Source organism: Schistocerca cancellata, chromosome 2, assembly GCF_023864275.1.
Source record: "Schistocerca cancellata isolate TAMUIC-IGC-003103 chromosome 2, iqSchCanc2.1, whole genome shotgun sequence".
Taxonomy (NCBI): domain Eukaryota; kingdom Metazoa; phylum Arthropoda; class Insecta; order Orthoptera; family Acrididae; genus Schistocerca; species Schistocerca cancellata.
Genome location: NC_064627.1, coordinates 274,537,641 through 274,609,729, shown reverse-complemented (window position 1 = coordinate 274,609,729; position 72,089 = coordinate 274,537,641).

The following is a 72,089-nucleotide window of genomic DNA, read 5'->3' as shown; positions in this document are numbered from 1 at the left end:
CATGTCTGATAAAACAGGATTCCACGTTTTACTTAGCGGGTTTCCATTATCACGATTAATGATATTATCTGCTAGTCCGATTTCAACAGATTCTTAGTACCTAGAAGCATTTGCAACTACTTGCGTCTCATTATATAGCATCCTGTGACCCTCTGTAAGGCATCCCTGATGATCCCCGGTTCGATTACTCCCTCTTCCCAGATATCCGCGATCGAACTGACACCTCTGTCCCTCCCCTCGCTCCTGGTTTCCAGTACTTGGACAACATTCCACACACGGAACTTAACGCCCCCATCACTACACAGGATCTCATTACTACACTCCGCACCAAACGCAACACCGCTCCTGGTCACGATCGTGTCACCTACCGTCACCTTCGTGAAGCTCCTGTCTCTTTTCTCTCCACCCTGGCCAGGCTCTACAATGTAGTCCTGTCCACTGGTTACTACCCCGACCTGTGGAAAACCTCCCGTATCCTCATGTTCCTCAAACCTGGCAAACCGCCGTCCGCCGTCTCCTCCTACCGTCCCATCAGCCTTACCTCGGTCTTCAGCAAGGTCCTGGAATCTATCCTCACCCGCCGCATCCACCAGCATCTCCGCCAGCACCGCCTCCTCCCCGTTACCCAGTGTGGCTTTCGGCCGTCCTTCTCTTCCGACGATCTCCTCCTTCACCTCACTCATCTCCTTTCCGAACAGCTCAATTCCCGTCGCTCCGCAATCTTCCTCTCTCTTGACCTCGAACGCGCATATGACCGCGTATGGCATTCCGGTCTCCTCTTCAAGCTCCAAACCTTCGCCCTTCCCCTTAACTACGTTCGTCTGATCGGTTCCTTTCTCTCCCGCCGTCCTTCCCATGTCACCATCCATAACACCGATTCCTACACCTTTTTCCCCTCCGCCGGTGTGCCCCAAGGCTCCGTCCTCTCCCCCCTTCTGTACTTGTTGTACACGGCGGACATGCCGCCGCCGTCACCCCCCGTCCACCTTCTCCAGTTTGCCGATGACACCGCCTTCCTTGCCCTTGCCCCCACCCTGCGACGCTCCCAACACCTTCTCCAATCCCATCTTGACCGGTTCACCGCTTGGTGCAACCAGTGGTTGCTCAAGGTCAATCCTTCCAAAACCCAGGCGATCATTGTAGGCAAAACCACTCCCTCCTTCCGCCTCCTTGATTTTTATCTCACCGTTTATGGCCGTCCCATCGCTCTCACCCCCACCCTTAAGTACCTTGGCGTCACCCTCGACCGCCGCCTCTCCTGGACTCCCCATCTCCAGACAATCCAAGCCAAGGCACGTTCCCGACTCCGTCTCCTCAAGCTCCTTTCCGGCCGAACGTGGGGTCTGGACCCCTCCACCATCCTCCACACCTATCAGTCCCTCATCCGCCCTATCCTCTGTTACGCCCATCCAGCCTGGATCTCCGCCCCCCCTTCCTTTTATAAATCCCTCCAAATCCTTGAACGCCATGCTCTCCGCCTTGCCTATCGCATCCGTCTCCCCTCCCCCACGCGGATCCTGTATGACCTTATTCCCTTCCCCCACCTCCTCCTTTTCCTCGAAAGGATACGAATCCTCTACATCTCCCGTAAACTCGATCCTCCTCACCCGCTCGTCTCCCCGATCCTCTCCCAACCCCGCCCGCTGCCGCGCCTGTACTCCCATGTCCCACCCGGTCTCCATCTCTCCACCCTCCTTACCCTCTCCCAAGGTGGCTTCCGCCAGCTCCCCCTCCCTGATGATGCCCTCCTCCCCTCCATCTACCCCTCCTACCAACTTTGATCCTCCCGCCCTCCTCCTGTGCTTGCTCCTCAGGGCACGCTCCCTCCCTTCTCTCCCTTTTCCCTCCCTCCTCCTTTTCTCGTCCCTCGTCCCCCGGGCCCCCCCTCTCCTGTCCCTATCCTCCTGTCCCCGTCTCCTCAGCCATGGCATCCTCTTTTCCTCCCCTCTCCCCTTCCTCATCCCTGTTGCCCTCTTGGCAGGTCCCCGGACTCGCACACGCTAAGTGGACATTCGCGCGCCGGAGATCACCGCCATCAGTGTATCGTGTGTGCCGTCATGTTTAGTGTTCCGTTTCGCCGTCACGCTCCATTGTTCACCTGTGACATCGTCTTCTTCAGTTTTGTGCATCGGGTCTCCAGTTCCTAGTGTGGATTGTCATCAAGTGTGAACGGCTTCTTGTGCTTTTCTGTTCTTGTGTCTCCTGTGTTTTCCCGCCGTTTTTCTATGTAATGTCTCTTCTTTGTTTATCTCCATGTACTCTCTTCGGCTGAAGAGCAGCGTATTGTGCTGCTGCCAGCCTACCTGTTTGTTCAGGTTTCAAAATTACAATAAAGTAAAAAAAAAAAAAAAAAAATCTGTAAGGCAATGCTCAGCCCCCGCAGATTTATCTGGTTGTAATAATCGCGTATGGCGATGGTGTTCAGTACACCTGTCGCTGACGGTACGAATAGTGTGGCCAATGTAATTTTTCCCGCTCTCACACGATATTTTATAAACGCCAGGCTTCCTCAAACCTAAATCATCTTTGGCAGAGCCAAGAAGTGCTCGAATCTTAGCTGGCGGACGAAAAACACATCTGATCTCATATTTCTTCAAAAGTCTACTTATCTTGGTGGAGACATTCCCAGCATACAGGAGAAAAGCCACAGACATAAAGGTGGACCGCCGTAATATTGTGTTCAGATGACAGTCTGATCCGTCTGGAAACCCGACAAGAATCTTTTATGATTGGCTGTTAGGAGCACCTCCTTATATGGTAACGTTGAATTTATTTGAAGCTCATTGGTCAAAGTGCTTCTCCCTGGAACTTCACTGTCACTGTCAGGAAGAGTGGATGGCGTTGGGCGACGAGTGCTCTCGCGAGCTTAAGGTCAATGGATTGGAAGTTTGTAAAGCGTATTAACCACTCAGAAATTTATTCGTGGACGTGTTAATCGCATTACGAGGTTACACTGAGAGTTGTATGGCGGTGTTATCTGAGTGCGGTTGTGTATGTAAAGTCAGCTAAGTTATTAAATGCCAAGAATTACTATACTGTTCGCTGCTATTGATTCAGTAAAGTATGGTCAACATTACAATTCGTGAGTGTCAAATAGTGATTTACACAGGTCGAACGTAGTGTAATAGTTCTTGTGTAATTTTAAATGTCCTGTGGCAAGAATTGCAGCACTAAATAAAAGAAATTTACGTTATCTTTGCCAAAAAGCGGACCCTTGTTTTCCTGCAGTCACAACAGTTGCATCGCCACTACTTAAATGGAACCACGACAGATTGCGATTTTCTGCAGCGAGAGGGGCAATCCGAATTAAAAGATGTTATGTTAGCTACAAAACCCCACGATGTATACCAAATGCTTTACACGTCCAAATACATACCAGGCTGTCAACCCAAGCCACGGGACACGACTTTCAGAGTGGAGGTGTTGTAAGAAATTGTGAAGATTTAGTAAAAACTGGTTAAATACCTTGTATATATTATCATACGATGGGGCACATCACGGCGTACGTTATTAACCTAGCAGTTGTAGTTTAAAAGTAGTACTATATTAATGGGCATTTCTGTTATGTTCACGAGAGGAGAAATGCGATGGTAACATGGGCCGATCGGTGAAGCGGAACATGGTGAACTTAGAAAGTTGCGATTGACATTTTCTTCTCTTTTGGGGAAAAAAGTAATGTTCCCTGATTCCGTCTAGCAGGTACAAGAGAGATGTGGTATCTCACTAGATTGAAGTACAAAATCAATAGGTCAACTGCTGGCTAGCATGAAGCGGAAGACCTGTATCGGTTCTCTCTCTGGCTTACCGGTCAGGATTTTTCATCATGCTGGGATTGCATCGGTGGCAAGAATAGCGGTACCGTAAGCCTGCACGAACAAAGGAACAGCTCTCTACACTGGGACTGTGCGAGCCAGAGGGACGGAGGAAGGGAGGGAGAGAGAGAGAGAGAGAGAGAGAGAGAGAGAGAGACTGATATAGACAGACGGAGGGTAGATGAAAGCGACGCGAACATCCGAGCTGAGAGCAGCAGTTGTGTGCAACTTGTCGTCTGGTTTGCCGGTGAACTGGCTGGCGCTGCTCGTTTATCGCGCGCCTCGCGCGGCACCAAACTTGGAGCAAGCGAGAGCTACTGTTCCGCAAAGTAACTGAACTCGGCGCCCGACTGGGTCCTTGGGGTGAACACACGGTACTTGCAGTGCCCAGTACCACCAGGCCACTATTTATGGTTTATTGACTGCTATTCTCTACCTGTTGTGTGGGTACCACCAGAGACAGTTTGCATCCCCCAAAAATTGGTAGCAGACACACACACACACACACAATCAACAGTAGCGCCCGGCCGAACTGTACAATGAGAAAGAGCTTTCACTGACCGACTGTATTTTTTGAAGTGACGAAACATAAGAAACACTTGGCTTTTGTTAGTGTTTTATTTCATCTCGAACTAATGAGACAATTCGTTCAAAAATGGTTCAAATGGCTCTGAGCACTATGGGACTTAACTGCTGAGGTCATCAGTCCCCTAGAACTTCAAACTACTTAAACCTAACTAACCTAAGGACACCACACACATCCATGCCCGAGGCAGAATTCGAACCTGCGACCGTAGCGGTCGCGCGGCTCCAGACTGTAGTGCCTAGAGCCGATTTACCACCGCGGCCGGCAGGCAATTGGTACTGTTTCTCTCTATCTCTTATTTTGTACTGTAGTATGATAAAGTTTGTCTCAGTGAATCGTGAGTTCTTTCTACAACTCTTTCTCACAGAAGATAGTCGACTATCCACATTGAGGGTAGACTCTTTGAAACTTCTTTATTTAAATGAGTGTGGCTGTACTTAAATTGCAGAACGACTGAGACCCACAAATCCTATCGGAACGCAACCTGACAGTTCAGAAAAAAGATAACGTGACTTCAAATAATTGATTCAAAAGAATGGCCCTGACTAAAAATAAATCCTAATAATAACCTATACATTTCATTAAACACTTACCTCACAAAAATCTTCACTACGCTAACTACTGCAGAACAGCGAGCGTCAATACTGCCAGCTAAATAGATTTTACCTACTACAACCACTAACTACTAATAGGCATATGGTTAGCAAAAGAAAGATTTTGTTGCAAACCAAATAATGTAACTTCTTTACCTCAGTAATGTGACATACAGTTCAAACACGAACATAAATCGTCATTGACATCTAGTTCAAAGGTATATAATCACGAATAATATTCAGTCTCCAAGTCGAACATGTACAGATCGTTAGCCTACGCTAACATTTCAGACCTCCACCCTTTCTTAATGCTAACTTTTCACATCTAACATCCATCACTGCTGGCTGTTCAGCTCCATCTGCCCAACAGTACTTCCATCACTACTGGCGATTAACTTGCTACGAGTCCAACCAGCCACAGAGTCTCTTACAAAGAAAGCGCAGTCCAGAGATCCAATGCAAAGCGCTACACGGCACTGCCAACACAGAAGCAGCCCACTTACAACTTGTTACAAATCTGCTTCCTCTGCAGCACTCCTCTCAGTAGCGACGTATTCTTCATCCACGCCCTACACCCGCCTGTCGTAATCAACCGAGTTAAAAAGTGTGCTCTATACTTAGCGTTCGTAAATACAGCCAACACCAGTTATGAGAACTTCAAACGGAGTGACGGTTTACGGTAAGTATTGCCGACAGTCATAGAAACCATTGTTTCGTTTTGTTTGTCCATAAAAAATTCGTATCTGTAAATTTTAAGCTGCCATAGTGTTAACACTTCAAAAAGTAGCAGATATGCTGTGTACCTACAGTACCCACAATACAGTATTTTTGGAGAGGGACTGATGAGGAATTTTTCTTATGTTTATGCTGTTAGTACAGCAATAAAATCCCAGAAAAAAGTAGCAAAATGAACAGTATTCTATGTACAGATTACATTAAGCGTACGCTTTGGCCTGCGTTCCTCTGTAAAATGTTGTACAAAAGTGACGTACTGTACCTTACTCACAACTGTAAAGCATCGTTAACGAATATACTACTATTCCACTTCTATGCTTTAAAACAATATCACATGTTGGAATTCAATTATCTACTTTTCTACAGTCACAGCAAAGACAGTGGTGTTTAGTTTTTCAACCAGTTTCTTTAACTTTAAAATGCAATACAGTAACTCATGCTACACTGTACTGTCCTACTTAATGTAATCAGTTACCTTTGTTTGATTTTTGCATTAATATATGCGTACATATTTGGCTTTCGACGATGCATTCGGTTTAACGCTTAATTTGAAACGATGAGTTTGTAGAAACAAGAGTTTGAAAATATGTGTTACATTGTTGTTATTAACCCCAAATATGCAACAAACAAAACTGAACATTGGACGTTATAGCCAATACGTTCCTCCCAAAATGTAATAAAAATACTCGTTTTGTACGATCCGGCGCAATAAGCGATGTCACAATAAGCGATTTTAAAAAATATAATGTTTACATAAGATTTACACGATACCATTAGATTTCGCTGTTAAAGTCAATACATCGTTAAAAGCGATGTCGCTATAAACGATATCGACGTAACGTGATTGGTGGTCTCCATACTTCTGAAATCGAAAAAGCTGGTAGGCTTCATGTTGCCAATATTTTCTGAATGGCCACTGCCACTAATAACAGTAATAATACTGTGTAGGCCCTACATCAATGTAGTAGCAGTTGCATTGTTACTTTCGTCATGTACTGACAATTTGGTTCGCTGTTGCAAAGTAAAAGATGAAGCTATCTCCGATATGGTGCAGGAACTACCTACAGCTCAGAGAAAGTGTTTACCTTGACATTTAAGCATATGTGATGTATATGCCTTGATTTTAGTTTCATACATGAATGGTATAACATAAGAAAGTGTCATTCTTGGTAACTTATGTAATCAGTATCTCTTTCTTACGAAGTAGAGGTAACAGTAGTGAATTTTTAAAAATAATTTTGTTTCGTGACTGAAACACAACTGAACTTTTGGTTTTTATCGCTTTTAAAACCGAGATTGGGAACTACTGCTGTAGAGCTGTTACCAAATTAGTAGCATATAACGCAGCATTAAAGATTCAGAGTTTAATTGCACAAAACTTTACAATTTATGATTACCGTAATGGCCTTGTTTGCATTACTTTGTAGTTTATTCATCTACGACGGCTGGAATTGGCTGTAAACGACAAACTGTTTAAAACCTTCCACAGCGGCATTGGTTAAGTCGAGGTGAATAATTACATGTAGGACAGTTGTGGTCTAATAGGCCGGGAAACAGCTTCAAAGTCGCCCAACAACAGCGCATTACGTTTACGAACGACCTTCCTCTTTCATTGCCCTCACGAAAACGTTTAAATCTCGCGCTGCACGCTTCAGTTGTAGTTTAGACATCTTTTGTAGGCTAGTTTAAAGGTGTTTCCCGTCTTGAAGGACCGACAGTTGCAACTATATTGCGACTGCAATGATAGGCAGAACAGTCATAATATTACACGAAGGATGTTGACAAATTTGTGAAGTTGTCCCACATTGGTATTGCTCGAGCAAAAGATTTTTTTAAGGATAATATTTCCGTATTTTTAACACATTTGTTTGACTTTTGAATTTCTCGCTAAAAAGCTGACTGCGCTCGAGTGACCTTGCCATGACGTCACTAATGAGTAACCTGACCGATGGTGTGGAGCTAAAGACAAATTTTACGTTTTCTACAATATCTTCCTGGTAAATAAGTTATCTGAAAATGATTTTCTGCGGCTTCAAGGGTTCAAGAATCTACACTTGGAATAGAGAAAGAAAAAACGTGTTAGGTCCCAGTTTTGGTGAAATAAGGTAATGGATAAATCGACTTTCCGTGAGATCCGAAATCACTTCAAACTGGCAAAATAAAATTGGCGATTTTGCCAACTGACGCTCCACGCTTTGACGAAGCACCACTGGGAACCTGAAGCGAGCGAGCGCTATGAACGCAATATTTTAGAGGAGAATAGTAAAATATTTAGCTGAATAAACGTACACAAAGTAACTACGTCTTCCGCAAGGGACACCCCGTTCCCCTCCCCCCCCCCCCCCAACCAACATTGCACGATTTTAAGATTATTGATCAACGTCTGTTTAAATATGCTAATTATCATTAAAATTATAAAACCAGGAAAGACATTAAATACCGAAATTTTACTTTCTTTGAGTGAATACTACAGTTCTCCTCGGTGACTCCAAACAAGGATAAGTCTGTCGTGACCGGAATCTGAAATAGCCTTAAAAGACGACGTGGTGCCGCTCCTGTGTTCGGAGTAGTTGTTGAGCACTCAACTGCCGGCCTTCCTCTCGTCACTGTCACTCAGAGGAAGCCGCAACAATGGTCGCTGTGCTGACAGTCCGCGGTGCTCCAGATTATCAGCGTGGATAGTTGTGTCGCTGTGAACAATACTAACAACTGACTCAACGTCAATAAACAATCCGGTACGGCTGAGCGAACTATACTGGGTGATTCAGCTGCCCCTACCGATGTAGTTTTTTGCACATTGCACTACATCTCTATCAGGAACGTATCCACACAGGCAACGGTCACGTAATCGATGTAAGTTCTCTCTAAGACCTTTGGAATCGTATTGCAAAAAATACGAGAGGGGACAGACCTTGAGTTACCGAATATTTTCGGTCCAAGATATACATTATTTCTGTCATACCTGAACAAGTGTCACCAATCTTTCTGTGTGGAGGAAATAGTGGTGTAGATATATTGGTTCTGGATGTTTCTTTAAGTTCATTCTATTTATAGTACATTATCTTTCGTACATGGTTCAGAAGTATTGCCTTATAAAATGAGTTTCACCATCGTAAACAACGAACTTAACAAGGGATGTCAAGATTGGAAGCGCGTAAATGACAGCTTTTCGGTGTATAACCCAATGAAAAGATTAATATAGGACTCGCCATATCAATGTAGCAAAGTACTTCCCTTGTTAATCTGAGATATTTTGACAATGCGCACTCCAGAGCAGACTCGCCGAAAACATTTCTCTGTCATGTGGGTTGCATAAAATTACATGGGCAGGAGCAGCTGAATAAGCCTGTATAAATTTAGAGAGTTTTTACATTCGCGCTTTTTGCTGTCTCCAGTTAATTTCGCTGGTGAAACATATTTTATGAGGCAATGTTTCTGAAACATTTACGAAATATTAAGTTCTGTAAACGGAATAAACATACAGGGTGGTCGGAAATTCCCGTTACAGACGTCTAGGACGTGTAGAGGGGAGTGTGTACATCGTATTTTGAATAGGAACCCATGTCCAGAAACGTTATCCAACGAGACTACAGAGCTTCAAAGTTATAGGCGCTGCATCTGTACAGTAAATGTACTTACACACGGGATGATTCCGTGATGATGCTACAGACTTTCTAGGATGATGGAGAACGATAGATGTAAGGATCCCTGTACCGGAAAGGAACGAGTCGAAAGTTATAAACGAAAACCGTTCTCATACCTCTGACAGTTGAATACATGTACCGGTTCTTGTGTTGCGAAGAGTGTAGGGCTGGTAATTTTCAGTGGTGGTAGTGTGGACGAAAAAGAGAAAAATGTCGAATAAAAGTGGGCTCTAAAATCCGTACCTGAGGAGCTATGACCATTCGTTCATCTTCGCTAATGTGAAACGCATCTCTTCTACTGAGCAAGTGTTTATATCTGTTAAGGTACGCACTTTAGAGCCCACGTTTATTGGACATTTGTTCTCGGTTTTGTTCAGACTACCACCACTGAAAATTACCAACCCTACACTCTTCGCAACACAAGAACCGCTACATGTATTCAATTGTCAGAGGTTGACTAGACAGCTAAGTAGCAAAGAAAGATTAGAGACATTTGGATAAGTATGGCAGAAGGAAGTTATAGTTTGATTCACATATAACATGTAAGTATTGACCAATGCTCACTTGTATATTTTACAGTATGATTCCGCCACCGAAAGCTCTGAGAGGGAACTTACATCGCCTGTTTGGATACCATTTCTGATATACCATAGGCGTAATGTAGCTTGCCGAACAGGACGTCGGTAGGAGCAGCTGACTCACCCTTACATCTGTCCTCTCTAGGGCTAGTAGCATGCGGATGCTGGACTCTTCTGGGGTGTTGAATATGACCCTACTGAATCCATCGATGACTTATTCGAAAGTAAATGCGAGCAGAAATACCTCAGAACGATGAGCCACATTCAAGTTGGCCACGATCTTGTCGCTGTCAGATTCCAACACATGCTGGTATATAGTTCTCCGTCTCACATGCGGCACGACTTGATCTTCTCAGAACCAAGCAACGTTCAACTGCTCCTTTGGAGTACGAATGAATCCTAAGCTGCACTTAAAAATCGGTTTATTTTCTATCGACTTCGGTGCCATAAGTCCCGTTTAAGTTAACCTGGGTAATCATGGGGATAATTGAGTAACTGCTATAATAAACCTCGATAGCCGGCAAAATCAAATCGATGTCCGCAGTGAAAAATTCTTTCTTTCGTGGTACCAGTATCCACAGTGCCAGACATCAATCAGTTTCGTTGATATGCTAACACTGAAGGATTCGTTCAGATTTTAAAGATACATACTAACTGTGAGCGTTTCCTAGTCTATATGAAGACAGATACAGGGAGAACATTCAATTACGATATCTGAATGAGAAACCCATTGCGTAATCGTCCGTCGTACAGGTTGTTTCTTAACTCCTATCACAGGTTTCTAGTGGTTGCAGACGGGCGTTTCGATGAGGGATGTATCGTTTGGGTACAAAAGATGCTTGAAGGTGTGATAACTCTCAAATCTCCCTGTTCATTGCAAGCACACACACCCAGAACAGGCCGCCGTCGTCAGTCCCTCGAGTACTTACGAAGTCACCTACCGTTTCGTGCGACTATAGCAACGGCTGCCAGAAACCTTACGTTCGAAACTAGGTTAGCTGCCTGCGGTTCTCCACAGACGTGCTGCACTCTCGACTTCGAAGAAGACGTCCATCCACACGCAGACGAGAACTTGACAACAAGTTCGTGCCATGGGCTCCGGTAGTGTGGAGCACACAGGACAGAGGTGATTTTCTTCGCTGCGTGCGGACCGTGAAGCGAGAGATTTTAAAGTGATCTGATCTCCAAATTCAGTTTACATCGAAACGATACATTTACGGGCATAGGTTTCTTATCACACTTTCATCTACTACGCGCTCTCTAGAACCTCAATAAGCCTGTACTGGTAACTGTGAAGCTCCTTGTATACAGAAGGTACATGTCCTTACTCCAACTTGCAGCGCGCTGAAATGCTGAACATTTGCATATACTGAACCGTTGTACACTTCACGCGTATCTGACTTTTGCTGCATGTCACCATCTTGCTGGTGCAATTTTAATTTCCAACTGTGAATATAGTAGGTTATATTGAAGGTGCGATACGAATCAAATAAACACGTTAACACCAGACCGGATGGGAAAGTTACATTTCATGCAGGGGCACTGGAAAAATGCACCGCTTCCGTAAAGGAAATGGAATGCGTGACACAAGTTAGAGAAATTCTAGAGCGACGCTCAAGAGTTGACATGACGGCAGACATCGAACGAATTTAGAGATATGTGGGCTACTCGGAAAGCAGTGTCCGATTGGTTGCGAAATGGAATCCACAGTGAAAATCAAAAACGTTTTAGTGACAACAGTTAGGTATAACTTTCAGATAGCTCTCTAAATAGTCACTGCTCCGACTAAGATATTTGTCACAGCACTGTAACAATTGTCCAATACCCTCGTCATAGAAGGCAGCCTCCAGTGCTTTCTGCCAGTTCTCTACGCAGATCTTCAGCTTGTCTCTGCAGATATGATGTTTTCATATTCAGCGAATCATGTGAGCAGAGATGAAAATCAGAGGGAGTCAAATCGTACACTTCTCAGCGAAAATGCTGCAGGAGCGACCTCTTTGCCTCAGTGTGCGACCAGGATTTATTACGAAGAAGAAAATGCATGACAGTTACGTTGTATAGGCCACATGAAATCAGGAGAAATCTTTCAGCAGCATTCAAACTTGGCGAGAGACACTATTTTCTATTTTTACGTGCCCACTGTGCACTCAGAACTGAAAGGAGAGAGTTGACGCGATCGACGGGCATACTAGAGACACTACCCAACACATTATGCAAGGTTTCATCGGATTTTCACTGCGATTTCCATTTCGCGATCGATCGGAAATTACTTTCCGAATATCCCTCGTGTTACATTAGGAATGCTGGCATAGTCCATGTGGAAATGTAACAAACAAGCTCGTATAAATTGCATGCGAATATTTGCCGCAATTTTTGCGAAAATCTGTTGCGTAAAATCAGAGGAGAAGTATTAGACGATGAGTGTGAGACAGACCTGCTACCAGGATCGGACACGAGACTAAGATAGAACAGTTTAGGACGCGTACAGGGAGACATAGTTCTTATTTTCTCGCTCTGTACGGGAGTGGAGCAGGACGCTAAGACGCTGATGTTGGTACGAAGTACACTCCGCCAGCCGGCCAGTGTGGCCGTGCGGTTCTAAGCGCTTCAGTTTGGAACCGCGCGACCGCTACGGTCGCAGGTTCGAATCCTGCCTCGGGCATGGATGTGTGTGATGTCCTTAGGTTAGTTAGGTTTAAGTAGTTCTAAGTTCTAGGGGACTGATGACCTCAGAAGTTAAGTCCCATAGTGCTCAAAGCCATTTTGAACACTCCGCCAAACATCTACAGCTGTTTGCGCAGTATACATGCAGATATTGCTCACCGTACACCATATACTATTTTGTGCAAGCATTATTCCCTTCCATTTAATAAATACACTGTCTATCCACAGGAAAGGTGACTCATGTAGAAAAAAATACAAAGCTTTCTTAATTTTTAGTCAACATCACTTTTTATTCAAAGTAGGCTCCTTGTGAGTTAATACACAACTAGAAGTGTCCAATTCCGGTGTAATCATACAAAATGTCAAAAGATGTCGGTACAATCGTCTTCTGCACGGATGATAGCCTTCCCGTTAACGGACAACCACGTCAACGATGGCGCAGGGCACCTTCAAAAGAGGTAGTGTTTGCCAGGTAGTTCCACATCCCCAGTCGCTGTGTATACAGTCACAGACGGTGCAGTGTGGCACAAAGAAGACGCCTACCAGACTCTGTGCGGTGGAGGGCCATAAGAAACTGATGTGACCAGAAGGCTTAATGTGAATCGTTGCCGGCCGTAGTGGCCGAGCGGTTCTAGGCGCTGCAGTCTGGAGCCGCGCGACCGTTACGGTCGCAGGTTCGAATCCTGCCTCGGGCATGGATGTGTGTGATGTCCTTAGGTTCTAAGTTCTAGGGGACTGATAACCTCAGAAGTCAAGTCCCATAGTGCTCACAGCCATTTTTTGTTTTGTTTTGAATCGTTGTGTCCTTTCTCGGATGTGGCTACGATGTATAGAGACCGAAACAGTGTCCCTAAGACCAGGGCAGGGCCGCCCACGTGTGATATTAGAAAGAGTGGACCCTTATTTCACCACCTTGGTACTGCACAGCAACTGGCGTCTGACCTCGCAGCATCCACTGGACGTGTTGTATCAAGACAAAGGGTGTACAGAAGACTTCGGCGGAGTAGCCTTTATTGTCGTAGACCTTCTGTATGTGTACCTCTGATGTATCTTCACAGAAGACTAATGGATTCGTCAACATGCCAACTGGAAATTTGTGGTAATATCTTATGGGACTAAACTGCTGAGGTCTTCGGTCCATAAGCTTACACACTATTTAATCTAACTTAAACTAACTTAGGCTACGGACGACATACACACCCATGCCCCAGGGAGGACTCGAACCTCCGACGGAGGGAGCCGCGCGGACCGTGTCAGGATGCCCAAAACCGCGCGGCTACCCCGCACGGCATGCCAACTGGATGGTCGAGCAATGCGTCTATGTTCTTTTCCCAGATGAATTCCCATTTGGTCTGGAGAGTGATTCTTGACGTGTTCGCATCTGGAGGAAACGTGGAACACTATTTCACGAAAGGGATCGATGTCGAGCATCAGGAATTATGTTGACCACTCGAATACCTCTTCAAGGTATTGTATGGGTGAATCGGAAAATTTTAATTGCTGTCAGGTATCACGACGAGAGCTTGGGACCCCATCTGCGGTTGTTGAGAGTTAGTGTGGTTCCAGACTTCGTACTGATTGACGATATTGCTGACCTCATTGGGAACGGATGGTTGACACTGTCCTGGGATGCACTAGGGAGACCTTTACAACATGTCAGTATCCACCAACCAGTCTCAAAGACTTGCGAGCAGCTCTGCAGGAAGAATGGACATTATTACCTCAACATGAGAGTGTTAACATCACTCACAGCATGCCCCGTCATTGTCAGGCCTGTACCGCTGCCAGACGTGGTCACACCCCATGCTGAGCACATAATGCAGTTGCCAGAATGTGTGTACAAATCCGTTAAGTTGGAAAAAAAGAAGAGCATTTTTGTCTACCTTTATGCAAGTGGTAGTGGATTACGTTTTGTGTTATTTACATTGTTTCTTCCTTACTATCACCTGTTTACACTCTTTCGTGACAAAATAGACGCAGCTTCGTAAAATTTCCGTTTGTCGCTTTAATTTTGGACAGCAGTGTGGTATCGAAACGCTTTCCTTTCACTGCCTTTTTCAGGTTTGGAGATAACCAGAAGTCACACGGAAGGGAATCAGGCGAAGGATTAGGTTCAACCGTCTCGAGTCATTTTTAAGCAAAGAAATCGCCTACGATCTTGCCTTTGTGCTCCGGAGCATTGTTACTCAACCAACAACGTGTTCCTTGATTCCGATATTCAGGTCGAACTCGAATAATCGTCTCCCATACACGATTTAAAAAACCCAGGCGATAGTCTTCACTTACCCTCTGACCTTTGGAGTGAATTATTAATGACAGTGTCTTGACACGGATTTTCTGCGCCTGCACTTTTTTTCGGTCTCAGATTGTTGACATTTTCATTCCGAGGTTTGGCGCTTAGTACGTGGCTCGTACTTAAATGACCATATTTCATCACCTGTTACGATGTACTGAATGACCTCTGGCTTTCTAGCTCCCGATCTCTTCACGTCGCCGCAGTGTTTCACTCCGCAATGTTTTCGATCGTCAGTGAGTGAGAGGGACACACAGCGACAACAGATCTTTTTGCCCACATTTTCAGTTAGGATTCGTTGCACAGTTGTCCCCAACTAACGTCGTAGATGCACAATGAACATTAAAAGAATTTCAGTCTCTTTCAGAACATTTGATGTTCCTTCAGCACTCTCTCTTCCATCACAAAACCTCAAATGTCACTTAAATACGTTTTTAGGACTCATTCCTTCACTACCATAAAAAGCCTTTCAGTGACACTTTTGCCCAGCTTAAAAAATGGTTAATGTTCTCACGTTGCTCCATTGTTGCTTCACCGAGCGATGTTCAAACATTTACAATGAGTGAGTTTTTCACTAATTTACAGTCTTCATGACCAGCCGAGATTTCAGTTTTGCATTGCACAGAAGACATTATCTCTCGTCGGGTAGTAGAATATATCGGTAGCATATATTGTGCATTTTCAAGTGTTTTTCACTCTTTGTCAATGTGTATCTGAAATAGTCTCGAAGACCCAATCTAATATTAGCACAAATGAAGGTAAATGATCCAATTAAAGGCGCTGTCTCAGAGTTGTCGTTCATTAAATCGAAGAAGAAGCTATACAGACGAAACAGACCAATAAAATGCCCAAAAACTATCGCAGATGAGAAGAACTGTACAGCAGCTAAACTAATGGAGGCAGGCGATGGTTCCCTCACATGCCAAATATCAGTAGCGCAGTTACATTCAATGACTTACCCTCTTCTGTGCTATAAATATGAGCACTGTAATGTGGTTTTTGTGTACTGTGTTTTATTGCTAGACTTTTCGCAGTACTGGTGCACTTATGTTATCTATTAAGTTCCTTTCTGTGATGTTAATTACGGTAATAAACTGTGTTCTTTCGATCCCTTTCAAATGCAGTGTGCTACGTATATGTTAATATAGATTACTGGGCGCCGGGTGTAATCTAGTTTCTTTTTCGTTTATACTGTCACATTGTAGATACCGATGTTTCAGTTCTACTATTCCCATTTTCCTAAGGTGCCCTGTGTGCACGCCATTTAGTGATTTATCCACCCCCTTATGACGTATATTCGTCTGTGCAAATCACAACACCATTGCAGAAATACTGAATTTTTTTTTTGCCTTGACGGCACGAAGATTAATGGTTAGTTTCAAATTTGACTCCCATGAAACAGTGAGTGATGTTAGACATATCACGAAGTTTTGTCTTTGAATCATATTCTAACGGAGCGGAAATAATACCTGCGATCCATTAGGTCCGATATTGAATCTATTTCCGTTTCTGCTATATAAGGGCGATTACCAACTTACCGTGATAGAACAGAAAGAATACATTTTACTGACAATACGGCTTTCAGCCCAGTAGAGACGCGCCAATACAAGAATGATACACGAAATTCTTACAAATATTTTTGATCAGTTTTCTATATATGGTTCGTCATTTAATTAAAATAAATACAGATGCTACTCATAAATTGCTGCATGTTCAAAATGTCTGGTTGTGTACATTGATTAGAACTTGAATCCTAATTCTCATTTTACGTTATCTAAAACGCCTACGTTCAGCAACTCCTTGTATGATTACCGATCTTGGTGACGTACTGAAACGTCCCCTTTGAAAAATTGTACAAGACTATGCTTAAACTGACACACAATATTTTTAGCGCAACGCAATCTGACTTTCAAAAATTCCTACAAAAGAATGGCCCTGACTAACATTAACCTATACCTTTCACAAATCACTTACCTCACCAAAAATCTTCGTTACTCGAACTACTGCAATACAGCGAGCACCACTACTGCCAGCTAAATAAAAGATTCAAACTACTGAAGGCACTAACTACTGATAGGCATAGTTAGCAAATGAAAGATTTTAATAGAGAACAAACAATGTATTTACCTTAATAATCATAATATATATAGCAGTTCATGCCATCCAGTCTTACAAATTTCAAATCTGCGCCATTTCTCTCCCCACATCCACCACTGCTTGCGGTTCACTTCCAACTGCCCAACGCTACGCGCTGTTCACGTCCAGCTGCCCAACACTACAATGGCAGATAACAATGCAAACTAGCCACAGACTGCACACAGCACAGCCAGTGTAGAGATGGGTCGAACTCGTTCATTCCAGTGAACTACTTCATTCATTTCACTCTTTGCCGTGAAGCGTTCAAATGAAGTAGTTCATTCGTGAAGTATGGAAGCCTGTCGAAGTTGCCCAGTTCGCCGCTCAGCCGCTGCTACGCTCGCTTGTACAATGAAGCTTCGTAATACTTCATAATTTTACCAACAGATGGCCGAACTATGCAGTAACGTGCACGCAACGTTTTACGATGTTACAGCGTCTGACTTAACTTAAATAGAGCATGGTCGAAGGGGACAAAGGAAAGATAAACAGAGAAGCCTGTCACATATAAAGAAGGCATTATATTTAATCTTGCTCGAAATTTTCTCATGTAGCGTCCAAAAAAGTCTTTATCTGCCAAATGAAATATTATTTGTTGTATTCATGAACTGAAAAATAGGGCTACCAACGAAATGCAGTCCAATTTTAAGTTCCTTGTAAAATTTAATCCAAAACAGAATGAGTATGTTTACAACTGTCACAGTCTATATACCTACGTTAAGTAATTATTCACAAGTTTTCCTGTAGATTTTATTTTTGTTGAGAATAATGACTCTCCAGATTCAAAACGTAAACTGTCACCTGTAGTCATTGGTACGATTTCATGTAAAATCCCTCTTTCAGTGTTATTAACAAACCTTTTATTTTCATGTTGGCTGTGCGTGCTCACACAGCCAGCCCCTTCGTTTATATCTTTAATATTCATTTGTCTGCAAGCGCTGCCAACGGTAGGCTACCCGTAGACGCGAAGTATAAATACACAAATAGTCACAAGTAATGTCAGCACTGCACTTAGCAGCTGACGCTGCCTTCCCCTCACCTCCCAACCCCTCGTAAACCTATCTTTCCCCACAAACCCCGCGCTATTCGTCAACAGGCAGCAGAGGGAGGACTGAAGTGAAGGGAGAATGAGTGACGTAGCGCCGATGTAGTGGGAGAGGGAGAGGAGAAGAGAGTGAGTGAACTAGAAAAAAGTGTGGAGTGTGCTATCTGTGAAGAGTTTGAAGTACCAGTTCATTGAAATTGAGTGGTTAGTTCACACTTCACTGAAGTGAAGCGTTCATTTGAACGACTCATTCACGAGCTCCCCATCACTAAGCCAGTGATTTTCATACAGAGAGCGCTACGTGGCGGCGGCGTTACTAATATAGGAACCTAAACAGCCTACTTACATAGTCCCCATGCTCCACACAAAATATTTTACAAATTGTTTTGGGCACTGGGCAACACATATTTGTTAAAATTTTTCATAATCGTAATTACAATAACAAAGAAATCAAATGCACACACTTATTGATACAATGTTGGTCAAAAGCTAAAATTTTCACACAGTCCATAAAGATAGTCCTGATCATTCATCATAATAGTAATTACAGTTTTTTTCACAAAGTCTCATTAGTAAAAGAAATTGCACACAGAAGTAGTGGATTTCCATGCAGTCTTGAAGAAGTAGTGTTGTCCTTCCAACGGAAAGACAGTGCTGACTCTTGACATGCAGACAGGTCATAGGCCACAACAGAGCAAACCCACAGCAGAGTCATTCGAAGTTTTGAAGAATATTGGTAGGTAGGTCATCACAGAGCAGACCCACTGTAGTCCTGGTAGAGAGTATGGTATTGGTGGGCCACCAGAGGTGCAATTGTTTAAACATCCTGACATACTAATGAAAGTCCCACGACAGTGGAGTCTTTTAAGAATCGACCACAATTTGAAGTACCAACAGCATTCGTAATCATAAAGCTACGAACGAAAATGGCTTGTACAAATCACAAATTAACTTTATATTTCGAAAGAAGAGAGCACATTCCTTGTGAATTAAAGTGAATGACGATGAAACCGCTCTCTAAAACTACTGACAACACTTTCTTGACAACGCTTCTTACGCTCTAGAGATGTAGTGACTGGATTAAGCTACAAAATTTAATTGTATTTCATGTTCAGTGTAGAAGAGAACTGTATACATGTTCGTCATATATCCACATTTTCAAACTGGATATGTATTTGCAAATCAAGTGCCACATTCTAAAAACATACCAGGCTTAAATTGAATTCGCTGTATCTGGTTCTCTGATATTGTTTTACTACTTTCTGTTCTATTGCAATTGAATTTGTTTTTATCACTGAGTGGCATTAATGCAGTAAATACGCCATTAATTAGTTTGGCTGCTCACGGTAAACAAAATGTGAAGTAACCATTTTCCAGATTAATAACTCTATAGTCGTGCAGCGATTTCCATAATACACTTAATGCTATTGTGTTGTCCTTTTTGTGGTAGTTGCGCTTCCATATGATGCATTGTTCGCTCTGCTTACATTTCTCGTGCGCATTCCGTCGTACCTCTCAACATTTAGACGCATATTTCAGGGTTCTCTGCGGGTCGTTATTCGTGCGACATTCATTACCAAATGCACTGGTTCCTTTCATACTGTTTAGAGCTGTTTGCAAATGTTGCTTCACACACATTTCTACATGTATAAAACAGTATAATACTAACAGACATGTAGTTTAGAAATTGTTAGTTAAAACCCAAAAGTATTAACTCGGTACTTGAATACGAATATAATGTAATTCACTTGTTAAGCATCTCAATTTCCATAATTTGAGTGAAAATTACTTATAATTAATTTAATAATAATTACTTACGAATGATGCTAAGTTTGTAGGAGCGAACGTAAGAACGTGCAACGTGAAAATTCATGAGAACGTTGCGGCGTCTACACAACTTGACTTGCCCCCGCACCGGAAATTTCGTAAGTTCATCGTTTGACCTTTACAAAAAAAATGGCTCTGAGCACTATGGGACTCAACATCTTAGGTCATAAGTCCCCTAGAACTTAGAACTACTTAAACCTAACTAACCTAAGGACATCACACACACCCATGCCCGAGGCAGGATTCGAACCTGCGACCGTAGCAGTCCCGCGGTTCCGGACTGCAGCCCCAGAACCGCTAGACCACCACGGCCGGCTAGACCTTTACAGGCAGATTATACATAACTAGGTATAAAGTTATCTGCAGAGGTCTGGATTAGCTGTGAAGTCTTCTTTTTGTGAGAGAAATACGCTTAAGTTGGTTCTGCTGTTTTACTCATACCATCTGTTTTTGAGAGCTCTTAAAAATGCAAATAATTTTGATGAGTGATGTTCGGAATATGTACCTGCAAGTACTGCACATATCCATCCATGCACTTTATTTTCAAACTAGATAATGATAATCGATAATCAAAGTGCAGTGTGACGATTTTAAACGAGTCAATTGGTTATTGCTTTCCATAGGAAGTCTACACTGATAAGCCAAAACATTATGACTACTGTATACCGTGACGCTGGATGACACGTGGTGACGCTGCGTGCACGCGACGCAGTAATACACTCCTGGAAATTGAAATAAGAACACCGTGAATTCATTGTCCCAGGAAGGGGAAACTTTATTGACACATTCCTGGGGTCAGATACATCACATGATCACACTGACAGAACCACAGGCACATAGACACAGGCAACAGAGCATGCACAATGTCGGCACTAGTACAGTGTATATCCACCTTTCGCAGCAATGCAGGCTGCTATTCTCCCATGGAGACGATCGTAGAGATGCTGGATGTAGTCCTGTGGAACGGCTTGCCATGCCATTTCCACCTGGCGCCTCAGTTGGACCAGCGTTCGTGCTGGACGTGCAGACCGCGTGAGACGACGCTTCATCCAGTCCCAAACATGCTCAATGGGGGACAGATCCGGAGATCTTGCTGGCCAGGGTAGTTGACTTACACCTTCTAGAGCACGTTGGGTGGCACGGGATACATGCGGACGTGCATTGTCCTGTTGGAACAGCAAGTTCCCTTGCCGGTCTAGGAATGGTAGAACGATGGGTTCGATGACGGTTTGGATGTACCGTGCACTATTCAGTGTCCCCTCGACGATCACCAGTGGTGTACGGCCAGTGTAGGAGATCGCTCCCCACACCATGAAGCCGGGTGTTGGCCCTGTGTGCCTCGGTCGTATGCAGTCCTGATTGTGGCGCTCACCTGCACGGCGCCAAACACGCATACGACCATCATTGGCACCAAGGCAGAAGCGACTCTCATCGCTGAAGACGACACGTCTCCATTCGTCCCTCCATTCACGCCTGTCGCGACACCACTGGAGGCGGGCTGCACGATGTTGGGGCGTGAGCGGAAGACGGCCTAACGGTGTGCGGGACCGTAGCCCAGCTTCATGGAGACGGTTGCGAATGGTCCTCGCCGATACCCCAGGAGCAACAGTGTCCCTAATTTGCTGGGAAGTGGCGGTGCGGTCCCCTACGGCACTGCGTAGGCTCCTACGGTCTTGGCGTGCATCCGTGCGTCGCTGCGGTCCGGTCCCAGGTCGACGGGCACGTGCACCTTCCGCCGACCACTGGCGACAACATCGATGTACTGTGGAGACCTCACGCCCCACGTGTTGAACAATTCGGCGGTACGTCCACCCGGCCTCCCGCATGCCCACTATACACCCTCGCTCAAAGTCCGTCAACTGCACATACGGTTCACGTCCACGCTGTCGCGGCATGCTACCAGTGTTAAAGACTGCGATGGAGCTCCGTATGCCACGGCAAACTGGCTGACACTGACGGCGGCGGTGCACAAATGCTGCGCAGCTAGCGCCATTCGACGGCCAACACCGCGGTTCCTGGTGTGTCCGCTGTGCCGTGCGTGTGATCATTGCTTGTACAGCCCTCTCGCAGTGTCCGGAGCAAGTATGGTGGGTCTGACACACCGGTGTCAATGTGTTCTTTTTTCCATTTCCAGGAGTGTAGAAGAATGTTAGCGGAGCCGACACGGACGATGATCACCTAGCAAAGATATGAGCTGTAAATGGGAAATCCACTGAGATAAGCCATTTTGACAAAAGGGCACATTTTAGTATGCAGAGCCTGTGACGGAGTATCTCGATAACGGGGAAGCTGGTCGAATGTTCACGTGCTGCTATCGTGAGCACCTACGGAAAGAGGTAGGAAGACAATGACTCTACCACCGGCCACTAAATGGTTAGACGTCCACTACTGTTCAAAGTGTTTTGGAGCACCCCGCTCATCGTACATTGTTGAACATAGAGCTCCCTACGTGTACACATGTTGATCCAACGACACCGTCAATTACGATTATAGTGGGCGCGAGACCATCCGGGTTCGACCGTCGATCAATTGCAAACTGTCGACTCCGTGGCCTAATCACGTTTTTGCTGCACTATGCATATTGTCTCCACAAACGCCGTTATCGAAGTGAACGGCGGCTTGAAACGTGCAGCGTGCCACGGACGGAAGCTGGTAGGGGAAATATTAGGCTATAGAAGACATTCTCCTGCGCTTGCATGAGACCTTTGCTAGTAATAAAAGACAGGCTGACAGCTGCGAACCATCTGCATCCCTTCATGCTAGATGTCTTCCCCGACGGCAATGTTTTCTTTCAGTTGTGTAACTGTCCATGTCTCTGAACCAGAAGCGTGCTGCAGTGGTCTGTGGAGCATCATAGTGAATTCATGTTGATGTCTCAGTGACCAACTCGCCTAATGTAAATACTACGGAACGCATCTGGGTTGCTATTAGGCGCCATCTCCGCGGGTAATAATCAGCGGCCTGTTATTTACGCGAATTGCAGGGCCTGTGCGTAGACATGGAATGCCACATACCTCCACTAACCTGCCAACAAACTGTTGGATCCCTACTACTCATAATCAATTACGTATTTCGTTCCAAACACGGACGAAGAAGCTATTAAGCAGGTTCTCATAATGATTTGGCTCTTCAGTATATGTCGATAATTGCAAGGGATTACAAACTCCGTTAATCTCGCTCATTTTGTTCCACTGGAATACCCTGGAAGCTTATCGGACGCGCAAAGGAATTTAAGTTCATCTTGGAAGCTAATAATACTCTCAACCCTTCGTGTCTTGGTGTTTCGCATACCCCAGTCGATGTACTTCACAACGTTGCTATGAGATGGTGCATAATTCTTCTTTAACATTTCAGTAGCTCACTTTTACAAGCTGAAGATGTTATTTTAGTTAACAGCTGCTTAGCTTGGTTTGTGGAAGAAGACAGACGCGTTTTGTGTTGCAGGGTTTATCAAAATCCACCACTCAGTAGTGGCGTGTTCCTCTCTTCACAAATATGGTAAGCTGAAATAGTAATAATAAATGTGTTATATGCAGTTGGCGAGTTACTTATAATTCACTCATTTATTAAGTAGTATTCAACCGTTAACATATGAGAAATATTGTGGTGGAGGAAATTTCCTTGTTGTGATGGAGGAAGTTTCCTTGGTGTAATGAATTTCCATCTGAATCTTGCATCGACGGTGATAACGAAATGTATCACAGATTGCCATGAAACTACTTCTGAAAGTGTATTGCAACAAAGCAGGCGTATGGCATGTTCTAGATCCAAAAACTGAGCATCGGTTCCGTGTATGCAGTAAGTTTCTGTGCTTTGAACTCATTATTACAATGTGTGAGAAGTGTTTCAGAAATGAGGAAGGCACTGGATAAACATAGTTTGCTTGAACATATTTTGCTCCAAATACTACATGTAAGCATACTACACATTATAACTAAAATTAGTGCAATATGACTGTACTTGTTATTTTTTTTATTTTTGAAAATGTGTGCATTATGTTCGATAATTACAAAACTTTTCAGAACATTGAGGAAGAAATGCTGTTATGAAAAAGTTAAAGAGTTTCGAAGTATATATGATGATGAAGTTCATCAATAATGTTTTCACAAATGTTTGTAACAAAATAGGATCCTTAAAAATTTCTGATTAGTTTTCTTATCTTTTTATCTAGGATATACCATTCACCTGCTTTGTTATGGTATTTCTTTTAGAGATAGTTTCATGGTCATTTCTGTTAAATTTTCGTTAATCGTTGCACCATCACCCTCTTGACCAAATAGCGCTTTGCTGGAATAGTTTTACATTTGACGACGATGTGTTCATCAGAATGATAGTGATTAACAAAATAACAAAATTAGTAAATCAATTAGACACTGTTCGCTTCATAAGTTAAACAGTGGTATCGTTTTTTCTAAGACGTAATTTCTTCAGTTATGAAAAAAGTGAACACTTTACGATGAAGATGCAACACATTGAAGCACACAGATTATAAATAATAAAAATTAATGACAAGCGTTGCAAGTGCTCAACCAACATAATTTGGCAGCGTATTACTTACGAAATTCAGTCCTTGCCTGAACATGAAATACTAAAGCCTCAAAGATTTACAAAACTATTTCTTTGTGCAAATATGATGTCAATGATATTTTGTCGAGGGAGAGCTCTATGTTTTCAAAGCTCTTTACAAACGCTAACCGCCTTGGAATACATTAACGCTTCCACTGCGTTCCACAGGATTTTTTCCGACGAATGATTTCGAACAAAACTATTCGAAGCATTTCTGTTTCCGAAAGCGAGGTCTGTGTGGATGGAGCTAGAGCTGCGTAAACGATACTCTCGAACGAGCGAGATATTTCCCGATACGCCGCATAGCAGCATACAGTATCAAGCGCGGCTCGAACAGTCACGTGATACTCGACTCGCCCGGCACGTGTGGAAGCGATACGCAAGGATCCGAATTAGCCACAGCAACAAGCTACGGGACTGCTTGAAATCTAATTTGTGAAACACGGAACAAAACAGCATTAAATCCTACCACACTATAAATAGCTGTACTATTTGAATCAATTTGCAAACTGAGTTCTCATACGTCACATGTGGATACGTAGAGTGAGTCGCGTAAAACGTAACAACTATTTTATTTCGTAAATTATTGAAGATGTCGACACAAGGACTTCGGATGATGATAATATGCAGGGTGATACGTAATTATGATGCACTGTTAATACTTTCGACACTTGTACCCACCGAGCTCTTGAAAGGAGATCTTTAAATTTTTTGTTTGTCTATATATTTTTAACATTTAAAAGCTCACGAAAAGAACACTACACTAATAATATCACTCTTGCTGATTTTGGCATTGAATTTTCGCAGAAATGTCTGACCAATTTGCTGAAGGTGAGTTGGTTAGTTGGCAGCAATGACGTCCACGTGTCTGGCGTTATGTGACCTTTTGTAAAGGGTTGGTCCTGTTATTCTGCGCATGTGCCTCTATTGTTCCCTTTTGGATGGAACAGCGGACGTGCAATCGTTGTCGAGATTGGGTGTTGACGTCAGCGGCTATTCTGAGTTCACACTAAAATCATACAGTGCCAAGAGATTTCGTGACGATTTAGCTTAAGGAGCTGTTTATTGAAGGTCCTACCGTATGCTTGTATTATAATATCTGTTGCGAGACTAGTCCCTGGTTAGTGATAAGGTTTACTCACTCCTGTAGTCTGGAATTAAACTATGGCTAATAGCGATTAGTATAAGAGGTCAGCCACACTATAATTGTCTATAATTTTATTATAAATGCCTACTGGTATAGCTTAAGCGACGTTGACTTGGCAAAGGGAGCTTTAGTTAAGTAGCTTGGGTTTCGGTTACTGATTATTAATGTATGGTCAATATTCGTACTGGCTGTGTACCTCAAGTGTGAATGTGTGTGACTATACTGTGGTCAGTATAGTTTCGTAAAGGCAGTATCTTTTCTAAAGCTTGTCGTTTATTTTAGGTCTTCAGCGAAAGTAATTTGAGCTTTATATTTTCATTGGATGTATTACATTTCATATTTGTATGTTAAACATTTTTCAAACAGTTTTCAACAGTCGATACTCTAGTCCAACGAGGTATTGAGTACAAGCAATGTGATCTTTGGTTGCTAGTAGCATTTTCGTTGTTGTAAGCATTCTGACAAGAGAAACTATTCGGTGAGTTGGGTGTTTACTATGCCACTGAGTGGATGGAAACAGGTTGCGGAGCACAGTCGCAAAGGTACAGAGGGTGAATAGTTGATTATTATTTGGTGAAGATTAACTGGACAAGTAAAGATTGTGAGGCAAATTTATTGCTGCATTGCTTGCTTGCAAGTAATTCTGCTGTTTTGGAGAATGGAAGGTTTTAGTAGGATTTTTCTTTATTGATTTGGGGAAGTTAGATTATTATTCGGGAAATACCAATCCACATGGCTTCCATTGAGGAATTAGTTGTACCACTCATACCATTTCTAGTTATGAATTCTTGGCCCAGAAATTTTTCTTATAAACGATAATATTTGTAAAGATCATTGAAGGCGATCCGGCGTGAGTATTAGATTTCGGAATACTGTTTTTTAAGGATAAATGACTTTCAATCACGTAGCAAACCCGAATTCCACCACTGTCTCCTCACGAAGAATGCCATTTTTCTGATTATGTGCGTCGCCGCAAAGGCACAGAGTGGAAACAGTTGCTTAAAATGTGAAGCATGATCTACTCAGACCAGCTGCACATCATTTCACTGCAGTGCTTTCTTTCCCTTTAATTTGCTTGCTGCTGCGCTGTATATTTTATATTCATCATATCGAGTGATACCTTGCCACAAGTAAACCACGAGAAAAAAATGGCTCTGAGCACTATGGAACTTAACAGCTGTGGTCATCAGTCCTCTAGAACTTAGAACTACTTAAACCTAACCAACCTAAGGACATCACACACATCCATGCCCGAGGCACGATTCGAACCTGCGACCGTAGCAGTCGCACGGTTCCGGACTGCGTGCCTAGAACCGCGAGACCACCGCGGCCGGCTAACCACGAGAAATTACAATACAGTCGAAATAGTAAGACAATTTACAGTTAGATGTTGCTTTTGAAAATTCATTACCAGGCCAAACTGGGTAAAATTCATATCAGATTACATTTTAAATGTAGTTAGTTTTATTATTCGAAGTGTAGTGTTATATTTGCCTGACTACTACTCAGTGTTAGGAAATTTATTCAATCAGATGTTGTTGTTGTTGTTGTTGTTGTTGTTGTTGTGGTCTTCAGTCCTGAGACTGGTCTGATGAGCTCTCCATGCTACTCTATCCTGTGCAAGCTTCTTCATCTCCCAATACATACTGCAGCCTACATCCTTCTGAATCTGTTTAGTGTATTCATCTATTGGTCTCCCTTTATGATTTTTACCCTCCACGCTGCCCTCCAATACTAAATTGGTGATCCCGTGATGCCTCAGAACATGTCCTACCAACCGATCCCTTCCTCTTGTCAAGTTGTGCCACAAACTCCTCTTCTCCCCAATCCTATTCAATACTTCCTCATTAGTTCATGGTCTACCCATCTAATCTTCAGCCTTCTTCTGTAGCACCACATTTCAAAGGCTTCTATTCTCTTCTTGTCCGAACTATTTATCGTCCATGTTTCACTTCCATACATGGCTACACTCCATACAAATACTTTCAGAAACGACTTCCTGACACTTAAATCTATACTCGATGTTAACAAATTTCTCTTCTTCAGAAACGCTTTCCTTGTCATTGCCAGTCTACATTTTATATCCTCGCTACTTCGACCATCATCAGTTACATTGCTCCCCAAATAGCAACACTCATTTACTACTTAAAGTGTCTCATTTCTTAATCTAATTCCCTCAGCATCGCCCGACTTAATTCGACTACGTTCCATTATCCTCGTTTTGCTTTTGTTGATGTTCATCTTATATCCTCTCTTCAAGACACTTGAAAGGTGGCTACACTGAGCCACAGCGCCAGAAATCGCGCCAGAGAGTATTGTTCCGCCGCCTCCACTGGCAGTGATTATTGAGACGCAGCGACAGGCAGTGCTTGCCGAGAAGTTGTGGTGGACACTGCTTGTCGTGAAGTCAGAGTGAGATGTGGTAGTGGAGAGTGTTGTTCCATGTTTTATGCAGTGGTTTCATGGGAGAGATAGCAGATGTTATTCCAATGGAGATATTGTAATGGTCAGAGTGCTTTTCGTCAATATATATGAAGGTAATAAATATTATGTTGTTTATTTATTTGTGTGTCCTGAATAATGTGTCATTACAGGTTCAGTCAACAAAGCATCTGGCTTGTGTTCTTGTATTAGAGTGTAATTTTGGTTTTCTTGCACAATTATGGTATTTGTAATTTTCTTTTATCACGTCAGTATAATTGCTATTTAAAAATTCTTGTCTTGTTGAAGAAGAACCGTGCCAGATGTGCGTTGAGTCATACTACCACATACAGAACAGCTACACTTGTGCTTTGTTGGTTTCGTAGGTTTTATAGTTGCTGGGGACTTAATTAATTAACTGTGTTAACGAAAATTTTCTTACATTCTTTGTTGTCATTCTAAGCAGTCAGATTGCGTACTAAAACTAGTCAGGGCCAGCCGTTTACGAAACAGCGTAATCGGACATACAGCGACAGAAAATTAAAAAGTATTTGCATTGCATTCATATATCTTTATTATAATTAAGCCCCCATGCACACTGTCCATTCCGTTCAACTGCTCTTCCAAGTCCTTTGCTGTCTCTGACAAAATTACAATGGCATCGGCGAACCTAAAAGTTTTTATTTCTTCTCCATGGATTTTAATACCTAATCTGAATCTTTCTTTTGTTTCAAATGGCTCTGAGCACTATGGGACTTAACATCTGTGGTTATCAGTCCCCTAGAACTTAGAACTACTTAAACCTAACTAACCTAAGGACATCACACACATCCATGCCCGAGGCAGGATTCGAACCTGCGACCATAGCAGTCGCGCGGTTCCGGACTGAGCGCCTAGAACCGCTAGACCACCGTGGCCGGCTTTCTTTTGTTTCCTTTACTGCTTGCTCAATATACAGACTGAATAACATCGGGGAGAGGCTACAACCCTGTCTCACTCCCTTCCCAACCACTGCTTCCCTTTCATGTCCCTCGATTCTTATAACTGCCATCTGGTTTCTGTACAAATTGCAAATAGCCTTTCGCTCCCTGTATTTGAACCCTGCCACCTTCAGAATTTGAAAGATATTATTCCAGTCAACATTGTCAAAGGGTTTCTCCAAGTCTACAAATGCTAGTAACGTAGGTTTACCTTTTCTTAATCTAGCTTCTAAGATAAGTAGTAGGGTTAGTATTGCCTCACGTGTTTCCATATTTCTACGGAATCCAAACTGATCTTCCCAGAGGTCGGCTTGTACCAGTTTTTCCACTCGTCTGTACAGAATTCGCGTTAGTGTTTTGCAGCCGTGACTTATTAAACTGACAGTTCGGTAATTTTCATATCTGTCAACGCCTGCTTTCTTTGGGATTGGAATTACTATATTCTTCTTGAAGTCTGAGGGTATTTCACATGTCTCGTACATTTTGCTCACCAGATGGTAGAGTTTTGTCAGGACTGGCTCTCCCAAGGCTGTCAGCAGTTCCAATGGAATGTTGTCTACTCCCGTGGCCCTGTTTCGACTTAGGTCTTTCAGTGCTGTATCAAGTTCTTCACGCAGTATCATATCTCCTATTTCATCTTCATCTACATCCTCTTCCATTTCCATAATATTGTCCGCAAGAACATCGCCTTTGTATAGTCCCTCTATATACTCCTTCCACCTTTCCACTTTCCCTTCTTTGCTTAGAACAGGGTTTTCATCTGAACCCTTGATATTCATACAAATGGTTCTCTTTCCTCCAAAGGTCTCTTTAATTTTCATGGAGGCAGTATCTATCGTACCCCTAGTGAGGTAAGCCTCTACATCCTTACATTTGCCCTCTAGCCATGCCTGCTTAACCATTTGGCACTTCCTGTCAATCTCATTTTTGAGACGTTTGTATTCCTTTTGGCCTGCTTCATTTACTGCATTTTTATATTTTCTCCTTTCATCAATTAAATTCAGTATTTCTTCTGCCACCCAAGGATTTCTACTAGCCCTCGTCTTTTTACCTACTTGATTCTCTGCTGCCTTCACCACTTCATCCCTCAAAGCTACCCATTCTTCTTCTACTTTATTTCTTTCCCCAATTCTTGTCAATTGTTCCTTTATGCTCTTCCTGAAACTCTCTACAACCTCTGGTTCTTTCAGTTTATCCAGGTCCCAACTCCTCAAATTCCCACCTTTTTGCAGTTTCTTCAGTTTTAATCTACTGTTCATAACCAATAGATTGTAGTCAGACTCCACATCTGCCCCTGGAAATGTCTTACAATTTAAAACCTGGTTTCTAAATCTCTGTCTTACCATTATATAATCTATCTGATATCTTCTACTATCTCCAGGGTTTTTCCGTGTATACAAACTTCTTTCATGATTCTTGAACCAAGTGTTGGCTATCATTAAGTTATGCTCTGCACAAAATTCTACCAGGTGGCTTCCTCTTTCATTTCTTAGCCCCAATCCACATTCACCTACTATGTTTCCTTCTCTCCCTTTTCTTCTCTCGAATTCCAATCACCCAAGACTATTAAATTTTCGTCTCCCTTCACTACCTGAATAATTTATTTTATCTCGTCATACATTTCATCAACTTCTTCGTCATCTGCAGAGCTAGTTGGCATATAAACTTGTACTGCTGTTGTAGGCGTGGGCTTCGTGTCTATCTTGGCCACAATAATGCGTTCACTAAGTTGTTTGTAGTAGCTTACCCGAACTCCTATTTTTTATTCATTATTAAACCTGCTCCTGCATTACCCCTATTTCATTTTGTATTTATAACCCTGTATTCAACTGACCAAAAGTCTTGTTCCTCCTGCCACCGAACTTCGCTAATTCCCACTATATCTAACGTTAACCTATCCATTTCGCTTTTTAAATTTTCTAATCTACCTGCCCGATTAACGGATCTGACATTCCACGCTCCGATCCGTAGAACGCCAGTTTTCTTTCTCCTGATAACGACGTCCTCCTGAGTAGTCCCCGCCCGGAGATCCGAATGGGGGACTATTTTACCTCCGGAATATTTTACCCAAGAGGACGCCATCATCATTTATCCATACAGTAAAGCTGCATGCCCTCTGGAAAAATTACGGCCGTAGTTTCCCCTTGCTTTCAGCCGTTCGCAGTACCAGCATAGCAAAGTCGTTTTGGTTATTGTTACAAGGCCAGATCAGTCAATCATCCAGACTGTTGCCCCTGCAACTACTGAAAAGGCTGCTGCCCCTCTTCAGGAACCATAAGTTTGTCTGGCCTCCCAACAGATACCCCTCCGTTGTGGTTGCACCTACGGTACGGCTATCTGTGTCGCCGAGGCACGCAAGCCTCCCCACCAACGGCAAGGTCTATGGTTCATGGGGGGGATTCAATCAGATAGCGTACGTTAATTCACAAGAGATTTTAGTTGGAACAATTTGGTTATTTATTCTTTGAAAATTCGTTTGGTAAATTTTTGTAGCACTTTTATCCTATTAGCTTGTGTGTTGGAACTGAAAGCCACGCAATGTTGCATGGCACTGCATTACACAACACAAAATTCCACAGGATCACTTGTTTAGTTTGCAGATTTGTCTTTCTAATTAATTTGAAGTTAGTTAAGATAAGGTTACACGGTTGCAGTTTTGACGACTCATTATACCAGACAGAGTTTCCATAATTACACCACTTGCACTGTTCAGCATTACAACAGAGATAGACAAAGTTAAACATAGGAGACAGGGATTTGTTCACAAAGCCAAAACAATTTTTATCAAGAAAAGTTACACTTTCTTATTTTACATTTTATGTGGCCTGTAACTGAAAAAGTGGCATGATGATCTCTCTACTGGCAAAAGATTCCGAACTAGTTCCCGATTCGGATCTGCGGGAGAGGACTGCTACAGGGGAGGCGACCATGACAAAAAGATAGAATAGCCAAGGATAGGATAACGTTCTACGTGTAGAGGCGTGGAATATAAGGAGCTTGAACGTGGCAGATAAGCTTGAACATCTATAAAGGAAAATGCAAAGACTCAATCTAAATGAATTGGGGTTCCGTGAAGTGAAATGGAAAGAAGCAAGGATATCTGGTTAGATGAGTGTTGTGTAATATCAAAAGCAGCAGAAAATGGTATAACGGGAGTAGGCTTCGTTACGAATAGGTAAGTAAGGCAGAGTGTGAGTTACTGTGATCAGTTCAGTGATGGGATTCATCTCATCGGAATCGGCAACAAACACCCATAGACAACGATACTTACTGACGTCGTAAGCTGAAGATGAAAGAGAGAGAGAGAAATAGAAAGAGAAAGAGAGAGAGAGAGAGAGAGAGAGAGAGAGAGAGAGAGCGTGAGAGAGAGAGAAAGTACATGAGGATATTGAACAGGCAGTTCAGTACGTAAAGGGAGATGAAAATTTAGAACGTCAAGGGGGACTGGGACTGGAATGCGTTTATAAGGGAAACAGTAGAAAAAAGGATTACGGAAAGACATGGGCTTCGTACTAGGTATGAGAGAGTAGAAAGACTGAGTTCTGAAATACATTTCTGGCAGTAATATGAATACTCTATTCAAGAATCACAAGAGGAGGTGGTAGACTTGGCAAAAGCTGGGAGATACGGGGAGATTTCACATTACATCATGGCCAGACAGAGATTCCGAAATCAGATATTGGATTATAAGACGTACCCAGGAGCAGGACAATTCAGAAGTCATGAGGAGTAGGCTGAAGTTTAAGAGCCTTGTCAGGAAGAATCAATACGCAAAGAAGTGAGATAAAGCAGTCCCAAGGAATGAGGAGATACGCATGAAGTTCTTAGTGGCTATAGATACTGCGATAAGGAATATCTCAGTAGGCAGTTCAGTTCAAGAGGAACGGAGATCTCTAAAAAGGGCAATCACAGAATCTGGAAGAGAAAACGTAGGTACAAGGAAGGTAACTGTGAAGAAATCATGGATAACAGAAAAATACTTCAGCTGATCGATGAAAGAAGGAGATACAATAGTGTTCAGGGAAATTGAGGATTACAGAAATACTCTTCGCTTACTAATAAGTAGGAAGTGCAGGGAAGCTAAGGCGAAATGGTTCCATGAAAAATGTGAAGAACTCGAAAAATAAGTGATTATCGGAAGGACTGGCTCAGCGTACAGATTAGCCAAAACTCATTTGGTGAAATTAAAAGGAAGGGTTGTAACATTAAGAGTGAAATGAAAATTCCACTGTCAAATGCAGAGGAAAGAGTGTATATATATGGAAAGAGTGCATTCTCCATTCCGAAGATTGCCAGACCTGACAAGTGCGAAAATTATCGCACAACCAACTTAAAGACTCACGCGGCCAAGCTGCTCACAGGACCAATTTACGGAAGAATGGAAAAGAATATTTAAGATGTATCAGATGACTATCAGTTTGTGTTTACGAAAGGTAAAGGCACCAGAGAGGTATTTATAACGTTGCGGTTAATAATAGAAGCAAAACGAAAGAAAAACTAAGTCACGTTCATAGGATTTGACGAGCTGGAATGCGTTAGAGAATGTAAAATTGTGCAAGATGTTCGAAAAGCTGAGGAAAATATGGGTAGAATATAGGGAAAGACGGGTGACATATAAGATGTACAGGATCCAAACGGGAAGAGTAACAGCGGAAGACCAAGAACCTCCGATTAAAATGGGCGTTAGGCATACTATTCAATCCACTAATCGAAGAAACAACGATGGAAAAAGAAAGGTTGAAGAGTGTAATTAAAATTCAAGGTTGAGGATATGAATGAAAGATTCGCTGATGACTTTGCTATCCCCAGTGAAAGTGAGGAAGAATTACATGATCTGCTCTTATGAGTACAGAATATGGATTGAGAGTGAATCGAAGTAAGACGAAAGTAATGAGAGTAGCAGAAATTGGGAACTGGGCGAAGCTTGAAATCAGGATTAATCGTCAAGAAGTGGATAAAGTTTATGAATACCGCTACCTAGGCAGGAAAATAACCCATAACGGACGGAGCAAGGAGGACACGAAAAGCAGACTGGCACGGGCAAAAAGGGGATTGCTGGTCCAGAGAAATCTACTAGCATCAAACATTGGTCTTATTTTCAGGAAGGAATTTCTCAGAATGTACGTTTGGAGCATATCATTGTATGATAGTCAAACATGGACTGTTAGAAAGTTGGAACAGAAGAGAGTAGAAGCATTTGAGGTGTGCTACAGACGAATGTCCAAAATTATGTGGACTGATAAAGTAAGAAATGAGGAGGATCTAGGCAGAAAGGAGAGGGAAGGAACATATGGGAAACAATGAGAAGAAGAAGTGACAGGATGATAGGATATCTGTTAAAACATCAGGAAACACCTTCCATGGTACTAGAGGGGCCTGTAGTGAGTATAAACTGTAGAGGGAGGCAGGGATTAGAGAACATCCAACAAATAATTGAGAATGTAAGTTGCAAGTGATTCTCTGGGATGAAAAGTTTGGCCTAAGAGAGGAATTCGTGGAGGGCTGCAACAGTTCTGTCAGGAAATTGATGACAAAAAAAAAGTAGATGTCGGAACATTGAACTTGTGATTAATCAGTGCTTTTGTTCAAGATGTATTTGTTCAAGCAGATGTTTTTATTTCATGATTTTAAATGTTCCCAATGGTGTTATTTGGTGTAGGACCACTTAAAGTATATAGATGCCTGTTTCAGCATGTTCGCTTCTCATTGCTACGCTTTCTTAGCTCTCGAGGTGCCGCGTTGGTCGAGATTGGTGGCTCTTCTCAACTGGCACCTGGCTCATAGCTACGTCGAAAGATCGCAATTGGCATCGGATAGTGAAACTTCCCAAAGAAGTTTGAGTCGAATTGAGAGGAATTAATAACAAAGAAAGTTGAAAAATAAATTAACGTTTCAGTCGAACTAGTTCCAATTGCAAAAATCCCAGTGCTTTCTCCCCAACCTCGTTGTCCTGGTACAACTTAATTAATCGTTATTCACCTATCTGATTGCAAATCTCGTATTCTCAACTGCAACGATATCTCGTTCCAGGGTACTCACAGATCAGCACAAGATTGCAATACTCCTTAGTTGAGCACGAATAATATCTCTAACGAGTAAAAAAAGACAGTGTAGCAGCAGGAATCTTACAGTATTTCCGCAAAATAAATCAACATTAGTCTGGATGGAAGAGTAATAAAATAATTACGCTTGAAAGAAAAAGAAACAGACAGGAACATTTTTAGGACTAAGATCCTCGATTTGGAAGACTATCAAAGCAGAAAATATAACAATAAAAACTCAGAAAAAACAGGACCAACACTGACAGCAGAAAGGGTGCAAAAAAGAAATAGCCATTATCGTGTAACTTTTTGAGAAGTGAACGAAATAAATTATTCTGTTAAATTTTGAATGAAATGTTTTGTTAATAAAAATCTCTTTTATGTTCGTTAAAAGCCACGGCTAATTTTCTCAGTGCGCTACCTCCAGAAATATCATACGTATTCCAACGCGAAGACATCCTTCTTATTCACGATTGATAAAAAAAAAATCTTTCTTTAATGTTACGCGATTAGCAAATTAAACACAATACTCAATTATTTATTTTCCTCTGTGAGGCTCGATGCTCCAATATAGCTGCCTATGTGCAATGACAGCGAATACAATGGAAATAATTATTTTTAACGAAACTGAACCTCTGGCCTAAAATGAAATGGAAAATATTATGACACTGTTTTCATTTATTGACATTAAATCTTTTCAATACTTTCAGAATTAAATGACTATTAAGAAAGTTTTTATCATATTAACACCAACGGCGTCGCTTCAACAATGCACTTATACAAAATGGTCAGGGCAACATTTAATTGTTACGTAATTAAGGGGCAGAAAAGGTACTTTACTGCTATTAACAAAATCACATACTACATTGGATACTGACATATATATTTAGCAAAATATATAATTTCACTACATATAGTAACATTAATTACACATTGTGATCTATATGTGACCTTCAGCTAGGACGTCAGAACAATGAAGACGAAAGAGAAGCAGAGCACAAAGAAACACAAGTTCTTTTCTTACATATTACGAGACAAAGATCATGCTTATTACAATCCTAGGAGCGCATAGAGCGCTTTCATTGTCGCTGAATATCGATTACTAGATTTTATACTCCTTTTATAGCGGAAAGAAAGGCAGTAATAATAACAGGAAAGGAACTAAAGGTGTAGGTACAATCGGAAATGAACCATCGAGAAACACGTGGAACCTCTTAGTCGGCTAAAAAAATGAGTTTCTTGAGTTGAAGGCTGCCAAAATCGATGGATTACAAGTAAACTGACGGGGAATTCTATGATATACAACGTAACGGAAAATGGGCAGAACCAGAAGTGACGCAGATGAAAAATGGTCGCTATACGCTCGTTCAGTGCACAGGCGGCGCAATGAAATTTGGTAATGCTGAGCTGCCCGCTGCTCTAGGAACCAGTTGTAGCCTCCTGTCAACGCTACACTATCGATGTTGAATTAGTGACCGTTAGTGGTACTAGACGGGAGGATGAGACAGGGGATCTTTTCAGGGAATACATGCCGTCCGCTACGCCCCAGGGACTCTAATTTCCAGAAGGAAATTACTCTCCCTGATAAAGTGAAGTATACAGCAGACTTGGTCCAATTTCAGTTTAACATCCTAACAGATATACAACATAGGCGAGTATGCAAATTGTAAGAGCTGCAAATCTCTATTGCAGATAGAACGGCGACCAGAGTGCATTATTGTTGTTCGTCTTAAGTGCTCTTACCAGGTCACGTTGGCTGTATAGCTTAAAAGACGTGAGCAGCATCAGATGTTGAGTGGTCACTGAAGGACCTGGAGACACCTCTTACTTGTGTGAGGACAGGAATTCACGTCGTCAAGGTGTCGGTCGACCACATGTGACCATCACGAGGGAGGACCGCCTTACTGTGCGCTGTAACCGTTTCACACCTGCGCCTGGCCTCCTAGAGCAAGTAATGTACTACTTGCAACGTTGTGTTTCATCTGGCATCAGTAGCCGGAGACTAGCAACAGCAGGCTACGGATCTGCCGCCCAGTGCGTAAGCTGCCATTAACACCACAACACATACGCATAATTGTGAAATGGTACTGCGAACGAGAAGCACGGATTGCTGATGAATGGCGTCGCACTGTGTTAGCGGAAATTGTGGTTCGGCGCTACCGGGGATGAATATTACTGGTTAATATGGAGGGAGACCTGGGGAGACGCCCAATTCTTCCAGTGTTTTGAAGAGGCACAACAGAGCTGCTCTTGCGTCATGTTGTGGGGTGCCATTAGGTATGACTTCGGATCACGGATGGTAGTGACTGACAGAACTCTCACCGCACAACGGTACTTCACGAATATACTGCGTGCGTTGTTGCATTTTTCAGCCCTCAGTAATGGGTATTATGTAATATCTGTTGGACAAGTCAACTTTAGCCTGAGGTCTACACTCCATGTACCGAATTTTGGGTCAACTGCTTCAAATTTCATATGTTGTCTGACAATTATTTACCTGAATTAGCTGTAATTTCTCCTGGCTTCTTAAATATCCTAGTGACGGATTATTCAATGCCTTACAGCTAGATTACGGTTTTGAAAAGGAAAAATCTGCCTGATCCTCTTTAGTGCTATAAACACTTGCTATTCTCAGTTGATAAAGCCAAATTTATCCATTTGTCAGCTTATGCTGTGGTTGGTTACATTTACGTGATAGTAATATTACTGCTGGATCTGCTTTTCATAGTGAACAATCTCAGAGGCCTACTGAGCTAGTCTCAGATTGCAGCTTGCAGTCAGTCGGCTAGGCTCTTCACCAGAGGTAGCCTCCATGGGTCTACAGTCACGGCTGGAACCTGTCAGGAGGGACGAAGTCAACGCACAGCCGGCAGACAGCATTATCGTAGGTGAAGTCTTCAGAGAGACGGGGAGCAGCACGTCACAGTTCGCCAGCAATGCTAACCTGTAACTAGCGAAAGCGTCATTCCGTCGGGATCGATGATGCAGACTGAGTGAACAGACATACTGACGACGGGCTATCGGGAAAGGGGGTATTTAAAACCAGATATAACGTCACTGCAACAGGTGCGGCGGCCATTTTCTCTCACTTAAACAGAGGTGTCAGCTATCCTGTCCGCACCACCGTGTCCCAAGTACAGACGGCTCTTCCTGCCTCTGAATTTCTCATCAGTAGTAGCACGCCTTGCAGTGGTGTAGGTCGGATGTTGCAAGCCATTACTGTGTATTGTCGAGATGGCAGAACGACATTTTGGATTCTGTAATATTTCACTGTTTACGCTCCTTGTTATAGCTCTGCTTCTCGTGTAAAAACGAGTCATGGGCATTGCCCTGCTTCTGAAATATTGGCACTTTTCACTTGCTCTCGACTACCGTTACATGACACGATCTGAGTTGGATTCTGTTCTTTTACCGTTTGTGTCCAGTGTAGCTTCGATAATTTGTTAGTGCACCCGGGAAGAGGGTTGCTGTGCAACATGAGACCACCTACCGTGTGTCGTATATCGCGTCATGAAGGAAAACCTTCAGAAATATGGAACAGCTAAAATTATGCATTGAAAGATAGACGTAGCAGTTTCTGGCTACTTTTGTGAAATACAATAATAACCAGTTACGTCTATTGCTAACGTACTACAGTTGTTATATACTTACGCCTCACAAATCACGATTTTGTGTATTTTAGAAAAAAAGTCTACAGGTATCAAAAATCGGCCATAATTTGAGGAAGAGCACAGTATTGTATGAAAGTGAATCACGGACTTTGGTAAACCAAAAGAAAAGACTCGAAATGTCTGAGATGTGGTTCTTTAGAGGGATATTGAAAATTACGTGGACTGATCAGTTAAGGAATGAGAAGGTTCTCCGCAGTGACGGCGAGGAAAGAAATATCGGGAAAAAGGCAATGAGAACGGACAGGTTAAAAGGACATGTGTTAAGGCAACAGGGGATATCTTCCATGGTTCTGGAGTGAGCTGTAGAGATATTGGAATACAACCAACAATTCACTGAAGACTGTGGGTGTATGGGCTACTGTGAGATTAAGAGGTTGACGTAGAACAGCAGTCATGATGGGCTGCATCATCAAACCAGCTGGAAGACTGATTTGATCACCCTCTTCCCCCCCCCCCCCCCCGGCTCCCCTTCAGAAGCCTCTGCTCTTTCTCTTGTACTGCTCTCCTGCTACTTTGTCTACTACTCCACACTAACAATTCCCGTAACTTAACTGAATTCAGAGAATGCTAACAAGTGTCTATATACTCGAAAAAATTAAAATCTGCATCATTTGAATATTACCGTAATCAGAATTTACACCCCTAGTCAAATTTATAAGAATAGTTATGAAGGTTCACCTTCTTTCTGAATATCAGGATTTTCTAATTATGTAATTGATGTCTTCCGCTTAAAAGACCTTTCTAGCAACCAGTCTAACCAAGTCTGAACTCTACAAGGAAATTATTTTACATCCAATACTCTAACTTTGAATTTCACAGTACATCTTAAACGTATTCCTATTATTAACCGTAAATTCCATAAAGAAGTATATGTATTGGCACATAATTGTAAGAATCCAAAGCTCCGTGAACAGCAATATGGGATTCGTTGATCCACCATGATGCAATCATTATGTTTCTTCTCCCAGAACCAGGTTTTATGACAGCTTGCCAGTACTGTATTTCTCTTTTTTTGTTCGCAACATCGAAGCAGGCCGACAAGTCCCACGTAATTTTATCGCAGACGCAGATCAGTCAGAAGAAGATCTAAGTGCACAGTGGTTGTCACTGAGGAAATTCATGGAAGATGTTCGATTACTCACCGAGCATAATATGCTAACTCCATGCTTCTATGAAATAAAATACTTTTTCCATGAAGCTGCGTTGCAACCGCAGATTTGAGCGTAATACAATAAGTCTATAACACAAGATAGGCTAGCAATCATGTGCGCAGGTCTAAACAGTAAAAAGTTTTTAAGTGCAAAGCAGTTAGATATAAGGGCTTAGGTTAATTTATGCACTCGTTGGGGCGACCTCAGGTTATTATCCATCTGGATATCTAGATAGTTCACTACATAATTCTACTCTAACACTTTTAAGTAAGTTTTGTTTGTCTATAATTGTATAGTATCAGTTTCTATAAGATTAAGCGTTAATTTGTCTTCTGTTCGTCGATTTTAAGAATTAAATTCTCATGGTTGGGGTTCACAGTCATGTAGAACATTTTAAGTGACGTCATATTCGATATCGATTGTAGAAATTATGTATTTTCCACAACCGCAATTTCGGCTTTAAACTCATTATCAAGTGGTATGCTAAAAAGACAGTGCGTCAGCACACTTCATACTTTAACAATCCTCCGATATATACCTCTTTATCGTTCTATCTGAGCCTGCCAACAGTGGTAAAATTGTTAACACAAATCGCGATCAACCACTATTCTTGTACGTTGTTTACATGTGAAATGAGGCAGTCGATTCAAAAATGTGTTTTACGGTAGGCTATATATCATTTCATAGTGATCTGAAGGTCGAAAGCACAACGGTGAAAATAAATAATTTTTACAGTCAATCGCGAATATAATAGCTTTCTAAAAAACGGATTGTAAGAAAGTTCCACTATGCTCCAAACTGTCTCTGGAGGGGGAAGGGGGAGAGAGAGAGAGAGAGAGAGAGAGAGAGAGAGAGAGAAAGAGTTTGGACCATTTATGAGAATACTTTTGTATTTATCAAACATAATGGTTTTTGAAGACCACGAGAGTTGTTCAGCTGCCTAATCGGAAAGGGAATTTGACAATGGCCCATTTCCTCGCGATACCATGAGAACTACCTGTCGTGAACCGTAAAGGCCGCCAAGCTTAAAGCCTCTATTCGCCGAACTTATCATTATGGACAGATGGACAATGTCACACACTCTCAATTAATGAGATATTGCGGAAAGGTTAGAAATTTATTCCAAAGCATTAGCAACTTTACACCTCCATCGCTTGTCACCTTACCGGCAAAACACTAGTGTTGAAAATTCCAAACATCAACAGGATTGGAACCAATATATTTCGGAGTCGAGCCCCAGAGTGCGGTACGATGAAGGACGCCGTGTGGATTACTTCACACACACACACACACACACACACACACACACACACACATACAAACACACACACACACACACAATGGTCATACTGGACTCGAGAGTCCATTGCCGCAGCAACGTATTTTCGCCATCTGTCCCTGTCTTGGGCTATTTCCTTCTATTCACCTTCAATACCTAGGCTCCTCAAATCAGCCTTCACATTGTCCTCCCATCTACGCCTTGGTCTCCCCACAGGACGTTTTCCCTCTAGGTGCCCTACCAGTACTCTGCGCGCTGCCCTGCCCTCATCCATCCGAGCTACGTGACCCGCCCATCGTAGCCTACGCGACTTAATAATACAGATTATGTCAGGGTTGAATAGAGTTCGTGAACCTCTTCGTTATGCAGTTTTCGCCATTCTCCGCTACTGTCATCTCTTTTTGCTCCGAAAATGTTGCTCAAAATTTTGTTTTCAAATACTCGAAACGGCTTTTCATTTTGCACAGTGAGAGACCAAGTCTCACATCCATACAGCATAACTGGTAGAATAATGGTTTTGTATATTCTAATCTTTAAATTCCTAGACAATATCCGTGATGAAAGTAATCTATTCAGTGAGAAGTAGCATGCATTTCCCGCCCGTAATCTCTTCTTCAGTTCGGATTCAATCCCATTTCTCGAAGTGATGTCCACGCCTAGATACTTAAATGTATTCACTTTTTCAAACTGCATGTCTCCTACTCTTAACATTTCCTGATCTACTGCTGTTGGCATTCTAGTAGTAACCAGGTATTTAGTTTTGCCTTCACTTGTCCTTAGACCTTCATCTTCACTAGCCTTGATTAACGCATTCGCATTTGCTGTTACAGATTCTTTCCTATCGCTAATGATGTTTAGATCATCTGCGTACCCTAATATCTTAATATTTCCATTTAACTCCACACTGAATTACTTCCCTACACGAAATTTAGTTTTATTATATTATGATCAGTACCCTACAGCTTTGTCATACAGCAACGTTAACAGACCTCGCAAGGCCCAACGGTATCAAACGGCCGCCATGTCAGCCTTATCGATAGGCGTCACCAGCTGTGGATATGCAGCAGCATGTGGTCACCACAACGTTCTACCGACGTTTTCGTGACCGAAGCCGCTACTTCTCAAGCAAGTAGTTACTCAGCTGGCCTCAAAAGGGCTGAGTGCTACCCGCTTACTAATAGCGCTCGGTAGACCCGACGGTCAACCCATCAAATTGCTAGCCAAGTCCAACAGCGCCTAACTTCGGTGATTTGACAGGAACCGGTGTTGCTATGGCTGCAAAGCAGTTAGCACTGTAACCTTAATATTTGGGATGAAATGTCGTAAGATTCTGAGCATTGTGAACATTTTTGGAAGAAATAGTTATAAGCGGTCAGGCGAAGGTAACACTGCACTCGGAAGCCATGCTTACCAGCAGGAAACCTCGAAAACGTAACCCTTTTATAACGAGAGCTGTTTTAAATGTGCTACGTTAATTAAATGGAATTGTGCGTTTTAATTTGGGCAGTGGAATGTACGCTTGAAAATAAAAGGGTCCGCTCGTGTAGTTTTAATTTTAGCAGCAACGTCCGTCTTCAGCGCGAAAATTTAAGGACTCGCTGGAATGCATAGAATCGGCAGTAGCAAACAGAGCGCGAAACACGTGTCACGGGACATCGTGCAAGTTTCTGCGGAGCTGAACGGAGAGCCGTTGAAGCGGATGACCACATTTATTGGGCGGAATGGATTCGCGGCGGACCTTCCGAGAGCAGTAAATTGCAAAAACATCACCGCTAGAAACATTACAAACAAGCGATATTTGTTATGTACTATCGTATTAGGGGCTTGCGGTTTCCTGTGTAAATAATTGTCGTTAGTTTTAGTATCCTAATTTATCTTTGTATCTGCACTGCACTGAAAATATCAACACAGCAGTGCAAAGGTCGATGGTATGCCGTGTGTGTCTTTTTATGGAAACTTGTTCCGTTTACTCACGGTACGAGCTATTGACCGCAGTAATGCTCACTTTCCTCTTCGTCCTCAAGCTTGCATACAGTACTGCTCGGTTCTGTCTCGGCGTTATTTTCCTTGCAGTGTTAGTTGTATGTTATATATACATCTACACACATGCTCCGCAAGCCACCGCTCGGTGCGTGGTGGACGGTACGCTGTACCATTACTAGTTGTTTCCTTTCCTGTTCCCAACTGCAGTTAGAGCGAGAGAAAAACGACTATCTATATGTCTCGGTATGAGCCCCAATTTCTCATATCTTCGTGGTCCCTGAGCGAACTGTATGATGGTGGCAGTAGGGTCGTTCTTGAGTCAGCTTCAAATGCCGGTTACCAAAACTTTCTCCGTAGTGTTCTTCAAAATGAATGTCTTCTTCCCTCCACTGGAGTTCTCAAAGCATACCTGTAACATCAGCATGCTGACTGGTAACAAATGTAGCAGCTCGCTGTGAACTGCGTCGATGTGTTATTTCAATCCGACCACGTGCGGATCCCACGCGCTCGAGTAGCATTCAAAAATAGGTCGCACTACCGTCCTATATGCGGTCTCCTTAACAGATCAATCATACGTTCCTAAAATTCTCCCACTGTACCGAAGTCGACCATTCGCCTTTCGTACCACAATCCTCAAATGTCCGTTCTGTTGTGGGTTGGGAGGAGAGCCAACACCGGCCTGAGAGGAAGCCGAAAGGCACGCGTTTTAGCTCACGCAGGCTGGCGTGAGGTCTGGAACAGGACAAGGAAATTAGACTGTCGCAAAAAAGGACGTAGCTGTTGGAATACTTAACTTTAATCCGTAAATGGTGAACGTCGCTCTTGACGGTACATGTTTCACAGCATCAATAGTAACGTAATGGCGCCTTGCTAGGTTGTAACAAATGACGTAGCTGAAGGCTATGCTAACTATCGTCTCGGCAAATGAGAGCGTATTTTGTCAGTGAACCATCGCTAGCAAAGTCGGCTGTACCACTGGGGCGAGTGCTAGGAAGTTTCTCTAGACATGCCGTGTGGCGGCGCTCGGTCTGCAATCACTGATAGTGGCGACACGCGGGTCCGACGTATACTAACGGACCGCGGCCGATTTAAAGGCTACCACCTAGCAAGTGTGGTGTCTGGCGGTGACATCACACGTTCCATTTCGTCTCGCTTCCACTGTTACTCCCAGATGTTTCAACGACGTGACTTTGTCAAGAAAAACACTACTAATGCTATATATGAACATTGCAGATTTGTTTTTCCTACTCAGCATTAACTTACATTTCTCCACATTTGGAGCCAGTTGCCATTTATCACACCAACAAAAAATTTTCTAGAATGAGATTTTTACTCTGCAGCGGAGTGTACGCGGATATGAAACTTCTTAGCAGGTTAAAACTGTGTGCCGGACCGGACTCGAACTCGGAAGGTAGGAGACGAGGTACTGGCAGAAGTATAGCTGTGAGGACGGGGCGTGAGTCGTGCTTGGGTAGCTCAGTTGGTAGAGCACTTGCCAGAGAAAGGCAAAGGTCCCGAGTTAGAATCTCGGTCCGGCACACAGTTTTAATCTGCTAGGAAGTTTTAAAAATTTTCTCTATGTCATCTTGTATCATCCTACAGTCACTGACCTTCGACACGTTTCAGTACACCACTGTGTCATCAGCTGATTGCTGCCCACCATGTCGGCCAGAGCAACGGTCCTATCTGCACCCCTGATATTGTCACTGTCTCCGATGAACACTCGCATTCGAGGACAACGTACTGCGTTCTGCTACTTAAGAAGTCTTCTGGACAGCACGTATCTGGGAGCCTATTACGTATGCTCGTATCCTCGTTAAGTCTGCCGTGGGATAGCATGTCGACTGCTTTTAGGAAATCTAGAAGTAAGGAAGCTGCCTGTGGTCCTTCGTCCCCACTTCGCTGTGTGAGAAAAGAGCAAGTTGGGTTTCACACGAGCGATGCTTTCTAAAGCAGTGTGATTGGTGCACATGAGATTTTCGGTCTCTAGGAAAGTTATTATATTCGAACTCAGAATGTGCTCTAGAATTCTGCAGCAAACCGATGTTAAGGTTATAGGTCTGTAATTTTGCGGGTCCTTTCTTTTACCCATCCTATATACAGGAGTCACCTGCGCTTCTTTCCAGTCGCTTGGCACTTTGTGGTGGTTGAGAGATTCGCGATAAAAGCAGACTAAGTGAAGGACCAATGACGTACAGTGCTCCGAAGTAAAAGTGATATATGATTCTATCCGGTTCTGGGGACTTATTTATTTTCAGTTTTTTCAGTTGTTGCTCTACGCCAGAGATGCTTATTACTACGTCATCCATACGGGACTCTTGCGATGGTAAACGAGAAGTACGTTTGTAGGATTTTCCTGCGTAAACGATTTCTTAAACGTGGCATTTTAAACTTCGGCCTTCCTTTTGCTACCTTCTACCGCCAAACCACACTGATCAACGAGTGATTGGATAGAAGCCTTAGACCAGCTTAGAAATTTTACGTACGTCCAGAATTCTTTGGGGTTCTCCGCAACATTTAACAGCAATAAACAGCAGTTTGGATAGGTTTTCTGATGAAGAGCTACGAAAGCAGCAGATGCAAAAGTGCGGGGTGGTTGTAATTAAACTTCCTCTACTTGAGCCAGTGTAGACGGGGAACTATTTATCTAATAGATACCCACCTTTGTAGGAACGATGTTCAGACTGTGCGCTGCAGGATTTTCGTTGTTAGTAGTGTTAGTGTCACAACTTGCCATTAGGCACCGGTATTGGTAAGGTGGCGTAACACTGGAACACTTTACTCGTAAAGCTCTGATCAAAATAACAGTAATGGTGGTGCTACTGTTTGCGAGTATCGACGCATTAAATGGGGGGTTTTGTATGGAATCTGGTGTGCTGAACCAAGGTTAGATAGCTGCAGGATATGAAGACACGCGTTCGCAATGCATTTTGAGCATGTCCCCAAGGAGATTTTGAGTTCTACGTGGAGAGAAATTGAAATACATCCAGACATTACAGCGAGACTAAGGATGCCCACATGAATGTGTATGTATGACGGAAAAAGTTAATGAATTCTCTTATCACATGTTGAAAACCATTCGTTATTACCTAGCATATTTTAAAGGTATTACAGTCTTTAGCTGTAAAGATAATTATGGGCATCCTGTATAATTATGGTAAATGAGATTACGACGAAAGTTATTAATAAGTGATATGTTCACCAATGAGGACGTGATCACAGCTTATAGCACCGTGGTGGCAATTATATCCACATTAGTCATTAAAAAATGAAGACTCTATCGTCGCAATAGTAATCTAAAGGATACGTTTCTTCACCTCCGTCTAGGTTGAGACTTACTGCTTGGATATTTCGCACTCCTAATTTATTCTACAGCATTCTCGCCTGTCGTGTAGTGAAACAACAAAGTTGACATATTTCAACCATTACTTCACACTTGCCAACGCTAAAGATCAGCTAACAACTTTTGTATCGAACAAACAACATCAGCGGGCCTCCATTCGAATAAATACAGCCACCAGGCACTTCTTATATATATTTATTTATAGTAAAATCGTTTTGAGCCTTCAGCCATAGTCATTGACGAAATTCATTTGTATCTTCTTTTATAACTGCATCTACATCTGCGTCTGCATCTACATCTGAATACATATTCCACACGCTAAAGTATAGTACAACCACTTATTTGTCTTATCTTCTCAGTCCTTACATGAAAAGCACAATGAAGAACCAAAACATTATGACCACACGCTTAATAGCTTGCTTGTCCGTCCGTCTCAGGAACGAAAAATATCATGCTTCTGTTTACCAGGAATCTGACAGTTCCTTGGTAGGTTTGTGGAGGTATATGGTGGGAGTTGTCTATGCCCATGTCATGTAAATAACGGGCCGCTGATATGTGTACAACGTGATGGCGTCCGATAGCGACCTAGAGGGTTTCCATAGGATTTACATCAAAAGAACCTGGTCGCCAAGCCATAAACGTGAGATCGCTATAATGCTCCTCAAACCCGTGTCGCAAGGTTCTGGCTCCGAGACACCGACGGTTATAATAATGAAAGATGACATCGCTGTCAGGGAAGGCATCAAGCATGAAGGGATGAAACTGATTCATTGCTGGCAGCGTGTCTTCAATTATAGAATGTTCCCGTAGCATAGCATTGCTCCCACCAGCCTGCGTCCGCGTCGCGTTGCACGTCATAAGGCGCCGTTCAGCACGATGACGGCATTTTTGAAGACGACCATCGACGTAGTGTAGCAAACATGTGATTGAGAGGAAGACCTTACACGTTTCCATTGATCGAAGGTTGAATTCCGATGGTCCTCTGCCCACCGCAACCGTAAGTGATGATGTCGATGTCGTTGCGTGAAAATGTGAAGACGTATGAGTGGTCCGTTGCGGAGCTCCACGTTCATGAATGTAAGATGAACGGTGTGCTCCGGAACGCTAGTGTACGCACGAGCATTGTGCTCTATCGGCAGAGATGCTACAGATCACCATGTACCTTCAGATCAGAAAATCCTCCGACGCCCAAGCTCTACGAAGAGTCGTGGACGTCCAACCGTTTAGCACCTGCTGGTAGTTTCACTGTCCTACATCTTTCGGTAGATGCTCACGACAGTAGCATGTGTACATCGACCAGCTTCGCAAATGGCTCTGAGCGCTATGCGACTTAACTTCTGAGGTCATCAGTCGCCTGGAAGTTAGAACTACACTCCTGGAAATGGAAAAAAGAACACATTGACACCGGTGTGTCAGACCCACCATACTTGCTCCGGACACTGCGAGAGGGCTGTACAAGCAATGATCACACGCACGGCACAGCGGACACACCAGGAACCGCGGTGTTGGCCGTCGAATGGCGCTAGCTGCGCAGCATTTGTGCACCGCCGCCGTCAGTGTCAGCCAGTTTGCCGTGGCATACGGAGCTCCATCGCAGTCTTTAACACTGGTAGCATGCCGCGACAGCGTGGACGTGAACCGTATGTGCAGTTGACGGACTTTGAGCGAGGGCGTATAGTGGGCATGCGGGAGGCCGGGTGGACGTACCGCCGAATTTCTCAACACGTGGGGCGTGAGGTCTCCACACTACATCGATGTTGTCGCCAGTGGTCGGCGGAAGGTGCACGTGCCCGTCGACCTGGGACCGGACCGCAGCGACGCACGGATGCACGCCAAGACCGTAGGATCCTACGCAGTGCCGTAGGGGACTGCACCGCCACTTCCCAGCAAATTAGGGACACTGTTGCTCCTGGGGTATCGGCGGGGACCATTCGCAACCGTCTCCATGAAGCTGGGCTACGGTCCCGCACACCGTTAGGCCGTCTTCCGCTCACGCCCCAAGATCGTGCAGCCCGCCTCCAGTGGTGTCGCGACAGGCGTGAATGGAGGGACGAATGGAGACGTGTCGTCTTCAGCGATGAGAGTCGCTTCTGCCTTGGTGCCAATGATGGTCGTATGCGTGTTTGGCGCCGTGCAGGTGAGCGCCACAATCAGGACTGCATACGACCGAGGCACACAGGGCCAACACCCGGCATCATGGTGTGGGGAGCGATCTCCTACACTGGCCGTACACCACTGGTGATCGTCGAGGGGACACTGAATAGTGCACGGTACATCCAAACCGTCATCGAACCCATCGTTCTACCATTCCTAGACCGGCAAGGGAACTTGCTGTTCGAACAGGACAATGCACGTCCGCATGTATCCCGTGCCACCCAACGTGCTCTAGAAGGTGTAAGTCAACTACCCTGGCCAGCAAGATCTTCGGATCTGTCCCCCATTGAGCATGTTTGGGACTGGATGAAGCGTCGTCTCACGCGGTCTGCACGTCCAGCACGAACGCTGGTCCAACTGAGGCGCCAGGTGGAAATGGCATGGCAAGCCGTTCCACAGGACTACATCCAGCATATCTACGATCGTCTCCATGGGAGAATAGCAGCCTGCATTGCTGCGAAAGGTGGATATACACTGTACTAGTGCCGACATTGTGCATGCTCTGTTGCCTGTGTCTATGTGCCTGTGGTTCTGTCCGTGTGATCATGTGATGTATCTGACCCCAGGAATGTGTCAATAAAGTTTGCCCTTCCTGGGACAATGAATTCACGGTGTTCTTATTTCAATTTCCAGGAGTGTAATTAAACCTAACTTATCTAAGGACATCACACACATCCATGCCCGAGACTAGGATTCGAACTTGCAACCGTAGCGGTCGCTCGGCTCCAGACTGTAGCGCCTAGAACCGCAAGACCACTCCGACCGGCCCAGCTTCGCAGTTTTCGAGGTAATCGTCCAGAGGCTCTACGTAATAACAATACGCTCTTTGTCAAAGTCGCTTATCCCAATGGATTTCTCCACTTGCAGCACTTACCTTCACTACGCAGATCTCCAGGTCAGGAGATCGTAGCGGCCATCGAAAAGGACCATCGTGTCCACCTATCCGGAAACATTTCATTTATAAATTGATGGACAGTTAGTGACCAGGGGGACGGTACCCCATCCTTCCGGAATATAACATCAGGTTGCAGGAGTTGCAGTGGTGGTACAGCAAACTCTTTTAACATGTCTAGGTGAGCAGTACCAATGACGGCATACTGTATGAAAAAGGATGGGCCAGTGATGCAACTCTGCATCATTCCGCAGAAGGCGTTGGCCCTAGGACTGTCTTTTCATTTCACCTGTAACACGAGGATGGTATGAACCCCATATAGGAACGTTATGCAGACCATCTGCTGCATACACGGAATTTTGCCTAGTCGGAGAAATTAATCTTTCCCAAGAAGTCATTGTTTGCGTCAGTCTTCCCTTTCAGTTCCACTAAACTATTCGCGCTGAGTTTTGTCCGTAGGCTTTAATTCCTGAAGCAGCTTCACCTTGTAGGGATATCGCAGCAACCTCTTATGCAAGTCATTGTGCATTGTTGATCATCTCTTTCGCAATCTCTGGCCGCCGCGCCGTAAGCACCGATTTTGTCGGAATCCTTGTAAACGCCTGCCGCACCTGGGCCACGTTGGCGTCCGAAACAAATGGGCGACCCGCCTCCATATTATGCAAAAAACTTCCTGTTTCCATAAATGACATATCAAGCCCGAATAGTTGGTCGGGACGAAGGTTGCCTTCCATACCGTATTCGAAAGTTTTCTTGCACTTGGGTAACTGACGGCGTCTGTATGAACCAGGCCACATGCTGAGCTTTCACCTATGGCGTCCACATTTTATGTTTTGAAGTTCAGTTTTCGGTCAAAATGCTTCACCTGGAAGATAAAAAACTTATCACTTGTTAAAAACATTTGTTAATATTTAGTACAGTTTTAAACTTATTAATATCTTAATTAGTAACGAATTTATGGCGGTCATCGAAATGGACCATCTCGTGCAATCGATCTACACGAAAACTTTTCATCTTAAAATTGACGGACATTTACGGAGCAGTGGGGTGGTGCCACATCCTGCTTGAATATGACTTCGGTCTGCAGGTGTTACTGCGACACAGCAAACCCTTGTAACACGTCCCTTTATTCATGATATATTCAAATGTGCCTCAAGTAGGGCACCACAATCTTCAAGTAAAATAACTAAAAAAAATGGCTCTGAGCACTATGGGACTTAACATCTATGGCCATCAGTCCCCTAGAACTTAGAACTACTTAAACCTAACTAACCTAAGGACATCACACAACACCCAGTCATCACGAGGCAGAGAAAATCCCTGAGTAAAATAACTGATGAAGTGAAAGTGACTAATGGTTATGGCCAGTGAGCCACGACTGGAGCTCGACAATAATATTAAATTCATTCTCTTTGCGTGATAGACAGTTTTCAGGAATGGAACAAGGTAAGAAGATCCGTGTTGCTGTGTCGCAGGGCACTGGCTTCACAATATAAGAGGGTTGAAAATCACTACTTGAATTAGTCTCCTGTGAGCGTGGATTTTAAGTTTTCCTTGGGTTAAGGAAAATACTGTCATAGATCTAGCAGAATTCCAGATTACTGCGTCTCACTGAAAATTATGTTTCGAAAAATATAAAGGTCACGCAACGTAAGACAACCCATAAAAAAGATGACAGGGTTTATAGATGAGAGATACTTTACATTATTTATTTTGTACAGCGCTGACTTGCTTACGTTCTTGTTCATTAAACTTGCGCTACCTAGTGTTCCCTTTTCAAACCACTCCCTGACGTTAAATAATTTAGCTTGGCGAAGTGCAGGGCACTAATTTGCATTTAGATAACTTTCTGCTCAAAACGCTTCTGAATAAAATAGCGTTCACATAGTTGGGCAAATTACAGCGAAAATACTTCAAGCTAATGTGAATGGTGGAAGAGGATTTATATCAGTATCAATAAACGGGCCTCTTGAGGTTTCTCGCAAATAACGTGCAGTATATAGGGAGACTGCCAACGGCCTTGCCACACTGGTAACACCGATTCCCATCAGATCCCCGAATTTAAGCACTGTCTGCCACTCCATATCCGCATCCCATGCCGCCTGTCAGCTGCGGGTGACATGGTGGTCCCGCGGTACAGTTGAGCCTTGCAAGCCATATTCGGTCGGAGTTTAAGTTTGGTATAGTTTAGTAATACACGGAGGTCAAATTGCTAGATGAAAGAATAGATGTGCTATCCACGAAGAATGTGGAGCACAGGATATAACATCGAAATGTGTCCCCCTGAGATTTCTCTCAAATGCGGGCAGTACACAGGGAGACTATTGCTAGCAGGCGTTGTGTTGTGATATCCTAGAAGACATGTAGATTCTGATTTATCCATGATAATGATCGTTGAGCATTGTGGCTCTGTATTAAACTACTTGAAGGAATACAGAAAGCAGTTGCAATATCTACAAATTTATATCTATAAATATACTAGTGCCAGGATGCGTTTCGAGTTTCTACCTACCTGCAGTTTGAGTAAAACATTTATTTCTGCCTAAGTATTCGCTTAATATCTACTACATTTTGATGACTGGAGCTACATTTTTCCTGTAACTTACAGTTTCTTATTTCAAAGTTATATGCCTGCACAACAATGTTAGAGTTAATGCATCAGAAGCTCATCACAGCATTCGCCTTGTAGCCGTTCACAATACAGATAATAAGAAACTACACTCTTGGAAATTGAAATAAGAACACCGTGAATTCATTGTCCCAGGAAGGGGAAACTTTATTGACACATTTCCGGGGTCAGATACATCACATGATCACACTGACAGAACCACAGGCACATAGACACAGGCAACAGAGCATGCACAATGTCGGCACTAGTACAGTGTATATCCACCTTTCGCAGCAATGCAGGCTGCTATTCTCCCATGGAGACGATCGTAGAGATGCTGGATGTAGTCCTGTGGAACGGCTTGCCATGCCATTTCCACCTGGCGCCTCAGTTGGACCAGCGTTCGTGCCGGACGTGCAGACCGCGTGAGACGACGCTTCATCCAGTCCCAAACATGCTCAATGGGGGACAGATCGGGAGATCTTGCTGGCCAGGGTAGTTGACTTACACCTTCTAGAGCACGTTGGGTGGCACGGGATACATGCGGACGTGCATTGTCCTGTTGGAACAGCAAGTTCCCTTGCCGGTCTAGGAATGGTAGAACGATGGGTTCGATGACAGTTTGGATGTACCGTGCACTATTCAGTGTCCCCTCGACGATCACCAGTGGTGTACGGCCAGTGTAGGAGATCGCTCCCCACACCATGATGCCGGGTGTTGGCCCTGTGTGCCTCGGTCGTATGCAGTCCTGATTGTGGCGCTCACCTGCACGGCGCCAAACACGCATACGACCATCATTGGCACCAAGGCAGAAGCGACTCTCATCGCTGAAGACGACACGTCTCCATTCGTCCCTCCATTCACGCCTGTCGCGACACCACTGGAGGCGGGCTGCACGATGTTGGGGCGTGAGCGGAAGACGGCCTAACGGTGTGCGGGACCGTAGCCCAGCTTCATGGAGACGGTTGCGAATGGTTCTCGCCGATACCCCAGGAGCAACAGTGTCCCTAATTTGCTGGGAAGTGGCGGTGCGGTCCCCTACGGCACTGCGTAGGATCCTACGGTCTTGGCGTGCATCCGTGCGTCGCTGCGGTCCGGTCCCAGGTCGACGGGCACGTGCACCTTCCGCCGACCACTGGCGACAACATCGATGTAGTGTGGAGACCTCACGCCCCACGTGTTGAGCAATTCGGCGGTACGTCCACCCGGCCTCCCACATGCCCACTATACGCCCTCGCTCAAAGTCCGTCAACTGCACATACGGTTCACGTCCACGCTGTCGCGGCGTGCTACCAGTGTTAAAGACTGCGATGGAGCTCCGTATGCCACGGCAAACTGGCTGACACTGACGGCGGCGGTGCACAAATGCTGCGCAGCTAGCGCCATTCGACGGCCAACACCGCGGTTCCTGGTGTGTCCGCTGTGCCGTGCGTGTGATCATTGCTTGTACAGCCCTCTCGCAGTGTCCGGAGCAAGTATGGTGGGTCTGACAAACCGGTGTCAATGTGTTCTTTTTTCCATTTCCAGGAGTGTATATATGGCGACCAAGATGTTTCAGTCTGAGGACGATGCTGCAGCGTATGTGCAACGTAGCACGACTTCGATGTGAGTATATAAGCACCGACATGTAGGCTAAATATTAGTGTGGCATCCGTTTCTTTTCGGCGTGCGGGCGGTTAATGCGGAAACGTCATCTATGGAGGCATATTAGCTAAATGCGTCCAAGATGGACCAACCTGCTGTTATTCTGTTCTTGACTCCCAGACATCCATAGGGTACTTAAGAATGTGTATACGGCAGCATGTCTGTCCAAAAGCACCGTTGTAATAATGAAAACTGCGGCAGAGTGTGCTGCTACTTTTTGATAACGCACGTCTCCATATTGCAAATGTTGTTACGCAGAAGTAACGCCATCTCAAATGGGAGACACTGAAGACCCCGCCCTATAGTGCTGGTCTCTGCCCATGCGGATATCAAGCGTCTGGTCCCTTAAAAGGAGCCTTGAAGGGTCGACAATCCCTGTCAGACGAGGATGTGCAGTAGATAGTTATGGACCTCTTCACGCAGAAGATCACCGTGTTTCACCAAATGGATGTCTTCAACCTGGTACATCGGTAGGATGATTGCCTGAATGCTCATGGCAATTTTGTCTGATTTGCAGACCGCTTCTGGACTCTACCGCCTTAGAACCGAAGCATTCTGGACCCACCTTATATAAGGGACAGTCAAATGAAAATAAGATTAATGTAAAACGCAGGTAAATTGTTTATTATTTAAAAAATAATCTCCAAAACTCTTACTAAAGTTATCCCAAAAGAGAAGACGATCAAAGCCTTCATAGAAAAATGTCTGTGATTGCCGGTGGAACCAAGATTGTGAGCTGGTCCATAAGTTGCCGAAGTTGTTTCGACTATGACACAGAGGTTTCTCTGGGAACCCCGTTACACATCCTCAACAAAGTCTCAATTTATCACCATGCGATTTTCCTATTTTTGGATTGCCGTAGAAAGAAATTTGTGGCCGTCTATTTCCTTCGGACGAAGAGGTGTACGCTAGGGTACTTAGCTTGCGTTTATCGCGCATCTCTTGGCCAGCGCAGTCCCAAGCAACTGGAAGAGCTCAGCTGACTCCTGTTTACAAAAAGTCTAAAAGATCGAAGTAGCAAAATTACAGGACTATATCTTTTAGACCGATATGCTGCAGAATCCTTGAACGTATTCTACGTTAAAATATAATAAATTCCTTTGAGACAGTAAAGCTTCTTATAACAAATCAACGAAATCTTTGAAAACATCGCTCGTACGGATCTCAGCTTCCCCATTAGTCACCTGATATTCTGCAAACCGTGGGTGGAGGGCAATGGGCTGAGTCCACACTCCTATATTTCCGGAAAGCGTTTGACATGGTGCCCTACGGCAGACTGTTAATGAAAGTCCGAGCGTACGGATTGGGTCCCCAGATATGGTGAGAGGATCGAATATTTCTTAAGTAATGGAACCCAGTACCGTGTCCACGACGGCGAGTGATCGTCAGAGGCAAGCGTATAATTAGGACAAACCCAGGGAAATGTGACAGGATCACCCTTGTTCTCTACGTACATAAATGATCTGACGTATGTAATGAGCGGCAGTTCTCAGTGTTTGCTGTTGAAACTGTAGTGTACGGGAAAGTGTGGCGTTGGGTGACTAAGAGAATATTAAACAGAATTTATAGCAGGTGTGACGAATGAGAACTGGCTGCATATGTAGAAAAATGTAAGATAATGCAGATTAGTAGCAAAAACTATCCTGAAAGTTCGAAGACAGCATTAGCGGTGTGCTGCTTGACACAATCACGACGTCTAACTACTTGGATGTAATGTAGCAAAACAGTATGACATGAAATGAGCACACAAAGAAGGTTGTAGATAAAGTGATTGATCGACATCGGTTTATTGGCCACGTTTTAGAGATCTGTAGCTCACCTGTAAAAGGAGATAGCGTACAGAGCACTAGTGGAAACCATTCTTGAATACTTCCACTAGTTCGGATTACAAGAAGATATCGAAGCCGTCCAGAGGCGTATTTCTAGATCTCTTCAGCACTAAGGGGGTGAGATGCAGATGACCTTCCATTACTATGCTCCTCCCATCAACAGACACTGATAAGTCTAACCGCCGCTGTGGCGAGCGGTTCTAGGCGCTTCAGCCCGGAACTGCGGTGCTTCTACGGTCGCAGGTTGAATCCTCCCTCGGGCATGGATGTGTGTGATGTCCTTAGGTTAGTTAGGTTTAAGTAGTTGTAATTCTAGGGGACTGATAACCGCAGATGTTAGGTCCCATAGTGCTTACAGTCATTTCTGATAAGTCTAAACATTGCGACCACTGCCCACCGTGACGTTGGATGCTGCCTGGTGGCGTTGCGGGCACATGACTCGGTAACAAGAGTATGTAAGCGAAGCAGACACAGACTGGGGACTACCCCACTGAAGTCATGTGCTGCAAATGGGGAAATGTATTGAGATAAGGGCATAATGTTATAACCTAGAGCCTGTGAACAAGATTCTCAAAAACTGCGAAGCTGGTCAAATATTCACGTGCTACTGTCTTGAACATCTACAGAGAGACACCGAAGGACACTGAAACTACCAGTAGCTTCTAAACGGTTGGACGTCAACGACTCTTCATAGAACGTGAGGTTCGGAGGCTTGTCTGCTCTGAAAAGTAGCATACATGGTGATCCGTTGCATCTCTGCAGAAAGAGCATAATGCTGGTGCATATACGAGTGTTTCAGAACACACCGTTCATCGTACATTCTTCAACACGGAACTCCCCAGCAGACTACCCCTACGTTTTCACATGTTGACCCAAAGACTTCGACATCTTCAATTACGGTTTGTAGTGGGCACGGGATCATCAGTATTTGACCTTCGATCAATGGAAACGCGTCGGCTCTTCAGTCGAATCACATGTTTCCTACGCTAAGTCGTTGGTCGTCTTCAGAAACGCCATCATCGTGCTGAACCGTGGTTCGAAACGTGCAGAGAGCCACGGATGCAGGCTGGTGAGAGCAGTTCTATGATACGGGAGACATTCTCGTGCGCTTGTATGGAACCTGTGGTAGTAAATGAAGACACGCTGTCAGGTGCGAACCCATTGCATCCCTTCGAGCTTGATGTCTTCCCCAACAGCGACATCATCTTTCAGCAGCATAACTTGCTGTGTCTCGGAGCCCGCATCTCGTGGTCGTGCGGTAGCATTCTCGCTTCCCACGCCCGGGTTCCCGGGTTCGATTCCCGGCGTGGTCAGGGATTTTCTCTGCCTCGTGATGGCTGGGTGTTGTGTGCTGTCCTTAGGTTAGTTAGGTTTAAGTAGTTCTAAGTTCTAGGGGACTGATGACCATAGCTGTTAAGTCCCATAGTGCTCAGAGCCATTTTTGTGTCTCGGAGCCAGAAGCGTGTTACAGTGGTTTGAGGGGCATTCTAGTGAACTCACGTTGATGGATCAGCGACCAGATTGGCTAAATGAAAATCATAAGGAACCCATCTGGGTCGCTATAGGGCACCATCACTTCGTACGCGAAACAGCGACCCGTTATTTAGGAGCATTACGTAACCTGCGCGTAGACAAGTGCTGCCATATAACGCCACAAAACGACAAAGAAACTGTTGGATCCCTGATACGCCAAAGTAGTGAGGTCTTTCGTTCTTAAGACCGACAAATAAGCTATCAAGCAGGTGGTCAGAAGGTTTTGGCTCTTCAGTATGCACTTCATGTAAGGACTGCGAAGAAAGTGCAAATCAGTTCTTCTACCATATGTTGGCTTGCGGAGTATGTACTGTATATAGGTGCAGATGTAGACGCAGATGTAGTTATAGAAGATGATAAATGAATTTCGCCAATGGCTTTGGCTGAGAGAATAAACAAATATATATATATATATATATATATATATATATATATATATATATATATATATATACTCCTGGAAATCGAAATAAGAACACCGTGAATTCATTGTACCAGGAAGGGGAAACTTTATTGACACATTCCTGGGGTCAGATACATCACATGATCACACTGACAGAACCACAGGCACATAGACACAGGCAACAGAGCATGCACAATGTCGGCACTAGTACAGTGTATATCCACCTTTCGCAGCAATGCAGGCTGCTATTCTCCCATGGAGACGATCGTAGAGATGCTGGATGTAGTTCTGTGGAACGGCTTGCCATGCCATTTCCACCTGGCGCCTCAGTTGGACCAGCGTTCGTGCTGGACGTGCAGACCGCGTGAGACGACGCTTCATCCAGTCCCAAACATGCTCAATGGGGGACAGATCCGGAGATCTTGCTGGTCAGGGTAGTTGACTTACACCTTCTAGAGCACGTTGGGTGGCACGGGATACATGCGGACGTGCATTGTCCTGTTGGAACAGCAAGTTCCCTTGCCGGTCTAGGAATGGTAGAACGATGGGTTCGATGACGGTTTGGATGTACCGTGCACTATTCAGTGTCCCCTCGACGATCACCAGTGGTGTACGGCCAGTGTAGGAGATCGCTCCCCACACCATGATGCCGGGTGTTGGCCCTGTGTGCCTCGGTCGTATGCAGTCCTGATTGTGGCGCTCACCTGCACGGCGCCAAACACGCATACGGCCATCATTGGCACCAAGGCAGAAGCGACTCTCATCGCTGAAGATGACACGTCTCCATTCGTCCCTCCATTCACGCCTGTCGCGACACCACTGGAGGCGGGCTGCACGATGTTGGGGCGTGAGCGGAAGACGGCCTAACGGTGTGCGGGACCGTAGCCCAGCTTCATGGAGACGGTTGCGAATGGTCCTCATCGATACCCCAGGAGCAACAGTGTTCCTAATTTGCTGGGAAGTGGCAGTGCGGTCCCCTACGGCACTGCGTAGGATCCTACGGTCTTGGCGTGCATCCGTGCGTCGCTGCGGTCCGGTCCCAGGTCGACGGGCACGTGCACCTTCCGCCGACCACTGGCGACAACATCGATGTACTGTGGAGACCTCACGCCCCACGTGTTGAGCAATTCGGCGGTACGTCCACCCGGCCTCCCGCATGCCCACTATACGCCCTCGCTCAAAGTCCGTCAACTGCACATACGGTTCACGTCCACGCTGTCGCGGCGTGCTACCAGTGTTAAAGACTGCGATGGAGCTCCGTATGCCACGGCAAACTGGCTGACACTGACGGCGGCGGTGCACAAATGCTGCGCAGCTAGCGCCATTCGACGGCCAACACCGCGGTTCCTGGTGTGTCCGCTGTGCCGTGCGTGTGATCATTGCTTGTACAGCCCTCTCGCAGTGTCCGGAGCAAGTATGGTGGGTCTGACACACCGGTGTCAATGTGTTCTTTTTTCCATTATATATATATATATAAAGTGTCTGGTGGCTGTATTTATTCGACTAAAGCCCGCTTATGCTCTTTGTTCGGTTCAAAAGTTGGTAAGTGGTCTACAGCATCGACAAATGTGAAGGAATGTGTTCAAATATGTGAACTTGCCTGGTTTTGTTACACTACGCCGTCGGGGAGAATGCTGTGCAATAGTTTATGAGCGCCAAATACCTGAAGGAGCAAGTCTCAACCTACGCCGTGGTGAAGAGATTGATGGCGGTGGCGATGGGGGGGGGGGGGGGGGAGGTGGTTTAAAGCAAAATAATGTTGTATTTTGGTTTAGTGACTACTATTAGTATTATAAATATCTCTGTTGTCACTATTTCGCTGGAATCCATTATTTAACAGGTCATCAGCATCTTATAAGCTATTCTATTTCAGTCATTTTAATTTGATTTCTTAATTATTTTTATTTTTTAACCTTTTGTAACTATCGTAAATTTAGAAAGCACTGGCTCACTATCGGCAGTTAGACAAAATCGACCGCTAAATCTTTTGCAGTGAATCTGGATTCCCTTCAGTTCAGCTGCAGATGTTTTTGCTTTAAAGGTCTTCATAGCTATTTTGATGTGAAGGTTAAAAAGCATGGTTATAGCATTATTCGTTAACCATTTTCCTAATTGTAGCTTTACATTTCTCTGTACTAATATTAATCCTAATGCTTTTGTTTTAGTTTGTAGTTCATATTTTTCTTTCATCTTTCTAGTATAAGCGTGTGTCACTCAAGTCGTTGAAGAGTTCCGTACAAATAAAGGTGTAAAAAACCGTTTCTCGTTCAATAACGGCTGTGGAAGAATTCCTGTTTAACTCCAACAGTCTCTCGTGCAAGATCTTTTCGATCTGTATAGTGATGAATATTTCTGTTATGGCCAGGTCGATGTGCAAGGGAGCTCGACACCGTCATCTTATTTCTCCAGTATCGCAGCCTTCCAATTTACAGAGAGTAATTGGCTCTTCATGTGCAGGAAGGCGTAAGTCCAATTGTGATAGATTAACAGGACGTAATTATATCATTCTTGCTAAAGGTTTATAATGACTGTGCATGTTATCTCAAACGAAAAACTTCTGCTCAAAGTCACTTGTAGCCGCCCGGTGTGGCCGTGCGGTTCTAGGCGCTTCAGTCTGGAACCGCGTGACCGCTACGGTCGCAGGTTCGTATCATGCCTCGGGCATGGATGTGTGTGGTGTCCTTAGGTTGGTTAGGTTTAAGTAGTTCTAAATTCTAGGGGACTGATGACCACAGATATTACGTCCCATAGTGCTCAGAGCCATTCGTCACTTGTAATAGAGTGATTACACATCATGTCTTACTATTACTTAACTCGTACACTTTCCCGCGAGGAAGAGCGAATTTTAAAGAACCAGAGACGGAACATGAGATTTGCTTGGCTGTTAAACCATTTATGTAACTATGATGAACTTCCCAACTTGAATTTAGTTGTCACGTTCTTGACAAGCTGGTAATACTCAGTGAGAAGTCTATTAGCATGCACTCTGTCTAAATGCTCTGAAAGAGGTTCCATAAAATTAATATGAGTAATAGACAGTGTCTTGTTGTAAGACAATGAATCAACATTTCGGCAACTGTCGCAAATGGCTTTCATAAGGATATATACTGTAATTTCATTGCCAGTTACGAGAAAGAACAAATGTTGCCAGATCATCATTTTAAGAGCCGGGTTACGGTCTTCACATTTACGGCAGCAAGACTGAGAAAAAACGTACGGTAACGTTGGTCCTGCGTGGTATAAAAGTAACCGCTTCATACGGACTGACTTGTACTGTGTGCTGCATCTATAAATATTTCATTACTCACAACGAGTGATCACAACTGAAATGATAATTCAATCAAGACCCTAAGCTGTCAACAGGCGTTGATATACATCAACGGGGACAGTTGAAATGTGTGTCCCAACTGAGATTCGAACCCGGGATCTCCTGCTTACATAGAAGACGCTCTATCCATCTGAGCCACCGAGGGCACAGAGGATAGTGCGACTGCAGGGATTTTTCCCTTGCACGCTCTCCGTGAGACCCACATTCCCAACTTAATGTCCACTCATTACGTTCATAGTGCTCCTGCCCATTTCACTCATTACTCGCGGCAGACAATCTTACCGAGTCCCGTATGAGTTCGGGCTATGCGTGTGCATCAAGCACAGAAGAAGGTCAAGCCTCAACTATATGAAGATGGTATCTGTTCTTTCGGACATGTCCGAAAGAACAGATATCATCTTCATATAGTGATCATGATGTCCTGATCACTGGTTTATTTCAAACTTTGTACATTTTTAGTAGTCCATTAGCAAAATACAGGGTGGTCCATTGATAGTGACCGGGTCAAATATCTCAGGAAATTAGCATCAAACGGAAAAATAAGAACAACAAATCTGTTCGAGCGTGACGGGGGCAAAACAGATGGCGCTATGGATGGCCCACTAGATGGCTCTGCCATAGGTCAAATTGACAGAAACTGCATTTTATAAAAGGGTACCCCATTTTTCAATACTTTTTCGTATAGTACGTAAATAAATATGAGTATTTGATTTGAAACACTTGTTTAGCTTTGTGATGGATAGCGCTGTCATATTCCAACACTTATAATATGTCTCACTCATTTAGAAGAACAGTTGGAAACAAAGTGGTTTTTTAAACTAAAACACAAGAAGTAGTTACGTGTTGACTTTATTTATGTTGTTCCAAGTTGATACATTTACTTTTGTGACCTTATCAATTATGGAAACGCATGCTGATACTGCGTGAGCATCTTAATAATCTCATTAACGTAATAAATGCTCAAAATGATGTCCTTCAGCTTCCATGCACTTGACAATACGCGTAACGACATCCCTCTCAACAGCGAGTAAGTCGCCTTCAGTAATTGTCGCACATGGATTGACAAGGAGCTGACATGTTTTCTAGCGTTGTCCGTGGATCACGATAACAAATATGTTTCGATTTTCCCCAAAGAAAAGTAGTCCGGTGAACGTGCAGACCATGGTATGGTGCTTCTACGACCAATCCACCTGTCATTAAATATTCTATTTAATACCGCTTCAACTGCACGTGTGCTATGTGCCAGAGATCCATCATGTTGAAATTACATCGTTATTCTGTCACGAACTGAAACATCATGTAGAAAAATCGGTAAAACATTAATTAAGAAATAGCCATACATTGCACCATGTAGATTGCCATCGATAAAATAAGGGCCAATTCGATGTCCTCTCATAATTCCACTCCATACGTTAACCCGCCAGTGTCGATGATATTCCACTTGTCGCAGCCATCGAGAATTTTCCGTTGCCCGATAGTGCATATTATGACGGTTTACGTTACCTTTGTTTTTGAATAACGTTGCGACACTAAATAGAACTCTTGAAAAAACCTGTTATCTCTCGCAATTTATTTTGTACCCAGAGACAAAAATTTACACGACGTTCAAAATCATCGCCATACAATTCCTGGTGCATAGAAATATGTTAAGGCTGAAATGTATGACGGTGTAGAATTCACATAACCGACGTTTCTGAAATTTCTGATTCCCACTCAATTTGTCTGCTACTGATATGCGGCTTAGCCTTAACTGCAGCTAAAACACTTCTTCGGGTATCCTCATTTGTTGCAGTTCTTGGTTGCGTCTTCATTGGCTGAACGCTTCCGGTATCTTTAAATACATTAACTATCCGACGAAAGGTCCGGACACCTGGATGCTGTCTGTCAGAATAATGATCAAAATACGTAGCACAAGCTTGTTGAGCATTTTGATCACAATAGCAGTAAATAAACACCATACCTACTTTTTCTGCGAGTGTTAAACGTTCTATTCTAACAATATTACGTCTGACTGAACAAGCGTATAATCATTCCTTATTTAAATAATGAATTGCACACAATGCTATCGGGTGCGTTGCTACATTTGTAAGAATATTACAGCGCCATCCATCACAAAGCGAAACAAAGGTTCCAATTAAACATTCCTATTTATTTATATGCTATACGAATATGTAATAAAATGGGGGTACATATTTAAAAATTGTGTTTCTATCAATTTGACCAATGGCAGCGCCATCTGGTGTGCCATCCATAGCGCCATCCGTTTTGCCCCGTCACGCTCGAACAGATTTCTTGTTCTTATTTTTTCGTTTGATGGTAATTTAGTGAGATATTTGGTCCCGTCACTATCAATGGACCACCATGTGTACCGTGTAAGTAGTGTGGCTTACTACTTTGGCGATTACGAGAAAATCACAAGAGAAGTTTCCATCGCAATTGATGTACCGGTTCGTTGCGACCCTCAATGCGAACTGGAGGCGGTCATGTGGTTAGCTATCAAACTTCGTAAACGAAGGATCGCTGCATCGAGAGCCGCTCAACTTCTTTCTTCATTTTTCAACACTAGTCATTATTTCGTACATATTACATATGAAAAGTAATATGATTAAAAGGCACACGTACGTGCATGAACTGTTATTGAATTTCGAAAGTTATTTGGCTATTTACTAATTATTATTATTTTCGTTAAATGTTATGCGACTTCTCTTATCAAGCGCTTTCAAACTTCTTCACTTTTGACTGACAATGAACGATACGTTGACCGGGGGAGGGGGGGGGTGAAGGGAGTTACATTGCCGTCATGCTGATCCTTCATCTCCACCATCACTATTACTAACTGAAGTTGGCTCGAAAGGACGCGCATCCATTCCCTTGTTTTAGGGTACTACGCCCAATAGCTGATTGGGATAATCTTACGGACAACCTTATTCTGTCCTAACAGAGGCAACTTACTATGCGCCCAAAGATTTTTCTCGTACACTGTGCCCCCGACGCCATGTGAACGCCCTTTGCGTCCTCCGTTGTACCGCTTAGCCTATGTTCTCAGGTCAACGATCGTCCACAGATGGCTATGAGGAGAGCTAATCGGACAGGCCAACATAAGCTTGGCAAGAGTGGTTATATGGGTTTCATGAACCGCAGTTTAAAGGCGAACTCCTGATCGAACCATCCCATGCGTCTCATTACGAGTGTGATAATAATGCAGAGATAACTGTTAAAAGATGGATGTTGAAAGTAGGGTTTGGTGGTCACATGATAGATGGCATGATCAAAACAAAATCTTTTAAACGTAAGAGAAAAATGCTGCAGCATTATCACGGACCAGGACCTAGAGCAGGACAAAACTGGTAAAAATAGCTGAGAGATGTTGAATGGTCACATCGGCATTAAGTGATCTATTGGGTATTAACCAGACGAATCCACTGAAGGCATCTATTGCTACAAATATATACCAGTACCCGGTCATAGCAAGTGGCAAGTGTCTTACGGAGCCAATGGATATTTTATCCTGGGGGCTACTTTCCCGGGAGAAGCATAAGAACCCACAGCAGATATCGGAATTAGGTTTCGCCGTCTTGCGCAGTTCACTTTCCCCATGCAGTCTTAATTTCCTTCACAAGATCATTCCATAGTCTTGTTGACGATCCTAGTATGACCCAGATGTCCTTCACACAAAGAACCGTGGAAAAATGTAAATGCCACTTGTCTCAGCCACCTGGGCCAGCAGATTTTCATACGGTCGTCAAATCGGGATTGGTAACACAGTAGTCCCTTTCAAATACAATACATGTCGACTTTCTCTCCCCGACCCAATCTCTCCAAAATGCTGCACCTTCTTCGTATTACCAGACAATAACTGGGTCTCAGTCAAGCCAGCAGCAACGCCTTCTGGAGCGTTTCCAACCCATATGAACCCAGCTTGGACGGCTCCTCCAGGAACTTCTGAATCAAGGTGTCGGCAATCTGATATTGGGAATTACGTATGTGTTTGACCTGCAATTTAAGGGTCGATATACGGACCACCCAACGGGCAATACGGTCAGTCTTTCAAGGCCTCGCCAACACTCAGCTCAGTGCGTGATTGTCGGTGTCCAACTCTAATTCCTTAAATTCAAGATAAAACTTAAACGTCTCTAGTGCACATAGAACAAAGACAATCTCTAACTCATACGATTTCCGTTCCGACTCCGAGAAACAGCGTGAATTACAAGCGAGTTACCTGCGAGGACATCCCTCATCCTGAAGCAACACGAGAGCAGGTCCACTGTTCAAGGCATCAGTTGGCACCACGAAGTCTTTATTAATGTTCGGTACTCCCCATAGGGGATTACTACGTACAGCTCTCTTCAGGGAGTCAAACGCTGCCTGCTGTAAATGAGTCCAGAAAAAGCTCTGATCTGTGTTGCGCAGCTGATGAAGCGGTGCGGCAAGCTTAGCGAAATTAGGACTGAATTTCATATGAACTTTATCATACCATTGAACCAGGCAACGCCCTTTTGTCCCTAGATGGCTTCAAATGGTTCAAATGGCTCTAACTTAACATCTGACATCATCAGTCCTCAAGACTTAGAACTACTTAAACCTAACTAACCTAAGGACATCACACACATCCATGCCCGAGGCAGCAGCGTGGTTCCAGACAGAAGCGCCTAGAACCACTATGCCACAGCGGCCGGCCTTAGCTTCAAATTATAAACTGCTTTAGTTCGACCCTGATCTATAGCTAACCCATTACTCGATAAAATGTGTCCAAAGAAGGATATTTGAATGAACCGAAATGACCTTAGTTAGCTTAACTGTTAAACCAGCTTCCCTCAGCCGATGTAAAACCTCACTCAGGTATTCCAGACGTTCATCACAAGTCTTGTTGTATATCACAACATCAAAATAGTTGTAGACTCATCGAAACCTTAAATTCACGTGGCAGTGCCCAATAATCGCGAAAGAACCGCAGCTCCCGTAGCCAACGCTAAGGGAATACGATTGAATTCGTAAAGATCGTAATCAGTACAGAAAGTAACAGTTGCATTAGGGCCGGCCGTTGTGGCCGAGCGGTTCTAGGCGCTTCAGTCTGGAACCGCGCGACCGCTACGGTCGCAGGTTCGAATCATGCCTCGGGCATGGATGTGTGTGATGTCCTCAGGTTACTTAGGTTTAAGTAGTTCTAAGTTCTAGGGGACTGATGACCTCAGATGTTAAGTCCCATTGTGCTCAGAGCCATTTGAACCATTTAGTTGCATTAGGCTCTTCCGCCAAGGGGATATGATAGTACGCTTGGTTCAAATTAACAATGCTGATAAAATAAGCGCAAGAAATACAAGAAAAAATTATGTAAATACGGCATTAGAAGAGATCTCAGTAATGCTCTCTAATTCAAGACACGACAGCTCCCAACTGCCTTAGGTACCAGGAAAATGTGTGACACATAGGGAGAGACCGAGAGCCTAATTACCCCCTGCTTCAACACTTGATCCACAATCCTACCTAATTCCTTCATTTTCGGCGGTGGTAACCGATACGGAGTTTGTATGACAGGTATGTGATCGGTCAACTGTATGCGGTACTGGATCTCATTAGTAACTCCCAACTTATGAGAGAGTACCTCAGGAAATTTCTCACGAAGGCATAGCAGATAGCTTAATTTTTGCTTAAATGAGCAAAGTTAAATCTACTGACATCACTAACGACCACGCAATGTCTTTGCTGAATGATACGCCAACAAAAGGGAACGTTCACCGCATTCTTAAATTTTAAAAAAATTTAACAAACATCCAATCTTAGTTACAAAATGACATCCCAACATTAACTGCGTTGTTAACCCTTTGACCACCAGAAACTGGAGAGGCACGAAAACTTACCAGTCTTAAAATTCAAGTGACACTACACAACTATCGATAACAAACAACCACTAACCATAAAACTAAAATTCTGTACATGGCTTATTCGCGCAAACCCTCCCACACTGCGATCCGGTATTTGCTGTCCAATAAGGATGCTGAACTACCAGAGTCGAGTAGTGCACATACTGGCTTATAATTTAAAAAGGATCAAACAAATGATAAAGAATTTACATGCAACTCATGATCTTTCTGAACTCTGAGATGTGGTTCCCGGCCCCACTGACGTCTTTTGGTTTTTGACAATGGCGGACAACTGACCGTGTGGACGGCAACGAAAACAGACAACTTTCTTAAATCGTTTTCGTGCGTTAGTCGGTAGTCACACACTTTCAACGATTTCACACCTAACTCCAAGGCTAACTCACGTTTTTGGTCTGCAAGCCTAATGTTTTCAACTGCTGACATTTCATGCAGCTCATCGTACGAAGTCGTATAACACCGAACAGAAGCGATCCTTTGGATCCATTCTGTCAATGATTATTCGTACCATCTCAGCGTCCGATAATTTCACCGAGAAAGCAATACCAGATTAACAGATAATTTACACATAAGAACCCACCCCCTCTTGCTCTCCCTGCACTCGGAAAACATGCTAATTTATCAGGTCCTCCCTCATATAGACGGCCAACTTATCCTGAACAAATTTACCTTACTTTATTTTTATTTAAGAGTCCTACATTCACTGAGTACAGTATTTGGGAAACAAAATGACATGAAAGCCGTAAAACGGTCATCCGATCCACTAACCTGACAGCTAATGAAAGCAATTTCGTAATCTCCTTACTGCTTCCGAGGATAAATTTTTGTACGCACTTTTAATCGATAACTGATTTGGTGATTTAAAAACCCTTGACATAAACTTAATTTGCTCACTACGAGATTGCTGATCAATACCTTGACTTAACTGCGGAACGTCAGCTTACATCTCACCTCGCCAATTCGATAACCGGACCCCCTGTTGAAGTGTACACAGATCAACTTGTAATTGCTGAATCTGCAGACAACAGGCAACCTCTGTCTTTACCAATCTCACATCCAAGATGCAATTCTATAAATGATTGCAATAAACGCGCAAAACCTACCACTGTGGAGGACCCAGATACTCGAAGATTTCAACACACACTCGGGCATCACACAACAGTTTAAAGCAAGCAGTGCAAGCGCTATTCACCCCCCGGACGGTGTTTATGAGAATGTTAACCTATGTACTAGTTCAGAAATTGTACCTTCAGTCGAAGCCTCCCGAACCTGAAGTTCATATACCAAACACGCCTTCAAATAAATAACTCCAAGTACCGTACACGGGACAGACTCCATTATGAAACAGTTAACAAAACAACCAGTACCAAATACCTACCGTACGTCCGCCGCCACCACGACTGAATTTGCGAGTGTACCAATGAGCAGTATTAATCGCACTATCGGACAAAAACTTGATGGTGACGTCCCATACTCCAAAGGACCGTAGGGGACGACGCGGGAGACCCGCGCCGCTGACTAGGCAAAGTCCTAGCGGAGGTTTGCCATTGCCTACCTCCGACAGTAATGATGAATGATGATGATGAAGACGACACAACACCCAGCCATCTAGAGGCAGGGAAAAATCCATGACGCATCCGGGAATCGGAACCGAGACACTGTGCGCGGGAAGCGAGAACGCTACCGGAAGACCACGAGCTGCGGACAGACAAAAACTTAAGCACACTTAATTCTGTCGTGCAAGGCCCGTGCACACAAATCAAGAGAAACACACATAATATACATTTATTCAAAAATAAATTATCAATAAATAACAGTGTAAATAGTTTATAAAATTTTAAGTTAACAGTGACGTAGTCAACCTGCAAACGGTATAGCCTCAAAACAAACAGCCCCTACAGCATTGCTGACCGCTGCCTTGAAAGAATACAATAATACATGTCATGCGCAGGCAAAATCTAAGACACATACGTTAAAAAATTACCAATGGTGCACTGATAAACAATCATTCAACGTAATAGAAAAGGAAAGCTGCTTGGCACTTATGTAGCCATTCTTGGGATGAAAATCACGTTAAATTAGGTGAGTTTAAGAATCAGTAATCAAACTTAATATTAACTAGGAAGGGTGTTCCCAGGAAAGTCAAACAAAAGCTATTAACAGGCAGTACATTTTACCTTAATGTAGAATTTTAACCTTAGCAACTTAGCAACTTCAGCTCAGTACATTCTGATGACAGAGCCACAAGGCATTACAAGCTAACAGTGATCTTTCTCAACTTGCATCAAGCATCATAACGATTTTAATTCAAAATTAACTACAGTAAGATTATCGGCACTAAATTAAGTGGGCCAACACTTAACGAATTTTACCAGTTTAACCTCTGTTCTCACAACAATAGATTCTTAAGCCAAGCCGGCTGGAGTGGCCGTGGATGACCTCAGAAGGTAAGTCGCATAGTGCTCAGAGCCAATTTCTTAAGCCAACAAAAGCCGTAGGGCCAGTCATATTCAGGAAATTCGAAGCCCAGTCACACAGCCGAACGTTCAGATCAAAAATAAGCCTCTTGTCGTAATACTGGTGAAAAACTGTGTGTATCCAAATGTGACGCTCACCATGCGCTGAAGTGCTACCTTGGTCTCCATCAGCAAACATATCTCGGGAAGCATCCACAGTGGGCGAGTAGTATGAGAAGTGGCTGACAACTCAATCTGGAGTTTCTGATCGCCGATATGCGGTACCTCCATTAACAGACTGTATCTGTTAACAATCCACTATGGTTACCATGGTTATCCCACTGCAAGGGTCACCCCGTCGGCCGTGGAACAATACCACGCATCCAACTGGCAGAGCGCCACCGCACAACTCCCTAAGGACATTCCCTCAACTTACAACAGCAACAGACCTTGCGGTGTAAACAGTACTCTTCCGGCGTCACTTACAGCACGGCTGGCGGACGGACTCTGAACCACTTGTCCGGTCCGTCCGTGCTCCTGTATTTCGTCGAGTCGCGACTCTGTCCCTCCTAGCGAGGCGGCAAGGTAGCGCGCCCTCGAACGGGCCCCGAAATCTCTGATAATCTACACTACCTGCCACTAAAATTGCTACACCACGAAGATGACATGCTACAGACGCGAAATTTAACCGACAGGAAGAAGATGCTGTGATATGCAAATGATTAGCTTTTCAGAGCATTCACACAAGGTTGGCGCCGGTGGCGACACCTACAACGTGCTGACATGTGAAAAGTTTCCAACCCATTTCTCATACACAAACAGCAGTTGACCGCCGTTGCCTCGTGAAACGTTGTTGTGATACCTCGTGTAAGGAGGAGAAATGCTTACCATCACGTTTCCGACTTTGATAAAGGTCAGATCTTAGGCTATCGCGATTGCGGTTTATCGTATTGCGACATTGCTGCTCTCGTTGGTCGAGATCCGGTGACTGTTAGCAGAATATGGAATCTGTGGGTTCAGGAGGGTAATACGGAACGCCGTGCTGGATCCCAACGGCCTCGTATCACTAGCAGTCGAGATGACAGGCATCTTATTTGCATGACTGTAACGGATCGTGCAGCCACGTCTCGATCGCTGAGTCAACAGATGGGAACGTTTGCAAGATAACAAACATCTGGTTCGACGACGTTTGCAGCAGCATGGATTATCAACTCGGAGACCACGGCTGCGGTTAACCTTGACGCTGAATCACAGACGGGAGCGCCTGCGATGGTGTACTCAACGACGAACCTGGGTGCACGAATGGCAAAATGTCATTTTCTCGGATGTTTACAGCATCATGATGGTTGCATCCGTGTTTGGCTACATCGCGGTGAACGCACATTGGAAGCGTGTATTCGTCATCGCCATACTGGCGTATCACCTGGCATAATGGTATGGGGTGCCATTGGTTACACGTCTCGGTCACCTCTTGTTCGCATTGACGGCACTTTGAACAGTGGACGTTACATTTCAAATGTGTTACGACCCGTGGCTCTACCCTTCATTCGATCCCTGTGAAACCCTACATTTTAGCAGGATAATGCACCACCGCATGTTGCAGGTCCTGTATGGGGCTTTTTGGATACAGAAAATGTTCAACTGCTGCCCTGGACAGCAAATTCTCCAGATCTCTCACCAGTTGAAAACGTCTGGCCAATGGAGGCCGAGCAACAAACTCGTCACAAAATGCCAGTCACTACACTTGACCCGGGTTCCCGGGTTCGATTCCCGGCGGGGTCAGCGATTTTCTCTGCCTCTTGATGACTGGGTGTTGTGTGATGTCCTTAGGTTAGTTAGGTTTAAGTAGTTCTAAGTTCTAGGGGACTGATGACCATCGATGTTAAGTCCCATAGTGCTCAGAGCCATTTGAATTTTTTTTAAGCTATACTTGATGAACTGTGGTATAGTGTTGAAGCTGCATGGGCAGCTGTACCTGTACACGCCATCCAAGCTCTGTTTGACTCAATGCCCAGGCGTATCAAGGCCGTTATTACGGCCAGATGTGGTTGTTCTGAGTACTGATTTCTCAGGATCTATGCACCCAAATTGCGTGAAAATGCAATCACGTGTCAGTTCTAGTACAATATATTTGTCGAATGAATACCCGTTTATCATCTGAATTTCTTCTTGGTGTAGAAATTTTAATGACCAGTAGTATATTTCGGACCGGCTTACGTAATCGCCAATTTTCCGTGTAGATATTTACGAAAATCTTCCTTTGTACATGGTTTGTATCCCGATTGTCGGAAGAATGAGATTTTTCTTTTTTTAAAAAAGTCAAAGAACTTCGATTTCCCTTAGAAATTCTGAAGATACCTTGTTCATGCGAGAAGATTGAATTCATTCGTTGTAGTAGATACAGTGTTAATTCATGTTGTCCGTGTATGTATGAAAAATATCATCCTGCAACAATGTCGACAGCACATCCGATGAATAATCGTACATTATCATCAAATTCTGATGTACTGTAACTCAATGTATTATTGAATGAAGCTATTTATACCTTTTTTAACAATGAGTGGCTAAAAATTTCCAAGCCTTTCCGTCGTCTTTGAAACCGGGGTCTACAGATCGAAGCGTTCGCTCTTCTTCGTGCAGAAAGGCGTAAGTCTAATTTTCAGACATTAAGAAGACTTAATTATATAATTCTGGCCAAAGGCTTACAATGATTGTGCACGTTGTCTCAAATTAGAAGAGCTTGTAACTAATGAGGAAGTATTGAATAGGATTGGGGAGTAGAGAAGTTTGTGGCACAACTTGACCAGAAGAAGGGATCGGTTGGTAGGACATGTTCTGAGGCATCAAGGGATCACCAATTTAGTATTG